A 72,089-nucleotide genomic window follows, 5' to 3' on the forward strand; every position below is an offset into this window, starting at 1 on the left:
CATGTTGCAATACGTTTTTAAAAAAAGACTTAATATAGCTTGAACGCTCCGCTTTTGGTCTCTGTTTCTATCATATGACCCCCATAAAAACAGTATCAATGACAATGTTGTTCCCTATTCTGATATAGTATTAACAGAGACAATACATTTGGTAATTTGAACATGTAGGGGAAACTGTAATGTTTGTTAGTGAAGGTGCATGTACGCAATATGAAAACAACTGCCTTTTAGCGTGACAGATATCTCCTATTCATTATACTCAAAAAGGCAATCAACCTGCACAATTCTAATCGGACATAGTGCGCATGGTAAATAACCAGAGCCTCATAGACTCAAAAAATCAGGGAGGAGAACAAAAGGGCATGCCAATTAGTATATAGTAGAATATGACCAGTCGATTGAGCATCAGAAAGGAGTTTAAAATGAAAATGACATAACAGAAGCGCAGCCGCTCTAAACGACAAAGTACACGAAGCAAGGGAGGGATGCAGTTAAAGAGCACGATTGATCAATTTCGAGCGTATTTAAACAGCATTGTATAGGACACGGATATGCAATCAGCAGTGAAGCGCGTCTATCAATATTAGTCACAACTTTATTGTATGATTCTTTAAAATCTTTTACAAAAACGACAGAAAGTGCAAGTTTAGAAAAGGTAATAAAATACGTAAAATCTCATTAAGACAACATGTTTAAAATGCAAAAATACTATAGAATAACTAAACACACATGACTTAGTACCAAAAAGAAAAAGGGAAGAAAAAAAAAAGCGATCCGTTTAGTAACAACGCATGCAGACTTTGACATGGGGCGGGTGTGCAAAACTGCTGGGGGCATCCTGTTCCTACCAATGATTAGTATAGTCATGTATATTATTAAATATGCGGAGATAAGTAATTACAAGTGTCGGTGGTACTTGAAGCATAGTTTATTCAACTGTCTCTTCTCTGGCTGATTGTATGCGCATTCCAGCAGCCGCTTAAAACTTCCCAATTAATGCTAACTCCATCGGGACTGTGGTGGTGTAGAGCCTTAAGGCCTCCTTGCATGATCTCACGCCGTGATGTATAAGCATGGTTCTTAAATACAAGCACCTTGGGGAAAGCAAGGCTGGGCAGCAACAAATAACATGCTCCGCAGATTCTGTGTGGTGTTGACACAGACAACAGTCGGAGCCACTTGATGACCAGTTTTTCCAGTGGGCTCTATAGTCTTGTATAGGCAAGGTTAAGAGCCTCACTCTCATGACATTTTGTAGGGCTTGCCTTCCAAGACCGGCTTTTAAGTAGGGCTGGCATGTGGTACTTTCATGTGAGTTAACAAGGCCTTCTGCACCCAGGACTAATCTGATCCGTTCAAGGTCTTGTTGCCTCGAGATGTTCTTGCCACACTTTTTTAGCAGGATCTTTAATCTACAATTTGTTAACGGTATATCTGTAGAAGGTTCGATTGATGGTCCCAGTGTTTGTTTGGCAATCAAGAGATACCTCGCCCAGCGACTGTTGTTATCTGTAAAGACCACCTGTAGCATTGCCCTGATTGTGCCCGGGCATGCATTGATCACGCTGTGTTGGAGTTTGACTATGTCTTTTTTACATTCAATGTCCATTGTTGTGATGTTGAACTCTAATCGGATCAGTGAACGCCTGGCCGTGTAGGGGAGCTTGAAAACTTTTCTATACGCCATTGTGTATAGACCCTCCAACTTTTTTTGGTCAGCAGACCAGGGAAGACAAGGTGGCCATAGCTGAGTGTTGGCATTAGCTTGGCTTGCATAACTCGTCGGATCCCCTCCGTCGAATGGCTTACAAGCTTGTGGTGTAGTTTGCAAAAGCCATATGTTAGCTTAGCTGCTTTTGCCTCCAGTACTTTAACCTGCAGGGCTGGTCTGCAGGTGTCTGTAAATTGTACTCCTAGGTAGGTGTACTTGTTGGTCGTGCTTATCCTTAGAGGGCCCAGCTGCCATGCCAGTATTTGTTTTTTTGGCTTGTGACCAAAGATCAGCACTTTAGTCTTAGATGCATTAGCTGCGAGCTTGTTTTCCATGTTGTAATTATGTAGCGCCTCTAATGCCCTTTTCATGCCAATTCTTGTGTGATCCAACAGGACGAGATCGTCCGCATACTGCATAATTGGCAGTCTGAGGTGGACCAATTTTGGAGGAAAGATGTTAGTTTTTAACAGTGCTTCTCCCAGGTCAGCAGTGTATAAATTAAACAGGGTGGGGGCGATCACGCAGCCCTGTTTTAGCCCCCTGTTTGTGAAGATCTTGGCAGTTGCGCATGTGCTAGTGAGCTTTACTCGCACCCAGGTGCCGGTGTAAAGTGATAAAATGGCCGCAAGCAGTTTCCACGGTATGCCCCACTTAGCCAATTTTGCCCACAGAATGTTTCGGTTGACTCCATCAAAGGCGGCACTGTAGTCCACAAAACATGCATATAATGCAGGGGAGGTGGGCCCAGTTGCCTTCGTTGCCAGATATGAAAGAGCGATGGCGTTGTCCATGGTCGACGAATTCGTCCGAAAGCCAGTCTGGTAATGCGGGATTACTTGATTTTTCGTGTTCCATGTCTCTAGCTCTTTCAAGAGCCTTTTTGCAAATGCCTTTCCTTCCACGTCCAGTAGTGCAATCAATCTATAATTCCCTGGATCAGATGCATCCCCTTTTTATAAATGGGATGTAGGATGGAGCCTTTCCATGAATCCGGAACAACAGAAAAGTTATAGCAATGATTGAATAAAGTTTGAATGTGGGGTGCCCAGTATTCACAATCTTCCTTAAAGATATACCCAGGCAGTCCATTGGGCCCTGGCGCCCCATCCTTCCCGATGCCCTGGAGGAAGGTTAGTATTTCCCTTTCTGTTTGGTATGGATCCACCGCATTGCTCTCCTCATGTTGGTGGTCTTCTACCTTGACAATGCTTTCCATGGATGTTTTTTGGTCGACGTATAGGTTGATGGCATGAACAGCCCATTTGTTGGCAGATACAGCATTGTGAGTGTGATGGCCACCATGTAGGCCATTGACATATCTCCAAAATCCTTGCTTTTGTTGGGTGCTAGTAATGTGTAAATGTTTCTCCATTTTTCCTCTATACTGGTTTGTTTTAGTTGCCAAGCAATTTTTTGTGCGTTTTTCTTGCTATCTTCAATTGTCTTTCAGTGTGCATGGACTTTCCCTTCCTATGCTTTGATACTGCCAAGCGGCATCTCTTTTTACTCTGAATGAAGATTTGGTTGTCCATGTAATTAAGTTGCCCCCATTTAGTGTATTTATTATTATAAGTAGATTGCTTTCCTGGAGTCAAAGCATTGAATAGAGAGGTCATCATTTCTGCCCAACTGATCTGTGGGCCATTTATGCATGCGTTCTGCTTCCATTTAATATACTTTGTCCGGCTTATGGGCCCCCATTTGATGCGTTTAATTGAGGCTGTTTCATTATCTAGACTGAGCATGTTACCTGCAGTTAGATATTCCTCATGCATCGTGCTACTAATGTTGACCAAAACAGAGATTGGTTGATGATCGCTTCCGGGAGTGGGTAGTACCTTATACTCTACGCATCTCCTCAGCAAATTCTTACTTAGGAAAATATAGTCAAGCGTGGAAATATTTTTAAATGTAAGTTGTGGAGTCGTTGTCAGCGGGCATACGTTGCTCGCAGACCCCAGGTTGAATTCGTTAATGCAGGCTTCCATAAGCTTACGACTGCGGTCCTCTTGATTTTGTTCCGGGCCACATAGGTCTCTTATGTTAAAGTCCCCAGTAATGATGCATTTGTGTCCAGGGTTCTCTTGGAGGTATGCTCTAATTAGCCTAATGATCCTTCTGATGTTTATATTTTTATCCTTTTTTTTTGGGTTGACATATAGGTTAATTACTCCAAGTTTAAACGGAGTGCCCACTACTCTGAACCCATTTATTGTTATAATCTGGACATCTGGTGCAAATGTGGGCCAAACCTCGAATTGTAGTTGCAGATTTAATTTTGCAAATATCGAGATCCCTCCACTTGGTCTTCCGAAGATGTTTTTTTTACTTGCCATTGTGTGGATAGCCTGATAGCCTTTGATATAGTTGGCTGTTTCCAACCAAGTTTACTGCCAGCATAAAATGTCTCCAGTCATCAGTAATTTCATGGCTTCATTATTGGTCATGATCGACTTAAACCCTGCCACGTTCCAGCTGATTAACCTAAACTTAGTGTTTGATATCTCCGTTTTAGTGCCTCTATGATTGTATGTTTTAAACCTCCCTGGTGGGCCACATTTTTGTAAACCATGCGAATTTGGTGTTTTCCTTGTACTAGGAATTTCCCCCTATCCTTGGAATGCAATGCAGAGGTAAGCCATGCCCAATCTTCCTGTTTGTCGACCTGGGAAATGCTCACCTCCTTGCAAAGTCTGGTAGTGGTGCCTTTATGGAGCTCAATTTAGATGTCGTTGTTGAATGATTGGCTTGAAATTGTCTTGGTGCCCCTTAATGTACTACACTGTGGGCGAGGCACTTCTTGGTTTTGTGGCCTCTGAAGTAGCACTTGTGGGTACTTTTCAGTTGGACAACTGTCTATTCGGATGCCCCAATCCTTAAGTGTATCTGTTTCTGCCATTATGTTTTGAATATCTAGTTTATTGAGCCACTTTGTTAGGGTCGATTCCTTGTTCCCTGTCCAAGTGCATTTTTTAAAGTGAATCGCTACGAGTTGGGCAGATGTTAGATAGGTCAATGAGGGTATGCTTGTCAGAAGATACAGGATGTTTGAACGATTTAGGATGTCACCTGGGCCCCTTGTCTCAAATTCAGGGGTAAAAATCAACATGAGCTCCACGTCTGCCCGAGGATCTAGAGCTACGACATTTTCCGTACCCTCGTAGCTCGGCCCGTGGTATGTTTACTGTGGCCTTTATTTGGCCGTTATTCCAGCTGGGCACAGCGTTTATGGCCTTTTCTAAGTTAATGTTAGGCTAGCGAGGCTGCTCATGCATCTGACTCCTTTGACCAGGTGAAGAAGTCTTCCTTACTTGTGTTATCTTTGTTATTTGTGTGGGGAGAGCACTTGCTGTATTTTGAGCTTTGCATTGGCATTCCGTATGAAGTTGGTGGATTTTCACTACACCGGATTCCTTCTCAGTTGCTAATGATGTTAGCTCGATTTTATCTCCTAGTAGCTTTTCGCTGAGCATCTGACGTTTTGGATGGGAAGACGTGTAGTTACTGGTGTCTGGCCTAAGCCTTGGTTCCTGATTTTCTTTCCCTCTCAATGGCTCTACTCTAAGATCGCCGGTTCCTGGTCCATTGGCTGAGTTGCCAATTTGGTAATCACCGTCTCAGCATATGCTTTTGCTTGTGGATTTAAGGGGGTTTGTATGTTACGGGGTGGTACATTTTCCTTGTGTGGGCCTTCCGTATCCTGCATTGGCGGGCGTGTTTTCCCAGGAATTTCCTGACAGTTGTTCTCATTGGATACTTTTGATGAGGAGCTGTTTCTCATTTGAAAGATAGGATAAATCATAGGACCCTCTTTATTGCTGGCATTACCAATGTCAGCCTGATTGCCGGGTTGGGTTAAAAAGTGTGTTATTTCATGCTTTTTTTGCATAGTTAGCATCCCACCTTTCCGTTTGTTTGTTTTTAGAACTTTCCGAAGTTGAAAAGATCGCCAAAATTGCTAAAGCGCCCGGTGAATAAGAGCGGGAGCTGCGACCTTGGGGTAGTGCAGCAGAACTTACTTGTCGGTCGCGTAGGCAAAGAGTCTGTTGTGAAGTCTTCGGATAAATCCTTGTTGTGTGGAAATACTTGGTGGCGCCATTTTAAATAGGAAGAAAAACAAGGCTGACTCGGAAGCAAACTCACAGCGTGACTGGAAGTAGGTCGCGAGTGTCAGCAAAGGTGTACATTGTTTCAAAGAATCCAATGCCTCAATTTTTCTATATTTATGGATATTGACAAAAATTAGGAAGTGAAATTGGGGCAGTTTTTAAAAACAACTAGTACACTTGTAGATGTACGATCTAAATGAAAGAGGCGCACTGGTTAGGTATATTCCTCTAATGTTGTTAATGCAAACGTCGCCGCCATATTGGAATGGGAACTAATTGTAAAGGCAGTTAAGAAAAGGCCTTTACATCACAACCTGTATAGATAGAGAAAGTAATTTCTATTCTGAATTAAGTGTGAATAGTCATACATAAAAAATTGGATGTGCGTAGTAAGGGAAATATTACAAGACCTAAGCCTCTAAATACAGATTTATCTACAGGAAACGGATCGGGCAAGTTCTAGTAGGCTCCATTGCGAGTAAAGATAACAAATGGTTTGCGCAAAAGCATGGTAGAGCCGATTCCATTCAAGATGGAGCAAGGTTAGGCACTCAGCCTGGTATGATAGATACACTGACTGCGAGCAGTCTCGCAAGCGGGCCGGATTTAAGCGATGGCAGGGAACAGCATAGTCAAGATTGTGGTGTGTCCTCAAAGAAAGGGTAGCTAGGTTCACGATCTGAGTCCAGAAGAAAGGAAGGAAAAAGTGAAACGAACATAGAAGGGGAAAATAACAATTTGAGCTAGCAGACCATACATGGTATGAGCTTACTATAGGTCAAAGCTAATGTACAAGTTGTTAAAAAACAGTTACAGTGAAAGTGTGACAATGTCCATTTCGTCAACATTACAGTTTTGTTTTATGGTGGAACACTGGCAAGGCTGGTGATGGACGTTGTCGGTTAGAGTCGAAAATACCACTACTAGTCTCTATTCGGACCTGGTTTTGCCGTAGCCATGCCTGTAACGAGTGTTGTTGGTTAAAGCCAGTGATGCCACTCATATTCCTTGTTTTCTACAGTGTCACTGCCTATAATGAGAGCACTCTCCTCCTTGAGCAGGCGTATCTCCAGATTTCCGCCTCGTTTGTGCTGCTTCAATTTTTTAAGACCAATGAATGTAAAATAGCATTGGTGGCAGTGATGTGTCAAAAAATGTTCCACCAAGGGTTGTCTTGTGTCTGATTTATGGATATTCCGATAGTGCTCTTGAATCCGAATTTTCAAAGGCCTGATGGTGCTCCCATTTTAGTATAGTTCACAGGAGCAAGAAATGAGGTAAGTTACATTAGTACTTTCACAGTTGATGAAATCATTTATTTTATACAACTTTCCATTGACAGTCACTTCTTTTGTTCTTGATTTGCCCAGTTTACATATCGAGCAGTTCGAGCAAGTGTAGAAGCCCTTAGGTTGTTGTAAGAGTTTTTCGGGTTCAGATTTCATTTCCATGAAGGATGGACATAGGATGTCCCTCAAGTTTCTGCTTCTGGAGAAGCTCAACTGTGGTTTGTCACAAAGCACTTTGGATATTGTGGGATTCTCTTTCAAAAGATGCCAATTTTTATTCAAGATTTTTCTGATATATTGATGTCCGTTATTGTATTGTGTGCTGAATCGGATTGTTGGTTTATTTTCTCTTATACGGTTGTTGTGTTGTAGCTGATGTCGTTCAGTATCTGAGAACCTTTTCTGAGCTTGGTTTAAGGTTTGTGTTTTATATCCCCTTTGTTTGAGGCGTTGAGTAATTTCATTTGAATTCACTGCATATTCTTCTTTTAGGCTACAGTTCCGCGAGCTCGGCGGTATTCACCTGATGGGATGTTAGTGATAGTATGGTGTGGATGACTGCTAGAGGCATGAAGGATTGAATTTGCAGAGGTCGGTTTTCTGTGTATTTTCGTTTTCAGTTGGTTGTTCTCAACATAAATTGAAAGGTCCAGATATTCAATTGCTGTTTTGGAAATGATATATGTGATCTCAGTTCCCCATTTGTTGGGGGTAAGGGAATCAATGAAACGTTTCAAAAGTTGTTCTGGTCCTTGCCAAACAAGCAGGATGTCATCAATATACCTACCCCACATGATGATGTTTTGGGTGAGGTCATATGGTCTTTCTCCTCATAGCCAGTGTCTCTCTACCTCACCCATCAGGAGGCGGGCATACGGGGTGCAAATTTAGCGCCCATGGCTGTACCCTGGAGTTGTATGTAGTATTTGCCATTGAAGAGAAAATAGTTCTTGAATAGGCAAAATTCCAACATATCCAGTATCATGTTATTTCTGGCTGTAAGGTGGACTGGTAGTGGTGCAGGAGGCACTATGGAGGGTGAGCAACACGGAGGGTGGGTGGAAAAAACACAATGGTGGAGCCGTGTCATAGCGTTTTGTTTGTTATGGCTGGTGGGTGAGACACGCGATAAGCAGTATTTGGTGGTGGTGGGTGAAAGTATATTCGTTTTTAAAAACACGCATTGACAAAGCAAATAGGTCTTGCCTATGTGAGAGCTTTTAGTTTTGGCAGTGTGTTTTAGCCATTTTGTACACCAGCGTGGCTGCTGTTCAGCATGGCTAAACCTTTGAGGAGAGTGATGTAGAGTGGCGTGGAGAGGAGTAGAGTGCCATAGAGTGAAGAGTCGTGGAGTGGAGCGGCGTGGAGTGTCATAGAGTGTGTGTCAGAGTGTAGTGTCGTAGAGTGGACTGGAGTGTTATGAAGTGGAGTTGAGGGGAGTGGAGTTGAGTGTCATTGAGTGTAGTGTCAGAGTGGAGTGTCGTAGAGTGGACTGGAGTGTTATGAAGTGGAGTTGAGGGGAGTGGAGTTGAGTGTCATTGAGTGTGATATTGTCTCGTAAAGTGTTACACAGTGTCATAGGTTGGAGGTAGATAAAGTGGAGTGCAGTGGTGTAGAGTACAGTGGTGTAGAGTGAAGTGTCATAGAGTGGAGTGGTGTAGAGTCAAGTAGTGTTTTGGAGGGGAGTAGAGTGTCGTAGAGTGAAGTGTCGTAGAGAATTGAGTGGAGTGGCATGGAGTGCAACATAGTCGAGTGGAGTGTTGTAGAGTGGAGTGTTGTATATTCTCGTAAAGTGTTGTATAGTGTCATCCAGTAGAGTGGCATAGAGTGGAGTGGCATAGAGTGGAATGGTGTAAAGTGGAGAAGAGTGCAGGTCCATAGAGTCGAGTAGTGCTGTAAAGTGGAGTGCAGTTTCCTAGAGAGTAGTAGAGTGTCGAAGAGTCAAGTAGTATGGAGTGGATTAGTGAAGAGTGGCATAGAGTGTCAGAGAGTGGACTGGCAAAGATTGTCATACTGTGGTGTTGAGTAGCATTGAGTAAAGTGATGTAGAGTGGAGTGGCATAGAATGGAGTAGAGTGTCATAGAGTAGAATAGAGAGTCATAGAGTGCTTTGGCATAGAGTGTCATGGCATAGAGTGGTGTGGCCTAGAGTGGCAAAGAGTGAAGTAGTGTGTTGTAGAGTGGAGTAGAGTGTCATCAACTGGAGTAGAGTGTCATAGAATGGAGTGGCATAGAGTGGAGTGGCATGGAGTACAGCACATTGGTCCGGAGTAGAGTGTTGTACAATGAATTAGTGTAGAGATAAGTGGTGTAGAATGGAGTAGAGTAGAGTTGCTGTCACAGATTGTCAGAATGAAGTGGCATTGGGTAGAGTGGTGTTGAGTAGAATGGTGTAGAGGGGAGTGGCATATAAAGGAGTACAATGTCATAGAGTGGAGTAGAGTGGGATAGAGTGTTGGGGAGTGGAGCAGACTGGAGTAGAGTAAAGTAAAGTGGAGTACAGTTCATAGACTGGAGTGTCCAGGAGTGGAGTAGAATCGAGTGCATATAATGGAGTGGCATAGAGTGGCGTAAAGTTGTGTGGAGTAGAGCTGCGTAAAGTGGAGTGGCATAGAGTGGAGTGGCATAGAGTGGAATGGCGTACAGTTGAGAGGCATAGCATGGAGAAAAAGTGGAGTGGAGTGTCATAGAGTGGTGGGGCACTGAGTGGAGTAGAGTGGTGTGGAATGGAGTGCAGTAGAATTGAGTAGAGTGTCGCAGAGTGGAGTTCCATAGAGAGGAGTGGCGTAGAGTAGAGTGGCATACAGTGGAGTGGCATAGAGTGGAGTAGAGCGTCATAGAGTGTAGTGGAATAGAGTGATGTAGAGGTAGTGGCGTATAATAGAGTAGTGTCCTAGAATGGAGTGGCATAGAGTAGAGTGTGTGTTGTAAAGTGGAGTTGAGTGTCATATAGTAGAGTGTCATAGAGCGGAGTGGCATGAAATGGAGCAGAGTGGCATAGAGTTGACTAATGAGTTGTAGAGTGTTTTGGTGTAGTGTCGTGGCATCGAGTGGAGTGGCGTACAGTGGCTTAGAGTAAAGTAGAGCGGAGTAGGGTGCCGTAGAGCGGAGAAGAGTGGCGTGATCTAGAGTGGAGTGGCATAGAGTGAATTACAGTGTCATACAGTGGAGTACAGGATCTTGGAGTAGAGTAGAATGGCATAGAATGGAGTAGTGGAGAGGGGCGTGGCATAGAGTAGACTAAAGTGATGCACAGTGGCAATGAGTAGAGTGTCGTAGAGTGAAGTAGTGTAGAGTAAAGTGGCATAGACTAGTATAGAGTTTAGTAGCATTGAGTGGCACAGACTGTCATAGAGTGGAGCGGCGTGGTTAGAATGACGTAAACTGGAGTGGTGAAAGTGTCGTAGTGTGGAGTACAGGATCGTGGAGTGGAGTAGCATAGAGTGGAGTGGTATGGCGTAGAGTAGAGTGGAGTGTCACAGAATGTAATGGCATAGAGTGGAGTAGAGTGGCATAGAGCGGTGAAGAGTGAAGTGGTGTAGAGTGGAGAGGCATAGAGTGGAGGTCATACAGTGGCATAGAGTGATGTAGAGTGGTGTTGAGAAGACTGGCGTAGAGTGGAATAGAGTATCATAGAGTGGAGTATGCACAACGTGGTAGCGTACTGCCATTACAGACAACACATTTTTCAACTGAAATTACCATTACATTTGCACAAACATAAAGATATACAGTGCACAAACGAAAATGTGTGGAAATCGGCATCACCTCGTGTATTGATTTGTTTTGATCGCATTAAAATATTTGTTTCCACCACACTTCTAAAATACAAAAAAATGGCCAAGGGAGGTGTAGCCAAGTCAAAAAGGTGCTGTTTTTTAAAAACCAATCTGAAAGACAGAAGAATAGGATCTGTAGTTCTTTGAGCTGACCCGGCTTAAGAATGGTAAACTTGAGAAATTAATTTACCTTTCTGGCAATTTCTCACGGCTTGATCAGATGAAACACCTGGGGAGCAGACTTGTGCAGTACAATGAGGGTAGCTCTTATTCCCCAAAGTTCATAGGGACTTCTCTTACAAGAACCCACCACTACTCCACTTCTGACTAGGGGGAGTCCAGGACTCTCTCTGCACTGGTGAAAGATTCAAGGCTCTGGTGAGGTTGAGGAGAAACAGAGTCACAACAGGCTGTTGATCACAATAAAAAAGGTATTGGCAAAGCCAGTAGGTCTCGTCTATGCAAGACCTATTGGCTTTGGCAATGAGTTTTAGCCACATTGTGCACTAGGGTGTCTGCTGTTCAGCATGGCTGAAAGTTAGTGGCATAGAGGAGAGTGGCGTGGAGTGTCGTAGAGTGGAATGACAAAGAGTGGAGTACAGTGGCGTTTGAGTGGAGTAGCATAAGGTGTCGTGTATTGGAGTGACATAGAGTGGAGTCACATAGAGTGGAGTCACATAGAGTGGAGTGGCATAGAGGAGAGTGGACTGGTGTAGAGTCCACTGGCATAGAGTGCAGTGGTATAGAGTGCCGTGGAATAGAATTCAGTTGCATGCAACGCAGCACCATAGAATGCAGTGTCATACATTAGATTGTTGCAAAGTGGAGTGTTGTGACGTAGAGTTCAGTGGTTTCAGAGTGGAGTGGTGCAGAGTCAGGCAGAGTGGCATAGAGTACAGTGGCATTGAGTATAGGGGTGTGGAGTGCAGTGGCACAGAGTGGAGTGCTGCAGAGTGCAGTGGTGTTGAGTGGATTGGTGCATAGTAGAGTGGTATAGAGTGCAGTGGCGTAGAGTGCATTGGCAGAATATGCAGTAGTGTAGAGTAGAGTGGCATAGAGTATAGTGTTGCAGAGTAGAGAGTCATAGAGTGCAGTTGTGTAGAGTGGCATAGACTGCATTGGCAAAGAGTGCAGTGGTATAGAGTGGTGTATAGAGTGGTGTAGAGTGGTGTGGAGTGGAGTCCAGTGGCGTACAGCGGTGTGGAATGGCGTAGAGTAAAGTGGACTGGTGTAGAGTGCAGTGGAATAGAGTGTTGCAGAGTACAGTGGGATAGAGTACAGTGGTGTTAAGCGCAACAGCACAGAATTCAGCAGCATACAGTGCAGCATCATAGATTAAAGTACTACATAGTAGAGTGCAGTGGCATATAGTGCAGTGGTACAGAGTGGAGTGGTGCAGAATAGAGTGGCACATAATGCAGTGGAGTATAGTACAGTGATGTAGAGTTCAGTGGTGTAGAGTAGAGCAGCATTGAGTAAAGTGGCAGAAGGTGCAGTGGCGTAGAGAGGTGCAGAGTGGTGTGGCATTGATTGCAGTGGGTTAGAGTGGGTGGCGTAGAGTGCAGTGGTGTAGAGAAGAGTGGCACTGAGTAGAGTGGCAGGGAGTGCAGTGGCGTAGAGTGGTGCAGAGTGGAGTGGCATAGAGTGCATTGGCATAGAGTGTATTAGTGGTGTAGAGCGCCTCACTGGTTCTGGAACAGGGGGCCCCCCTCTATACACTTTGTAGGGGGGGCCCCCTCAAGTTTCGTTACACAACTGGACCGGTTCTGGGAAACGCCTCCTCTTATAGCTCCGCCCCTTTGGATCCATACTTGGGAGGGGCTGAGGCTGAATTACCATCACGTTTTCGCAGCCCAGGTCCACGATGTGAGACACGATGGAGTGCAGCGGGAAAACAATGAGCGACAACATACGGGGAGGAATCCACCTGCCCATCAGGGCCATTGTTATGTTTTCCATAGATACAAACCACGATTTGTGGTATTATTGCTGAAAAGCATAATTAATGCAAAGCAGGCCGAAAAATCATGGCGACCACTGAGCATTGAGACGAGATTGAGGCAGCGGATGAGCTTCCGTTTAACAAAGTGGAGATCCCATAATGTGGCGTCCAGCACTCCGCCAGGGACACAGAGGCCCGCGCCCCTACTGTCGGGTTAAATGCACCACACGGGCTCTAATTGAGACCGGAGAGTACCTCGGCGCATTTTTTAATTGCTCTTTTTCTATTTATTTTATTTGGATATCCTGAACATCTGGCATGGATCCAGCCCTTCTGGATGTGCACAAGACATACCTGTTGTAACATAATATAGCCCAAAACATAACATGTTTAATAATGTAACGTAAATTAACTCAGGGGCTGGGCTATCATTATTGCTTGAAGTGCAGGCCCTGGGGACCGGGGGTGTGAGGGAACCACTGTACCCCAAGATTGGCTGTCGCTTACTACCCAGTAAGGCGCGGGGCCATGCGCGCATGGGGCCCAAAGCATCATGACTTGGCCACTAATATAAGTTAGGGGTTTACCGGGACAGTCCTGGTTTTCACCAGCTGTCCAGGCAGATTTCGGCAAAAATTGGCTCATGTCCCGGCTTTTAGACGGAGTCAACTGAAAACAGTGAGAGACACTTTTTTAGGTGTTCTAAAGCTGTGCGAGTTAGCAGCTGTTATTAGTAAGCGATATAATTAACAGGTATGATGCTAGTTTTAAAAATATTTTATTTATTTTTTTAGTGCCTCTTCTGTGATCCTATGTTGGTGAAATCTGTCATTCTGCGCCGCACCATTGACGTAAAATTGTAGTCCTCCTTCTATTTTTGCAGAATGTTCCATTTTTTTGTTCTCAAGATCTGGTCACCTTAAAATGTGAACTAATGCATAAAATACCACAGTCCAACGACCTTGCTCTGTGACAAGACCCGCAGCATACACAGAGCTCCCCTGCCCCAATCACTCCTCCCACCACTGAACATTTTGCTCCTGTGGCGGCTTCCAGCCAAATGGCCCACCTGGCCTTGTGTCACATCCCACTGTGACTGTTTGCACGCCGAGGAAGGGGGTGTGTGCTCAGTTGCACTCGACACCCCGGCCCCGCTCGACAATAACCATTAAACACAAACAGAAACAAGCCCTTTCGCCCTTCGAAAGAGCTCTATCAACAGATGAGGATATATTTTCAAATACCAACAGTTTTTGTATTTATCGCAGACAGACCAAGATATTTAGGGGCATAAAATGTACCTCCGCTGCCCCTTCGTTCTGTGCTTAAATTAAAAATGTACTTTTTGCACCGCTGCGTATTTCAGGAATGTGCGCGAGTCCTGTACCAGGGGATATTGACATGAAAGGAGTCCCCGGGACTAAGGATGTAGGAACCTTGAACGGACAGCGCTGCAGGGCCTTACCGATGAGAATACAGCGCTATACAAATGTTCTTAGCATATCATAACCAGTGCGTATAGGAGGTGCTCAAATACGAAATTTGGGTCTGGCTGATGAAAGGCATAAGTAATCATACTCACGGACTCTACCGCACATCTCCCGGAATAAAAAGATGACGTGAGGTACATTTTCAGGCATGGATGGGGTTGGCTTCAACGGAGATTCAAGGGGCACAGGCGACAGCAAAATAAAGTAACCAACCTTTAAGTTGCAAAATCGGGACTGGCGTTATTTGACAAAAAAGGAAATGAAAAAATTAAAACTTTGACTCCTTGAGTTGGTGGTAGTGGAACAGCATCTGAAGTGTACTTCTGCATCGAGGGAGAGGCAGACGGATCAAACTACATTGTTATTGGACATCGAGGGCGAAATTGCTTCTCGTCCACACCTAGAAAGCATGGTAGAAGGCGCTTCTTCCTTATGGTCGAAGAAAGGTGGTGGGGGAGGTGTAACTTGAGCTTTCCACTACTTTCTTCTAGAGCTAGAGCCTTATTCACAAAGGTAAACTTACACATAAATAAACCTATATAGGCAATGGTTAATTTGTAAAAAAACAAAAGTGCTGGGGCTCTTGTCAGGAGGCAGCTTGCACCAGCCCGTTTCTCCTGTTAGTGCTGCCTCAAACAGAACCAACTACAGAACCATGAAAATGGGGAGAAGGTGTGGCGTAATGGCCAGAGCTACTGACTTCGGAGCTGGGGAACCAGGTTCGAGTCTCAGCGGCGGCTCAACATCCTGTGATTCTGGGAAAATCACTTAATCTCCCCGTAAAGAACCAACGGATGTAACTTGTAACTGTTGTACCTTCTGTAACAATGTGTAATTTGTTAACAATGTAACTCTCCTCATGTAAAGCGCTCTGATACCTCCGGGTCTAGCCAGCGCTATATAAAACTCAAGTAAATAAATAAATACAATAAAAAATGTGTCCTTAACTGGTGCTCATGAAAAGCGCTGGTGTTGATGATTAAGTGCAGGTGCTGAGCACCGGAAACCACAGGCTCTAATTAAACACTGTACATATGTATGTGTACTCTCATACTTTTGAGTAACTGTTCTACTTTGGGCTAGGTACCACTTGTCTGTGTAAAATTACTCAAAAGTGTAAACTCAAATGTCCCCTCACCGTGAAACAGGAGTGGAGCTAAATTTATGAGTGTAAAGTTACAACAGCCAAAAAGGCGCTGTAATATGCCGAGCACCACACACGGCCAACCACTGGTACTTCTATAGTCTCCAATAAAAAATAAAGGAGGAAGGGATTTTAAAGTTTAAACCCATAGCAACTAATGTTAAATTAAATGATTTAAAATAATTAAAAACTGAAATAGAGGACACAGGCGAGTAATGCTATGAGTTTGAGTAGCATTTAATTTACAGGTCCTGAATACACATGGTACCATATACTAGGGCATTATAGGCAAATTAAATAAACCAATCAGGTGTATGCCAATTTTACCATGTTGAAAGGAGGAGCACAGCCACTTTACCACTGGTTAGCAGGGTTAAATGCACAGGGTTCTGACTAGACAGGAAGGGCACATTTCCAACACTGCTCAATGCCATGGTTGCGGAATGTGAACACAGTCTAGTCTTGATTCCACATTATGCCTCTTTCTTGACCACCTTATATTACATTTTATCTCACTCTTCTTAGTTCTTGCTTATCTCTGCTTCCACACTTTGTACTGTTTTCCTGCCTTTCGCTTCCTCCTCCATTTTTCCTTTTCTACCATACTCTCCTACTCTGGGTCAAATTCTGATGATAAAAAAAGTCCAATCACCAAACATGTTTGCCAGTGCCCAGCACACGCAATTCCAAAGCACAAATTAAGCAGGGTCTACTCTCCTTAGTTCATCAATTCTTTATACTACCACCTCTTGGTAACTGTGGCTAACACATTTCCTATTCTACCCTGGAAACCATCTCCATTCAGTAACCATCCTATTCTCACCCAAAGAGGAAACTTGAGTAGAAGCAGCTGCGCTTGACTTATCCCAAGAAACACAGTGGTTGGGCTTCCTCAGTCGGGTACAGATTGGTTCCAGTGGGACAGTAAGCAAGAGGCCTACTTCTGGACATACCCTTGGACATTCAGGGCATCACATCAAACACACAAAAGGCGATGGGAGGAATGCTTGCTAGAAGTCTAACCGCTGGCAATCGCTCGGCCAGCATTCCAACCAGTCATTCCTTTGCCCACCATGACACCTCAGATTAGACCAAGCCATATGTAAATCTGTCTTCGTCCTGCTCAAATGGGAACAGTCCCTCACCTTTTGTGTTTTTTATATAACCCCCTAAGTTTCCAAATGGGTGCCCAGACGCGGGTCCCTTGCTCACGGTGCCAAAGGATCCAAGCTAGAAATAACCGATGAGACCTAAGCAGGACGAAAGCGGTCTGCGGTTGCTTGTGGTCCCTTCTAGAGTGGTCCTCTCCGGTCAATTCAGGATTTCCATGAAGAGCAGGGGCTGCTCTGATTTGCATAATGTGGGTCTTTGTCAAGAGTGGCACAGTGGGCGCAAATTATGGATTGTAATGCTACTCCGAGCAATTGCCAGTGCATAGACTATTTGAAAGCATTCTTAACTGCACATTTTGCAAGTATTATGAAGACACACCACGGACTGGTGGACTTGACTGGTGATTTCTTAATCGAAAATAAGATGCATATTGTTTTATAGAAGGAGGACAGAGAATACAGGACAAGCATTGACAAAGTCAAGAGGTCGACCATTTGTAGCAAGGCACTAAACTGTTGGATTTATCAATTTTTGTTTGCATCAAATAAATTAAAAGAAAATTCATGATGGCCGTTGACGTGCTAGCATGCATGAGCATGCATGGACAGTCGTTTTATAATGCTTTTACTTCTAGAATGTGAAAGAAACATTCTGTGATGCTGTCATGCATGCACACACCTACTGATGTCCTGGCAGATGCATTGGAATTTTCTTTTACTTTAGTTTATGATGCCAGGCGGCTGACAGTCATTTTGTGGGCCTCATACAACAAATTAATTGATAAAAATAAAGAATAATGCAGAAATAGCAACTGGAGCCGAAGGATGAATGGATGAGCTAAGGTTAGGGTACGGGAATGGCCCAAATTGAACTGCCTCTGTTATGTTGCTCCACATGATAGCACAGACATCAAGATTTGTGGAGAAAGGAGTTGTATTTAAGTTGCAGTGAAACCATAAAAACACACATGCTAAAAAACAATTACATATGTGTGTGTGTGTCTGGTGGTCTGAGGACTGACAGACTTGCGGAGGCGTGGTGGTGGCAGTCCAGCCACCGCCACACCGGCGCTCCTAACATTACCAGTAGGGCGGTCGGACTGCCATTGCAGAACGGATGCCGACAGGGAACCACTGTTCCCCGTTGATGGCGCGGCGGTGTAGAGGCAGCGATATGCTTGGCTGGACTGCCGCAGTCCTGCCAAGCATATTACGAGCTTCGTCTCCGCCACGGTTTTCATGGCGGTTCCTCCTCCATGAAAACCGCGGGGGAGAGAAAACAAAGGGGGCCCTATAGGGCCCCCTTCTGCCTCTGTGCCTTGGGGTGCATGCAGGGGAGCACAACATGTGCCCCCTGTGTGCATACAACACAGTTCCTGCACAGCATGGACTTTACAGTCCAAGCTGTGCATAACTTCTTTGGGTGTTCCCAATGCGGTGCCCATTTTCAGAGGCACTGTCGTGGGACCGCCCAAAAAAGCGCACCAGACACATGAAACATTCGTAATATGTCAGGTGGCCCGAGCATGGGTTTGGTGGTGTGGGAGCAGGCCGCCGGCATGGCGGTCCGCTCCCACACCGCCAAACTCGTAATCAGGCCTAATGTTTGTCAATAACAGACAGCTTACGCTTTCCGTAGGCAAGACCTAAAAGATATCTGTCGATTACCAATTTTTCACCTGATTTTGAATACTTTAGTTATTTTATTCAAACTAACATCTAAATCCTGCAAAAGTTGGCAAAACGGGTCCTCAAAAGGAACTACACAACCAATGTTTGATTCTCTCTATTATGTAGGTCCCTTTATGATCATCCTTAAAAATGAATGCGTAGAAAAATCACTAATTTATGTTACCTTACGGAGATTTGCATAGGACCAGATTGCCATTGGTTTTTGCTATGCACTGCTAAATAAAATACCATATATGCTTTGGTACAAGGAATAAGTTAGTTACACTACTGATTTATTTTGTAATTTCCGATCTCTGCGTGCAATCTCTTTAATGTCCACCAATAAGTATCTATTCACACCCCAGATTAATGACCTAGCGAACCACAAATACCCATTTTTGGAGCCGAGTATCTCTCACTAGGTCACAGTACTTCTCATCACAGCACTGCTTTTACTACTTTGATTTATTTATAAAATCATTTGTGATGTACATATATATGAATAAGTGTTTGACGGCAACACATAACATATAGGCATGTAACAATACACCATGACATAAAAATGTACACATTTCATAAACAGGAAACTTTACCATACAAAAATACAATATTTATTTGATCATATTTATGTTTACATTTTGTAGATGATGCGTTTGTGGCTTACAATTCTTAAGATTGTCAAAGTAATGTCTACTCCTGCTGCTACTATGTGCTACTGCACTGTTTTTTTAGTTTGTCTCTTGTAAAAAATGTATCAAAAAATATAGAATCCTAATTTTATTGCTTAAAATATAAACAATATATAATTAAGCTGCAGAAATTTGTCAGAGAGAATTTTTATTCAAATATATTAGGTGTGCATTATTCATGCAAAAAAGTGCAGTTAATTGAAAATAACACTTTCCTGTTACTAATTTTTGGGGGCTGAGCTAATGTCTGTTGCTTCCAGAGGAGAATGGATGCTCTTTCAGGCTCCATCTCATTTAATGTTTTTTTATTATATTTACAGAATCCTATCTTTCTTAGAAGTGTGATAATGAGTTGTACTCAGCAGTACTCCGAGTGCCCTCTTTCAAAACAGTGAAATATGTGAAATACTAAACAGGCCAAACAAACTATCTTGTAAGTCATGAAGACATAGATAGAAATATCTGTTTTCCATGCCACTGAATTTCAAGTTTATTATTGAAAGAAATTATCGTAGGATTATTTGTTTAGAAGTAACACACAATAAGGAAGAGATGGGATTAGCATTTGTTCTTAGACGTTCTGATGAAGACCAGTGCTTCAGAATTTAGACCGCAACTTCTTTATCCTTAGCATATATTGATTTAATATTGTTATGTTAGTCATTCCTAAATGGAGGACTTGGGTAAGGATACAAAGGGGCCGATTCACAGAACTAATTTAAGACAAAATCCTTAAACTTACTACTTTTGGTATTCACAGAAGTTAGGATTTTGTCTTAAGACAAACTTAAGACAGACTTAAGACAGACTTAAGACAGACTTAAGACAAAATCCTAACTTAAGTCTTTCTTAAGTCTGTCTTAAGTTTGTCTTAAGTCTGTCTTAAGTCTGTCTTGTCTGTCTTAAGCTTGTCTTAAGTCTGTCTTAAGTCTGTCTTAAGTCTGTCTTAAGTCTGTCTTAAGACAAACTTAAGACAAAATCCTAACTTAAGTCTGTCTTAAGTCTGTCTTAAGTCTGTCTTAAGTTTGTCTTAAGTTTATCTTAAGACAAACTTAAGACAAAATCCTAACTTCTGTGAATATCAAAAGTAATAAGTTTAGGATTTTGTCTTAAGTTAGTTCTGTGAATCGGGCCCAAAGTCTCCATTGAACAAGACAGTGATAATTAGGAGATGTGTGTGTGTGCTGTACCCCTTTTGCACAGGTATTTACAATTCTACCCCTAGGCCACCTCTATTCATTATAACTATACAGGAAGGCCGAGCAATGACAGGAATACAAATTAACCCCTCCACCATATGTGGACATATACAACAACGGCCAAGACTGCATGCTTGCCAGAACAAAGGCTGGCCGGCTTTCACATTAAGATATAACATATGGGCACTTCCTATGGAGTATTATTTGGCTGTAATTGAATAAACAAAACTCTATTTGCACTTTCTAAAAATGTAAGAAATATACTACCACAACATATAAAATGCCTCTTGGCAATTTATATTAACCTTGCATTAGTGTAAAATACAACAAATTCTCTTTCAGATAGTTTTTGCCTCTGTGTGATAAAGATTAGGACAAACAGATCTGGATGTAAACCATACTGCCATCTTCAGAATATTGGCAAGTTTATTTTCTGCTAGCCATGTCTTCTCCCTTGAGCAGCCTTAGAAAACGTGCCATATTTAAATTTCCTACCAGGATGGCAGAGTTCTCCCACAAAGTGGTTGTCTTTGCTAGAAGCAGAGACAGTTTAGTGGGAAATCCTATTGTGAAAAAACTGCCTGACGCTTATGTTGGCTGGTTGAATTCCAGCCAACAAAATGAGAGATTGGAAATGCAACCCTTGGTTTTGATGCATTGTTAGTGCCTATATGTTTGGTACCCCTAAAATACTGGGGGGTCCAATAATGTCAGGGATTATAGTTAAATATAACACCAAGTGTTCCACAACTTTTTCCATTGTGGCACTGCACGGCTGTAACCCCACCAGACATGGTGGATGTCCGGCTATTATACATTGGTAAAACTCTAGTCTTTTATGGTAGAATTATATATGAATAACATGGCCGCCCACGGAAAATCTGCACTAATACGATGTTCACCATGTCCTTAAAGTGGAATAAGAAAGATATGTCACTGGAGAGAGGAAAGGTTAATTCTCCGGTTTCACAGCACTGCCCTCTAAAACCGACCTATAATTATTGCAAACAATATCTGACATAGTTTGATTTAAAATCATTTTAAGTGTGTAGTGTTTAACATATAAAAACAACTTCTGAATAATTTTTGTAAAAACTGATTTTGCAAAACGTATTCTGCATCCCTAACAGAAAACTAAATATATTGATTTTGTTTAAATGATCTAAATTTAAAATTGGAGAAAATGTTTTTGTTTCTCTCTATTTTTTATGAAAGCATGAAAAATTAAGCAAATGTAGTTTGGTCCTTTTGGTGAGACCTGGTGCCAAATAGGGCTTTGTTCTACTCTCTTATAAAGGTACCAACAACTGTGCAAAAAGAACAAGGTCTGTCATTTGCAATCTTGCATATTGTATTTAAGCTGGTGCTGGGATTTTGCTGCTTCTTAAGAGGTACAAGACACACAGCTCTACAAACAGACAACCTTTGTGGTGACCCCTTTTGGCACCACTGGGCTATTTGTGGGAAAGTGTGTGCTTAGCCTCCCAGTTGGCAGGGATGTAAAGCTCAGCCCTGGGCCACCAACCTTGTGCAGGGCTTCCCCTCCAGGTGTGTGTGCTCCTGCCATTAAGAGTACAATTTATTTGATAGTGTTTGTCTTGGACAGTATTTCCTCGATAACTGTAATAAGAGTTGAAAAGAATCTGCTTGTGTTTGTGTCTATGTTTTGAGTGACTGTTCCTAAAAATATTATTTTCTTGAATTTTGCTCGACTTTGCCCGAAATTTTAAGTAGCTCAGTCTCCTGAACGTCCATTTTGTGCCTGGATATAGCCCGCACAAGACAATTTCCAGCAGCTGGTTGTCCCGCCCTCAAAGGGCAAAGTATTGTCATGTCATCTGTAGTTGGGTGAAACCAATCTATAAGGCAGGGATACTCAAAGTACGGCCCGGGTGCCACTTGCGGCCTTCTTTACCTTCACATGTGCCCCCCCCGGTGAACAGCAGCACGAGCTGCTGTTTAGTTGCTTAACACTAATATTCAGAACAACATTTTAAATAAACAGGTAAGCATTTACTTATCTGCAAATAAATGCTTGCCCGTGTAATTTTTTTTTAGACCTCCTTACACAATCCCTGACCCACCCAGACCCCCTACTGCCACCCTGCTGGCATCAGTGCGGCCCTCGCTCACATCACAGACTTTGAGGCTCCTGGGCAAATGTTTGTGAATAGCCATGCTAAGGTGTCATTTGGTGTCTTCTCATAACTTTGAGCTTGCAGCACAAGGGGAAACAAACTGCAAACATCCGGGCCCAACACCAGATGGCGATCTATGCAAAAGTGTATAATCTGCAGCTCATATGCCTCGAACGGGGCTATTTCAAGGAGCGGCTATAGAAGTGTCCCGGGGAAACATTCTTAATAGCAGCACTTTCAAGCCTCAAGCTCTCCCCCACCTTTACTGGCAGCGGCAGCGTTTCGCTGGCCACACATTGGTAATTCTCTCCCGATTTGGATCTTGCCATTTGGAGGGTGGGACTTCCGGTAGAAAGAGGCCATGTTCTGCTGCCAAGCCAAGCCATAGGAGTAAACCTGGTTGTTGCTAAAAGCCCTGAGGGAAAACTGGGAGGACTTTCCCCATGATTCAACTGGACAGGTAACGCTAGATGCTACAATTTTGTTCATTAAAAAAAAAAAAACATGTGATCTTCAAAATTTGGAAAGCTTGTACTGATTAAAAATGAAGCACGTTTGTGTGGAAAAGGCTTCACAAATTCAAATAACACTCGTATCATGATTATTCCTCTTCAAGTAAGAGATAGCTGTCTAGGAATAAAAATTATTTAGCTCGATGGTGTCCAACAATGGTCCACAAAGGCCAACCCCCTGCCATATATTTACCATGTCTGCATACAATTAAGCTAAATGGAGTCTGAACCCATTGATGGCTCTCCAGAACTCATTCTGAAGGACAACAATTAGGCTGGTGGCTGACTTACTATTTTTTTCTGAGAGAAAGTTAAAAAAAAGAGCTTTTCTGATATTGAGACCTCATGGGACATGCATTCCTTTTCCAGCACCAAAGTAATTTTCCCTTTGGGCAACCTATGTCTTCTGGAGGACGTAAATTGTGCACAATTTGATACTTTCTTAAATTGGTGATTGGCGATGGAGAAATTGTTCTAAGACCCTTCCTCATAAGTCCTTAATACCTTGGTTTCGATGAGTCGTTCTGAAGATGATGATTGTTTTGGTATTCAGAACTGGACAAATAGTATCCTATGACATCTATGTTGAAGAATTGATCCACGTTGCTTCCTGCTGTACACTTTGAAGTGATATCCCATGCGTGTACACGGGAATCCAAGGATGTTCCCTTTAATGTTTTAATGATACAAGATGCTGATTTGGCAGAGAGGGTCTACCTAGTCATAAGCCTAGAAGTCACCGGCCTATCAGAGGCTCTGGAGGAGGACGGCTAGTAGAACATCGTTTTCCTGTACAAGGTGGAGAGAGTTCTTGCAGACAACTTTCAAAAGTTTGTCGGTTGCTGTACACTCCATGCCCCTGTACAAGCCGCGAGATAGGTCGGTGGTGCCCCTAATTAGTCTGTTGGTGGTCTGTATCACTGGCATTTACAGGTCTGGATAGCGAAGACGGTGCGGATGTGCCCATTCCGGGTCCGGAACACGTGAGTCTCATACTCGTCGGGTACACATCCATGAGTCTCTCCCTCTGCCCAGACCAGGCAGTGGTCTTTGTTCCTGGTGTCCCTAATTAAGAAAAAAGATAAGATATAACAATTTTTATTTCTTAATTTCCTCATACCATAATGTCTTCATTCCAAAGATACTCAAAAGCGTTCAACACACCAGTCTTGGAAAGACAAGCCGACTGGAGATTTGGGAGCAATCTTGACCAGCAAGTGCACCTGTAACATCGATAGTGCTGGGAACAATGAATTACATACGACAAAAGCTAATATGTAACTAAGGGGCCCATTAGGATGGCGCGTGGATCGCCCCCGCCCGCCATCCATGCTGAATGACCCCCCGCCATATTAGTATGGCTGAAGTGTCCACAGTCAACGGAAAGACCGTCTGCCGCTTTACCGCCGGTCGACTCGTCGACCGGGCGGAAAAGGGGCATAAAATGGTGACAAGACACCGCCATCCATATTATGATTCAGGCGAAGATTCGCCTTTCCATGGTGGTGTTGCCGCCATGGAAAGGCATGCGGTCCTTGCTGTTGGGGGCCCGTTGCGGGCCCCCAGGGTGATGGGGGGGAACATGGGGGGTATTCATGGTACCCCCCTCATTGCAATGCACTACGTGGCAGGCACCACGTGGTGCCTGCCATGTAGTGCATGGCAATGCTGTGCACGGCCCCGTTACATTGCGAGCGGGGCTGCAGCCAGCAGATCCACCCGCAATGTAAAACGACCAGGATGCGCCCGCCAGTTTTGCGGTTGCATCCTAATACACATGGCGGGATCCCCGCAACTTCGACGGTCGGTCCCTGGCTCCGTTGCGATGGCGGACGGACTTTGTCCGCCCGATCGTAAAGGACCCCTAACTCCTCCCCTGTCCTTTTTCATTGGGTTTCTGAGAGATTTCCTATAAGTTTAGCACACGTTTCTTATAAGCCAGAGGGCCTCTGTCCTCGACATGAGACGCCCCTAAAACCAGGATGCTTAGAAGGTCCAGCAGGGTACATAGCCCATCTCACACACCCCTCATCCCTTAGTTGAGGGCCTTCATGCCAGAATCAAGGCGCAAGCAAAAGGATTTGAGATTCATAATCAGATTCCATATTTGTTTTGGTCTAAGGGTCCTCAACGAGTTCAAATCATATATGGAGGCGCTCAAACAGAGATGAGAACTAAATCCCTCGTAATAACACAATGCAGTAATGAGGCTAGTACATTTAAGCGATGTGCTGTTACACATCCAACGAAATTTGGTAAAATCGTAAAACCTTTGGAAAAGCGAAAAATTGCACATGCTGAGTTCCTTGTTTATTGCATTTTTAAAGCTCTGATGCTGCGGCAGAAGGCAACTTATGCCCTGGCGAAAACGAGCACGGAAGTCAGAAATGTGCAGTAATCTCATTGCACAATCCTAAATTAGCTCATCAGAACAATATCATGGTCTAAAGACTGTGTCCCTTCAAATGTGCCTTTGTCAGTCAAAGGCTTGCATGTGGCTTACACATTTTTTTAATTGCCACATCATTTTGGGTAGTGGGTGGTGGTCGCAAGGAATAGATCTTTGCGACGCACAACACGGAGGATATTTTAACAATTTTTGTTGCGATTTTGGAACCACTTGGCAGTACGAAATACCACCTGGAAGGTACAGATGCCGGTTCACTAGTAATGAATGGACTCTCTGAGCTGAACCGGTCGACCTGGAAATCTGGAGTATCCCCAACTGGTTGTTGTCTGAAGTACAGTAGAGATGAGGTTGCCCTTTGACCTCTCAGAAGTAGGTCATGAATTTCCCAGGATGTAAAGTGGTTCCCGACAGAACTGGTTCCCACCATTAACAAAAGTTAAGACACTTTTGAATTCTTGGCATCCATACATCCACCCATTTATCCATCAACTGTACCATCCATGCATCCATCCATCCACTCTGCCTGCCATCCATCCATCCACGTACCCACCCACTGCACCATCCATCCATCCACTGTGCCTGCCTGCCATCCATCAATCCATCCATCCACTGTGCCACCCACCTACCCATCCATCCATCTATGTATCCATCCATTCTGCTATCCATTCATCCATCCACTCTGCTATCTATCTATCTATCTATCTATCTATCTATCTATCTATCTATCTATCTATCTATCTATCTATCTATCTATCTATCTATCTATCTATCTACCTATCTATCTACCTACCTATCTATCTATCTATCTATCTATCTATCTATCTATCTATCTATCTATCTATCCATCCTGCCATCCATTCACCCTGCCACCCACCCACCCACCCTTCCTTTCGCCTATCCATCTATCCATCCATCCACTCTGTCATCTATCCATCCACCCACCCACTATGGCCGTCATCCATCCACCCATCCATCAACCATCCATCCACCCACCCATTTGAGTTTGAAGCTCGTGGTTGCATACAACGTCCAATCGGAGCTGAGGATTAGCAAGTATGGCCTCGACTGGTGCTAATGGAACTTACGATTCGAACCCTCCCCCACCAACCCCTGCCGGGCAGCGAGGCCGTCAGACGCAGCGGCCAGAGCAGTATGTCATTGCTGGCCTCCGAAGCATGGCAGACAGCGGTGCTTCAACCCAAGGCCTGTCTACAATGTACATTTTGTGAACGGACGAGACGACTAGTTTTCTCTGTCCTACTCTTTCTTAATTTCTCCTCCTCTCTCTGTTTTTCTTTTCCTCTGTCCGTCTCTTCCTCTGCATCCGCATCTCTCTGTCTGTGTATCTTTGTGCCTCCGACCCTCCGTTTCGCTTCCTTTCTCTCACCCTCCCCTTCCTGGGTGTTACAGTAGTAAAGTCGATCTCCCACCCACCCGCAGAGGTGGTAGCGCCGCACAGCTGTGTGCTTACCTGAGCAGGCAGTGGTTTCCTGCCGAACAGCTCCCCAGGCATCGGCCAACATCAATTTCCTGCAACATTAACAAGACAAAGCTATTAGCAAGCGTCGCACCCGCGCCCCCTGCTGGCGGAGAGGGAGGCCTGCAGCCTGCAGCCTTGACCAGCTGTTCACATGAAGGGGAGCGCTCTGTGGGTTTGTCAGGGGAATCAACATACTCAGGAGGGTGCATTTAAGAGGGCTGCAGTTCCTGGGATGAGGACAGCCCGAAAAGCGCCTCTGTCTACAACTGAGGGCCTGGTCTTTTAGACTGGAAATGTATTTAGCGGGAGAGCGGGAGCGGGAGAGAGAGAGTGTGAGAGAGAGAGAGAGAAAATTAAGGATAATAACTGTGGTCGAGCACCCAATTTAACGAGCTTGTTTCTAATCCCGGTTTCCCTTCTTAAGCACACCATGTGATCCTGGACACAATACGTTAACACTGTGATCCCTCTTTCAGTACCATTTCTAACTGTAAACCGTGATAGCGGCACAGCTGCCACGCCTATGGATTTACATCCTTTGTTAATGGTTCACTACAATCAATTATATTCTAAAAACTTTAAATCTGTAAAATGTATGCCCAATTGCAGAATTTTTGGCCGTCTTAAACGTACTGCAGAGGTGAGAGTCTGTTCTCAGGAGAGTGGGCCATGCAAGAGGCGTTGACACCCAAAGAGTGTTTGCTTTTGGCCTTCACAAACATTTGCAATGCCTTTCCCACACTTATTATCTCTACTTTAAAGCTCGCACTTACATTTAAGTGCTACGCCAAGTGCTAAGGGGGATGTGTGGGAAGGGAAGCCTTTATTTTGGAAACTTTTTCAGTGAGGATAAAAAAATAAAAATAAAATACACTGGTGAAATTTCCCAATTATCCTCAGGGCTGGGCTGGCCGTAGCGGGCACCGGGCAATCCCCCGGTGCGCCGCACGGGTGGGGGCCGGTTTTGGGCCCCTGGGGGCCGTTTTTGTTACAGGGCCGATTTTGCTGCAAAATCGGCCCTGTAACAAAATCGGCCGAAAACCGGCAAAGAGCTCGGCGGCACCCCCGCCCCCCTAGTGGGGAGGGGGGGCCGGCCGAGCACTTTGCCAGGGCCGGTTGTGGGTACCAGTCCAGCCCTAATTATCCTAATGCTCTTCTTTTTGATTTTCCTCAATGATGAAACTTTTTTTGGGGGGGTTAATGGAGACAGACTCACCTAAGGGGAGTTAAAGCAGCAACAACTTCCGCCTGTAAGGCTTGTGAATTCTTTGACTCATGCAGCAAAAAACACAGTATGTCTCAGCTCCGCGTAGGCCCATGTCTGTGCAAACACAGACTTGCGAGTATTTTTGGGTGTATTAGATTTCTGTCATTTAAGTAATGGAACTGTCAAGCCACCTACATGTACTGTGTTTTGACATTTGCACTGCTATCTTTCGACCTCAAGAAAAATGATTTAAGTTTCCTTATCTATCAAAAATGATATTCAATACGACTGGTCCAACTCGTTTTACATAGATCACATCTTGCAGCACACACACTGGTCAAGATGGGCCGTCGGAATGACTCCAGTTGCCATAGGGGGTGCACTTCTGAAGGTACCTTTTTTCACATAAGCTGGGAGTGCTCACAGCTGCAACCATACTGGGGAAAAATTGTCTCAGAGCTGGTGAGAGTGGGCGGGAAATCTATCACACTATCCCAACAACTCTGTCTCCTGGATGTATGGGAAGCTACGGACCTGACCAGTACCGTACGTACATGGGGTCTCCCTAGGGTTTGCACTAGCAAAAAGAAACATTGCTCAGGGGTGGGGAGCCGGTGTCCCGGCAAAATACTTGAAGTGCACCAAGGACATGGACAATGCTATGATAGCAGAAAAAGATGTGTTCAAGCATCGAGGGTGCCCGGCGAAGTGGGACCATAAATGGGCCAAGTGGAATGTATCCAGAGGAAATATCTGCATCTCCCCCTCAGTTCCCCTCAGTCGAACTAGAGAAAAATGCTGATAACTTTAATGCTCTTCCTGTCTAGCATTATGTGATGTGATGTAATATGTCAACCTGTACGGATAACTTGTTTGTGCTTTGATACGGCTGAGTGGTCCTATGACCTGTCATTATACCATCACAACTGTTTAATAAAATAAAAAAAATGATATTCAATATTTACACTGCATAACTTTCAAAATGCAGGTAGGTCTGAGTTAACACTGCTCTACGCGCCCAATCCCAACCTCAGTCCAAGCAAAGCAAATCTGATTTGATAAACTCGATTTACTCAAACAACAAACGGAGGTCGTACGGTCAGACTGTTGGGTATCCAACGACTGAAGCAAAAATAAGTAAATTTGTCATCCCCTAAATGAAATTTGAAAGGAGACTTTTCAAAGTGACTTACTCAACAACCTTGAAGCCACAATTGCCACCTCCATCCTAAAAGAGGAAAATGGCCCCACTAAAGACATTTGGTCTGGCTTGGAAGCAAGTTAATATCGGATCACGCATCCAACCTGAGCGACAACTGCTGACTCAGCGGTAGATGTCCTTTGAAATGTTAAACTGCAACTTTTGAAAGATCCAGCCCTTTGGAATGGCCTTTATGTCGTAAGGCATTGCCATACAAATGAATATAACAATAACTCCTACTACAACCACTAGTATTACTACAGCAACCACAACTCTTACTACAACTGCTAATACCACAAATACTACTACTACAATTACTGCTAATACAACTACTACTATAACAGCACAACTATTATGCCTACTACTGCTACCAATACCACACCTACTACTACTAGAACTACTATGACTATTACAACAACTACAACAATCACAACTACTGCTACAACTGATAATACCACAAATACTACTACAATTACTGCTACTAATACAACTACTACTATAACAACACAACTACTATGCCTACTACTACCAATACCACAACTACTACTACTAGAACTACTATGACTATTACAATTACTACAACAACTACTAGTACAACTACAACTGCTAATACCACAAATACTACTACTACAATTACTACTACCAATACAACTACTACTACAAAAACACAACTACTATACTTACAACTACCAATATCACACCTACTGCAACTAGAACTACTATGACTAATGCAACTACTACAACTACTGCTACAACTACTAATACTACAACAACTATCGTAGTTACTAAAACGTCTACTAATACCACAACTACTACTATAATTACCACTATGAATACAACTATTAGTACAACCACATCTACTACTATACCTACTAATACCACACTAATTCTATGAATACAATTACTACTACTACTAAACCAGAACTACTATTACAAATACTACTACAATTACTTATACCACAACCACCACTACTACTAATACAACTGCTACTACAGCTACTTATACCACAACTACTTCTGCAAATACAACGAATTGGAAGTGCTCAGAAACAGGCTATAGCGATTCTCGGTTACCTTCAGACGCTCCTCCTTCTGTCCAGGGGCGCTGTAGGTCGTCTCGTAGTAAAACTGCAGGTGCGCTACACGGTAGCAGGACTGTCTCATGTCGCAGCTTTCCACGGTCTGCACAACCTCCGCCCCATTCGGATTCTCCACAACCACAGTCTCGAATTTAGTTGGAGAGCAGGAGAGTCCTGCGAGGGAGAAGGGTGTATATCATTTAACATCGCGACTTCAAAAATAGGAAAAGCAGAGGTTGCCTTATGTGCCAAAAGCGAGAGTTTGTAAAGCAGAAATAACAAAACAACAAAAGGAAGCTCTAGCTAGAATGTAAATAGACAATTATTACAAGGCAAAGCTCAAGTACGCACACAAGTCTAATACAGAGTGTACGCTTACTCGGCTGGTGTTTAGCTCATGTAAAGTGCATACTAAAAATTAAATGTCGCTCATGCTCGCTACATTGATATTAAAGGAGTACCGACTCATTTAAGGTGGCAGAGGATTGCTGCACTGTGTGACACTGGGCCAAGACTGGCAGTGCTGCGTGCCTCGTCCCAAGACATGCTCAAGAGGCAACTACAGCTACACCGCCCACTGTCGCTGCCAGTGTTGCCAAATGCATTTACCAATGCTAACTATTAACCATGATACTCCTAGGTACACACCAATTTAGACAATTCCATGTCACGCAAAGCTGCAACAAGGAGCTAATCACTGTGGTACGATTATTTATTAATTTAGACTTACATTGTTAAACACTCTGCAGATGTGACCTGTTGGGCGAAAAGGCAGACAGAGCCACCATGTGGTAGACTATGATAATTACATGATGGTGTTAAGAAATATGTGCTGGTGACCAGCCCTGGCAGACAGGGAACAAATTAAGCACTGCAGACTGGCCTTTATGGAAATCAGAAGGCTTTCTTTGATAGGCAGAAGGAATCGGCATATGAGGCCAGTTGTATACATCAAGTATCACTAGACAAGGGTCTCTATTCTATCTGTGCCGAGGTCTGTAGCTGGACTGGGCAGCAGCAGAGTGGACGTCTCTGCTTTATATGCAACGGAAATACCACTGTAGTCCCTACCTAGCTTTAAAGATATGACAAAAACATATGACAAGACGATAGAACGGGAGGCAGGCATAACCATGGTACGGAATCTTTATACTCTGGGGAATCTATACTCATTTGAATCGCATATAGAGCTTCATGGGCTGGCAGGGCAATCCATGCTACACAATGTATTGGTATGAAAGGCAGAAGGAACCCCCTTGCTCTTAAATGTTATCTGTGATTTTAACACATAGGGAGTACAGACATGCAGTAGCTATACTATACCCGAAACTGACCCAGGCCAAACATGTCAACATATACACACTAAAAGGGTGACAGGACAAGAAGATACCGTGGTTGCTTACAAAGAGTGGGAACCCACTAGCCTGCTGGTGATGCCTCTCTGTCAATGCCAAGGTGAGGTGTTACAAATGACTGTGCAGTGTGTGGCAGGGACAGGGTTTGGGGTGACTCATTATTTGGGGGTGTCACAGTTCGTAAACAGTTTAGAGAAGGACATGGGCGGAAGAGGACAGCTCTCACTTTGCTGCTGTGACCTGGCCGTGACCCTGAAATGCTACTATCAGGACTTTAAGCGGAATTAAAAATAGTGGCGGGCCCCTAAAGGGGGCATGGCCTATATAGTTATGGGTGTGGCTTAACCATGTAAACTAAACTTCACATAATGTGCTGCCCTACCCACACAACTGCAGTTGGCACAGATGACCATTGCTTTGCTCGCTCGGCAGTGAGTTCAAGGGTCAGATGACCACCTACAGGCACTGAGAGAAACTTGCGCTGGCTTCAGCCACAACTCAATTGGGGCCCATTATAAACACCTGGAGACAACTCAGTTCAAAGTATGCATTACACAAGTGTGACATGATGCCTGGAAAACAAATACCACAACACAACATCTTGGGAATAACAAATATTCTAAGTGAATGCAAGATTGAGTAAAGTGTGTGAAATAGAAATAGGAATGGCATGAATTACCTTAATTTCTTTTTCACTTGTTCAGAAATCGATCAGTGTTTTTGCCTTTAAAATAAGGACAGAAATACAGGGCCCAAAAGGGACACATTTTAAAGTCTGCTTTTATTTACTACTAGTTCTGAGACCCGGAGGGACCCTGCCCACTTAAAGCCCTGGATACCATAATTCTTAATGGTGGTGGGCTTCTTGAGAACAGGGTAGGAAGAAAGATCGACAGTCCTGTTTGGCCATACTAATGACAAAACATAACACAAGTTCACACCCACTTCTTCAAGCCTTGAAGCTAAGATTGAGACTGATAGCACATGGCCAACTTGCGACAATTGCGAATCTGGAGTTCATGCAAATGTGGTATCTGCCATCCCGGAAATTGACTCAATAAGTCAACTGTTAATTTTAGAAATCGTCATATGATGATCTCTCAAGAAAAATGAATATGTAAAATGGGCTGAAAGTTCTACAACTCTGTACTGAACCACTGTGCCATTGACACTGTCTGAAGAACCAATCTGTAGAGCTCTAGGAGAGGTTCTCAGATGTTTTTGTGAAAAGGAGAATATGATATAGATTAAAATATATGCAATGATAAATGCATTTGTATAGTGCTTTCATTCCAGTTGTCTGGTGCTGAAGTACTTTGGAAAACTGTTGCGTTAACTAGTCTGCGATTCTCGTTGACCATCGACACAGTGATTTATTGACATTTTATTTGTTTGTGTTTCACAGTGTTAGAGGTGAGTCGCACTGGACAATGGTCACGAGGGTGGAGTAGACTTATGTATTGTTTATCAATGGAGTATATCATTAAGGCTGGCTGGCTCGTGCTATGGATCAGCGTTGGTCATATGAGCCTGACGTGTGTGCCTAAGTACTTTGGCACTGGTTTTGTTCTGTTGGTGTATACTGCTCACTCCCCAAAGCTTCTTGTAGAGCCCTTCATCTTCCTTATTTGAGGATTCTTTTACTGTACCTGCTGCCTCTGATGGGTTGGAACACTTTCCTACGTCGACCGTGGTCTCAAACGGGCTGTCCGGAAAGAACGCCTTCAGAAAGGGCATTCGGATGCACTCCTCGGGTACAGGGTTGCACTGGCAATCTTCGGTCACCTCCACTTCTTGTACCCCTTGGAAGAGCAGGACCCGCTCCAGTAAAACCTTGCTAGGCTCACAAGTGGAACTCTTCGGGCAGGATGGCTCCAATCCTGATGTGAGAGTCGAATCTGGCACCCGCTCACGTAACTGCAAATACCCAGTAGAAGAACACAGATTATACGGGCATCGAAGTGGGAGTCTTAGAATATTCTCATAATTTTTAAAAAACAGTAGTGGCTATCACAAATTTGCCACATACATAACAAATGTATCAGTGCACAGAATAACATTAAGCTTTTCATCTCTATGGGTGTGAGAAATGTAAACTTCACTTGTTAAGTTGAATGAAAGATGGAAAATTGACCATTCTTTGAGGTATGCAAAGTGTACGAACTTTGCCCAACTGAAAGTTTTGTTACACTAGAATGTGATTCCCTACAAGTGGATGTCCCACCCAAGCTGAGCAGGACTTCCAGCTGTAGGGAAGTGCCAGCCAGCAGGTGGAGTTTTTATTGATCAGCCCTGGGTTAAGACTTCCTTTGAGGTTAGCTTTATAGCTCTTGAATCTCTCAAAGTTTTACAGAAGCATTTTACAAAATTGCGAACTGTTTGACTTTGCGCACTCCTAACTATCTCTGTAGACTTAGACGAGGGTTACAACCAGTAGCGACTCGTGAAGGGAGTGCTGCAGGGCGGTGGGGCGGGGGGATGGCGATGCAGCACGCGCAATGTAATTCGTTTTATTTATTTATTTAGTTACTTAACTCTGTTCGGCCTTATTCCATAGTTTTCAACCACCCACCCTGCCCCTCCCCCGCCTCACAGCACTCCCTCCACGACCTGCTACTGGTTACAACCGAGTAATGACCTTACTCCAAATTGATGTTAGTGATTTAAGCCCAGCAAGGCACATCATTCCACAAAACCTGTGGGCTGATATTTCCCAAGAGCGCCAGCTTTGGAACTCTGCTGGTGTAGTGAGATCCAAATCTAACATGACAAAAAATAGGCCAAAATTATGGAAGAAAACCTACTTTTCTTGGAATAAAATTATGTTTTGCAATACGACAGATAAATGATATTGTAACATTTCCATTAGACAATCAACTATAAATATAGTATATCCTCCTCTGTTTCTCTCCTACTAAAATTAAAAACAAAAAAAAGCTCCAAAAAAAGAAAGCAGTTCCCAGTGGGGCACAGATTGCCAGTTTGAAGCTTGAACCTTTATCGAGCATCAGCGGCCATAATTCACGGCGATGTTAACAATTTTATAGCAACACAAACCTCTGTCTTTCACTTAAAACATTATTCCATATACGGTCATCAGTTCTGCATCTTAATTTACATACCAAAAAATTACCATACTCGATTCATCCCACCAAAGTGCCCTATTTTCCACACGTTATATTTTATTGAACATTAATTTCAATAAAATTATTAATCAAAAGTGGACCTCATTAGTATTCCTTCTTCAAAATCAGGGCAGAAGGTGCATTACAAGCTCTTTGGGTCCTTATGACATCACTGTGACATCAGAAAGTTCTAATTACATCACTATAACGTTATAAACGAAGATTACTGGGCTCCTTGCTTTCTAATGATGTAGCAAGATGTGCCACCATATTGCCTTTGACGCCAAGTGACATACGTCTTCTTATAGATCACAATCCCTACAAATCCCACCGACTGTTCTGCCTTGCGTTCTTAGATTCGAACAAGCCAATGTGTCTGGCTTGCATTCTGTTTATGTCACAGGAGCACAAGTGGAATATAAGCCTGTAATATACATAGCAGTCACAGGGTGGCGCTATTGTTCCAAACATATGGAATTGTACAGCAATTAAGGACTGGAATAACTAGATTATCCACATCATCATCAATGATGTAAATTAAAGTCAGCAGCACAAGCAGAGTATATGCATGAAACTGAGGCTCTATATTGTTATAATTTGGGTTTATATCAGAAAGCTGTAGCTGCCCTTAGGCAGACACTCTAATGTACATTAGGCAAAATCTTCTTCCTTCTAACTTAACTATTGACTTCCATTTTTGTTGTAATGGACATTTTTAGATGGCCAGAGAAACAAGAAGTTGCAATGCAATAGGTCTCGCATTAGCGAGAGTTTAAGCTATTGGCATTGTAAATGACAATACCTTTTATTTATGTGTTTTTAAAACCAACACACATATAAAAGGCATTGTCATTTCTAATGCCAATAACTCAAAGTCTCGCAAATGGGAGTCCACTTTAATGTTGGCCGCGCTCTTTTCTTTAGACGTTGCTCGCCATATTCCGGTTACAGCGAGCCACGTCTAAAGAAAGGGTCCCGGCAACCATTAAAGTGAAAGCACCGCAAGGGGTGCTTTTATGAAAAAAAAAACCATATGTTTGTGAAGTTCTTTCAGTTTATTGGCGGCAGTGCCCCTTTCTTTAGACACGCGCTGTAACCAGAACACGTCGAGCAGCATCTAAAGAAAGGGGCGTGGTCACTATTAAAGTGAAAGCATGATATGAGGCGCTTTCACTGGAAGAAAAAGAAAAGGTTTTGTAGCGCGGCTGCTAAAGTTGAAGCGGACCGCGCTGACAAATACAGTAATTAAAGAAGTGCGGCCGTAACAGCGGACCGCGCTGGTAAACTAAATAAATAACAACGCCCATCCGCTATACTTAACCCCTTGAGTGCCCCGCCCTTTCCCCGCCCTGTGCCGGCCCTTTCATTAGCGGGCGGGGTTCATGACGAGATAGTCTCGTCATGGGCACAGCGCAACCGCGCTCCATGACGAGACCATCTCGTCATGGGCACTGAAGGAGTTAAAGTGAACTGCGCTGCCAAAGTAAATAAATAAAGAGGCGTGGCCACTACAGCTAGAGCGGACTGCCATTACTAATTAAAATATAAAAGCAGGCGGTGTGCTGCCTTGTAGGAAAGCACGTCATGGGTGGAATAGGGGAAAATCAGTAAAGAAAATAGCGCTCACAGACTAGATAAAGCAGACTATGTAACGTAACAACACAAGTAAAAAGTCCAGTCCTCATGGGAGGTTACAAATGCTGACAAGGCCAAGGAGGGAATACTACGCCTATTCATGAATCAAATGCAATGATTTAGAAAGGACAGTAACTGGAGCCAATTGAAAAGATGGGCCGGAAATGGGCAGAGCCTCAAGTACCCTACCTGAATACAGCATGCTTTGCACAGCGGTGCATACGCTGCCCAGGCTTAACCTAAAAACTGAAAAACTTCCATAATTTTAGGCAATGAATTATATGACCTTCTCTCCAAAATGGTTTAATGAAGCTCTGTTGAGAGTTTGACATCTCTAGTCCAGCTACAAGCTCAAGAGAATTTTAAAAGAGTGAAGTAGCAACATTTTATTTAAAAGAAAATGCAGATGCAGACTACCTTAAAAATGTAACCTATACTATATCAAAGGAGAAATTGGCTTTTGTAGAAGTTCTAAAAAATAATTTCTTCCCAGGGGCACAGGAAGGCTTCACCGTTCAGCCGGGAGCCTGAACGTTTTGAACCCATGAGAACTGTGAAGCGTACGATTTACACGAAGAATCAGAAAGTGTGGTGCATTTACTAAATCACAAAGCATATTAATATTTTGAAATATTGGAGACACGGGGGCCTCTATCATATAATGCATAGCTCTTAAGTCTCATCAGGGGTAGTAAGCGCTATATAAATGTGTCCTTGTGTAATGAAACTGGTGCTATGTAAAGCGCTCTGATACCCGATATCTTCGGGTCTAGTTCGCGATATATAAAACTCTAAAAAAAATTACAAATCAGTACAATATTCTGCGTAGCTGTTAAGTTTCTCAGATCAATGCGTGATACGTTGATCTATGCAGGGGGACTTGCATCCCTCTTTTAATGGAATAAATAAGACTACAAGTCTCAGAATTCAATAGAAAAACTTGGGCTGGAGCAGCACATCACGGCTGGACCAGGGAAACTTGACAGGGTTGATTCTGCAAGGGGCCCTCATAATTTTGCGTTCAGAAACGGGCCAGCTGTTATACTTACTCTATCACAGCCTTTGAGGATGAAGCCTGTCATGTGTCTGACTCTAACCGAACATTACAGCGCGGGCCTATCAAATTAATCCCTTTAAACTCCAAAATGGCAGCCAATCTCCAAATCCTGGGAAGCAATTCGGCTCGGATATTGCTCGTGGAGTGGAAAGGGCCAAGCCTGCTGCATGAGCTGTACACTGGCGCCATCTAGGGCCCACTAGGAAATAGACACAGGATTTTGTGTTTTTACGTAGCACCAATGTAATTGGGACGTAGAAAAACATGCACAATTAAATTGTATTGTTTGGAAAACGCATTGAAAAACAAAATACATAACATCGTATTTTTGTTGACATTGCAGATTTCCTTTCCTGTGCGCTAAAAAGACACCATGGTTTTAGGTGACACTTAAACAAATAAAATGAATGTAATTAATGTGAGGGATAAAACTTCAAAAAGTGAACCTACAGTTGAATTCTCCACTAAACCTTTAAGAAAATACTCAAATTTTACCTATCGAAATTTGAAAGTCCAGTTAGTTTGAGGCCCAGATTTACTATGATTCTGCGTCGGGCTGTTTCACTTTTGTGGTGGAAGCCTGACGTAAAATAACTTTTTGCATTTACTGAGCCATGCAAAGCCATATGGTCTGGTACGGCCTAACGCCCCCACCTCCCCTGACGGTGACAAAAACCAAGAAGTCGTTCTTGTTTTTGGAATAGGGGGTCGTTGACCCCCGATCGTATTTATTAACATACCAACAAATCATATTCATAACATATCATAACGCAGAAATGACAAGACAGGATTCGGTACATTTGCTTATATCCTAGCTTTAACAAAAACTCTAATACATAAATGTTCCTATCCTAGTCTAAACACATTGCAGTTCACATTTCTGCGTATTCGTCTGAGCCTACGGCAAGGTCAAAAAGCTGGCCCCTCCCCCTTACACCGAAACTGTCCCGCGCACCCCAACCGGGATGCGCATGCGCCGGAGGCCCAGCTGACCCGGAAGTACTTACCCCCAGGCAACCCCCAAACGTTCAGGACTTACTCCATAAAGGGGCCATGCAGACAGCGCAGCTTACTTACGCCCGCGTGCGGGGTGGCTAACCAGCCAATGGAAAGCGTAACCCCCCCCTTTGTCCCCGCACCATTCCAACCAACCGGATGTAACTGCCCCTGGAGTGTGGTGAGAACCAAATGTCCCTCCCCTCTGGGCGGCCCACGTAATGAGACGCCCCAAAAGATGAGTCAATTTAGTCTGTCCAACCTATGACCTTACCGCTCGCCTACGGAATATCGCCTAAAAACACGACAAAAAAGGCATCACAATATAAAGTAACATAAGGCAGCGCATAGCACTGCCTTGCTTTACTTTGCTTTGGGTAGGCTCACCCATGTATTTTGATGCAAACCCACATTTATCAAATACTTGTAAACCTGGGTGTGAACCAAAATGGTGTGTCTACCCAACAGGGGCATAGCGAGGAGAAATATCATTATTTCTCCTCGTTATTTCCTCTTTTCACATGCATTGCATTCTGCATCACAAATAGAAAGATGGATAACCTTATAAGGATTGTTTTTGTACAGGAAGGTCTCACTTCCTGCACAAAAACAATCCTGCCTGTAACGCACACACCTTTGCACAATGGTGCAAGGGTGCCTGCGTTGGTGTTATATTATGCAGCAATGGTTCTCACAGGTATCTTTCAAGCCAACCAGTGTATTTTTAGGTTAGATTACCTCATACATGCAAATCAATGCTTTAGTGGCATTAGGGAAACAGAAAACCACCATAAAGGAAGAAAATATTTAATTACCTTAACTATCAATCAAGCTCAATGACATAAAAAACCAACAAGAAAGAATGCATAAATGAATGCATAAATTAGTATAATGTGACCCCCGTGAGATGCCCATCACAAAATGAAATAATGAACAACAAAATACAGTTACAAAAGGGTTGACGTATTACTAACAAACAACCGCCTTCGATTTTAGTTAACTTAATACTGATGTCTTTACTGGTTTGTTATGTGTCAATGACGTATTGACCCATAGAGGGTTACAAGGGTCTCATCAGGACAATTATAGTATGGGGACACCTGAAGTGTCCAATGATTAGGGGTGTACTATCGTGTGAAAGTCAGAAACCCACAGTGGGTAAGTGAGGTTATATAGCAAGGTATTTATTCAGGAGGAGAGCACCCCTAGAAGTAAACATTAGGATAATCTAAGTTTCACAGGGCCTCGGGGGCAGCAGGATACCAAATATAATGTCTTCGAAAGAAACCAAAAGAAATAAAAGTATTCTTTTTGACAGAGATGGTCCCGTCATGATTTTTGGGGTTTGACTGCTCCATGAGGCTTGATTGCTGGCCCGCTTTGTTGTCGCATGGACAATACAATGTTTTCATATAGCGTCGCCAAGCAGTGGAACCGTTTACCCCCTCAACTCAGGTCCAACTCCAACCTCTCTTCATTCCGTAAACACTTAAAGACTTTTCTTTTCACTCTCCAAAATTAATTCCCGAAATGTCCCGGCTGCCCCTCATTCCACTCTTCAAGTAGCGCTTGGACGCCTTCGGGCAGCAATCGCGCTTTATAAATCCACTTTTCATTTCATTTCTTTCATTTCATTTCATTTCAATACAAAGTGCCATGTGGACTTCTGCATTGGTTTCTTTTGGAGTACTGATGTTTGGAATCCTACTTCCCCGTGGTCCCCTGAAACTTCAATTATCATGAGGAAACACAACCACTCAGTTTCTCTGATCAACAATGTTCCACAGGCCCTCTCAAATGACCAAGGATTAAAGTACTGTCTAGATCACTAAACTAACTCTCTCTTTTAAAACAACATCATCTATGACCATTCTTGGATTACCAGAGATCATTTAATAATAATCCACATTTGTAAAGCGCGAACAATCACCCGTAAGGGTCTCTAGGCGCTGGGGCCGTCGGGAAGATTAAGCAAGCTATTGCCCAGAGTCACATGGTGCTGGGCTAATCTGCCGCCGGCGCCGGGGATCGAACCGTGATCGAACCCAGATTTAAGTTCCATCTCAGATCACAAGGGGCTCCATAGGCCCTCTTCACGCACGAGTCACCTTTCATCATGTGTGCACCCTTTCTGGATAAAGACCCATGTGTCCCGTCCCCACCGTCAAATCATTGGTGACCAATGTGGCCTCTCAGATGATCTGACACCATTCATGTGCCTTCTGAGGTTACTTGGTGATTGTACGTCCAATTAGTTCACCTGAGATCCATAGGCCCTTTCAGACCACTGGGATTAATATATCCACTCAGATTAAGTCACGTCTACAAGACCAACCGGATGACATTATCTATCTAGAATCAATATTCAATCCAAGATCACCTAAGAGAGCCACATGCGTTGTCAAATTCCATCAAATTCACATGCTCCATCAAGTCATCTGGGACACACATCCTCTTTCTAACCAATAAGGACTTAAGTATCCTCTGTGATCAATATTGGGGAGAGGAGTTGGCCTAACGGCTAGGGTGGTCAACCTCAAATCTGGGGAACCAGGTTCGAGTCTCTGCAAGGACGCTGAACATCTTGTGATTCTGGGAAAATCCCTTAATCTCCCCATGCCTAACAAAAATGAATGTGTCCTCATGTAACACAACTGGTGCTTGTGTAAAGCGCTCTGATACCCGATACCTTCGGACCAAGTTCACGCTATATAAAACTTTGTTAAAAATATATATATATATATAAATGTAATCCATGCAGATTGCCTCTGAACTTATTTTGTGTTTTTTAAAAGTCATAACTGGGAGCCCCACCACTCTCATTGCAACTCTTTTGAGAGCTGCTATCATCAATGGGTCAGAAAACAATCCATGGTGAAAGGGAACAGATACTTTTATTTGAGAGTCCTCTCTGTCCTGCCACTTGTACGACACTTAGCCTTGGTAGGATTTTCTCTCAACGATCAGTGATTGCTGTTACCGAAAACCTGCTTTGCTTCTCAGATCCTTGCACTATATCATTGCAACTGAGCATGAGATATGCATGCTAACAGAAGCTTTGAGTCTCAACTTTTCTTTTATGCTTACTCGTGATACAAGCCACCTTTCTGATCATGTCAGATTAATAACCTTAGATGACGTCAGATTCCATGACCCTCTTCTCTGTATCTAATATCACTTCATGTGGATCTGTATTCTGGGTCCCTTCAATCCCTATGCAATTTGTTTCACACGTGAACCCCACCACTTCCCTTATCCCTTAAATGAATCAAACCCTCACATCACTTTTTATACATACCTTTCTCAGACCCACCTACCTCTCAGTTCACCTCAGACCCATATGTTCTAAAAGATTTTCACAGATGTAAATGCCCTCTTATATCCCTTCAGAGCCACTTGCCCTTTCAGATTAAGCTAGATACAGCTGCCTTCTAAAAATCACGTCAGATTTACTTGCCCCACTTGATGGCCTCTGACCTCCCTGTCCACGTATATACTGTCTGACACACATGTAATCTTGGAGAGCCTAAGATCCACATGCCTGGTTGGATCACTTTGTATCCTTCTGCCATTTTATATTACAAGTAATCCCCTTACCATCTCAGATCACCTTAGCTACACCTGTTGTCTCGAGCTGCTTCAGACCTTAGTGCCCTCCAATTGGATGCATGTCACAAATGTCATTCCTTTCTATCCACTGATTGATCAAATCAGATGCCATCAATGCAAAATTTTAGATCACATCAAATTGACATGACCTATCAGATGTCTTCAGATCCAAACAGTGTCCTCATCATCTCAGATCTACTTGCATTCTCACATACCCTCAGATCCACATGCTTTTTGGAGCAGTACAGATCCAGATACACTTTAAGACCATCTTGTATTCATTTACCACAAATCTACTTGCTCCTTTAGATCACCCCAAACAAGTTATACTCTTAGACCACTCTACTTCTACTACCTTTCTTCTTAGACAACCTGAAATCTAATTGTCCTCTTACATCACCTCCACACTCACGGGTTATCCCCAAATCCTCTGGCCCTTTCATATAGAAAGATCATCCACATGTAATTTCAAATCAATTCACATGCCCTCTTGGATAGCGCACATCTATCTTGCTTCCTAGATCCCATGGACACTACGTGCTATTTTACATCATCTCTAAGCAGGTGCCCTCTTGCATATCACTCACCTTTTTGGTTTTAAGGAAGTCCAGCATGGAGGAGTGTTTAGGGAGTCCAGGGAATCCAGGGTTGTAGGTGCTAATGCGGGAAGGTGCCCCACAGTGGGACCTGCACATACCAACATCCACGCTTACTGGACTGCCAGAGATGTCTGTCAATGGAGAAGAAAATAAATGTTTAATTATAGAGCCATGCCATTGTCTGAATGATAACAGAACCCTAGCACAAATTAGATCTCAGAGCTTAGCCACAATATATATACACACAAGCCTGATGGAGATCAACACAATTTAACCAATGAGGCACTCACTTTCTCACTTACTCGTTCACTCAATTTCCTACTCACTTATTTGCTGCCTTCTTCAGCTTACTTTGATTCATTTGTTCACCTGAGCATGCGTAGTTGCAGTCAGTGATTTACTTAGTCAGGCACACTCATTCATTCCTTTGTTCTCTCACTTGCCATCAGAGTGGTGATGTAATTTAGGTACCCCTGTGCCCACTCATTGACACACTAAGTGATTCAATTGCTCACTTTTTTGCTCAGTTGTGTTGAGCCTATAGGTATATTTTTTAGCCAAAGTTACTCATTACATATGTTCACTTGTTGAAAAGTTCCAAAACCAATTCCAATTGTTTCTAAAAGCTTTCCATTTTATAAAAACAAAATTCTTCAATGCTGTCAACATGTAAAATCATAATCCAATCCACTTTTATCGTTAAGGTTACCACCTTTACTATTTATACCAGGAATAGAAGAATAATGCTCTTCATCTAACAGGAGGATTCCAATCCTTTTCTCATCACTAAGATTTGTTTGCATTTATATTTGCCTATTTTGTGATGTGCTGAATTTGGTTAACTATTTGGAAGTTTGAGAAAATGCTTCTTCTGCAATGCACACTCCCTGTTTCAATATCAAGTGCTGCCATGTTACCGATTTAGATTATTTGTGGGGAACACCATCAAAAATAAAATATTTTGATCATCCATCATTCTAACAATATTTGTGGATCATTCTTTCAAAGAAATTTCCTCTAAAAACATTGGTGCCAAAATATGGTCAGATTCCTTGAGGATAGTATAGTGTATCAAAATGTTATGAGAATTGGGCACTTTTCAACTATCAATTAAATAAAAAATATAACAAAAATGTTTATATACTTTGGGGGTTTTTGGAAAGAAATGCACTCTAAATGAGTATCATTAATAGAAGGATAAACCAAAAGGCACAAGAATATTTGCTATTGAGATGGTATTCTGGCAAAATATTGTATAAAAATACCATGCAACAAAAATATTGAGAGGTCAAGAACTTCGTGGAACAGAATAAAGAAGGTAAGAATTTTGTGTTTATAGGTTTGTAATATCATACTTAAAATAAAGCTGTATTGATTTTTTAATATAATTAAGTATATTGTTTTATACATTTTTGTTATTTTAGTATTATAGGTTATTAGGATTGCAATATTATTTGTGCTTAAATTGTTAGTATATTTCGTACATTTTTATATGAAATGCAATTATTTTTACATTTAATTAAAAATTGTTAATTTTCTAATGGGTTATGGGGTTTGTAAGGGATTAGGGTGGATGTTTTTTAATATTGGAATTATAATTTTTTATGTATTTTTAATTTAATTTGTTTAATTAATGGATAATTATGTAATTGAATTATTTAACTGTTACTTTAATTGTGTTTAATGGTTAATTAATTGTTAATTGGTTGATCAATGAATTTATGTTTGTTATGTTGATTAATTTTACTTACTACTTTTAACTGTTTTATTCAATTTTTTATGTAACATTACGGATTCATCACATTTATATGATTCAACTTTTTATTAATAATAAGAGGCAAGTGTTTGAATTGACAATATTTGTAATTGTTTCAGCAATTATTTTATGTGTAATTTCATATATTTATTACATTGCATTGTATTTGCTTTATATTTAATAAATATGTTTATTATTTTAAAGATATTTGTAAATGGTGTATTTTTTGTCTATATTTAAATGTTTTAGAATTGGAAATAGTGAATGTGATCCCTACTCTTGCTCAGATTGTAACGGGAATAGTAAATTGTACCCCTTCAAATTCCAAAATTTCCCATACTTTTGCATATGCTGGAATTGAAATAGTAAATTTGACCTCTCTGAAGTCCAACACTTTCCCTGCTGTTACTTGGATTGGAGTAAGACTAGCATAAAATGTAATCAAAGTTAATTTGACAAACAATTAGTCCAACAATTTCCCTACCAATGCTAAGACTGGGGTGTAAATGGTAAATCTTGACCCACCAAAGTCGAACACTTCACTAATCTTACTAAGATTGGAGTGAGGATAAGGAGCTCAGGAAAACTACAGTCAGAGCACACATCTTAGTAAAATCTGTACAAGATATGGAACCCTATTTATTGCTTTTAACAAGTGCATAAGACAGATTTGTAATTACTCGTTTTAGATTGAATTTATTTCACCATTTATTGGATTCATCCCCAGTTTTGCAGTGCATGTAGAAGATAGAGGTCCCTGTGGCTGCGACAATAGGTCTCCACAGGACACTCTTCACTTTGTCCTATTCTGTAAATATTATGCATACCCTAGACGAGTGTTCCTTAAAGGGCTTTTAAAGGATTTATGATTTAGTCAGGCTTGTGTTGCCTTATTGTTTTTACAGCTTTCAACTGATGTTCATACACTTTATGGTGTTTTTAATTTTTTAAGATTTGCTTTAAGGCTAAGAACCAACAGGGGTGACTGATGGCCACTAAAGTATTCGTGTGTTTTGCACATTGTTATGCTCCCACAAATGTATTGAACTGATGGTTATTTTTAGAATTATCTGTGTCGTCTCCATAAGCTTAATTAACGTGGTCCAGGAAGTTATTGATTATATTTTTTAAATAAGAAATGTTGTCTGGGAGTGTAGTGAATCTAAGAAATTAGTCGGGACAAAAAGAAATATTGGACTCTGTGTTCTTCAATTTCTATAATTGGCTGTTTCACAGACTACACATATACCAGACACATACTAGACGGATCTTTCTTTTTAAACTGTCTGTTTTATGGCTATATTTTTTTATGTGGAATAAAGATTATTATTATTATTACTAAGATTGGAGTGGAGAATAGTAAACATAACTCCTTCAAAGTCTAACACTTTCCCTACTGTTGGTAAAATTGGAGTGGTATAGTGAATCTAACCACTGGAAGCCCAATGCTTTCCCCACTTTTCCTTACATTGGAGTGGGAATAGTAAATCTGATCTTTTCAAAGTCCAACATTTTCTTTACTTTTGCTTATGTTGAATGGAAATAGTAAATCGGACACCTCCAAAATTCAACACTTTCCCTACTGATGCTCAGTTTGGAGAGCAAATAGTAAATATAACCCCTTCAAAGTGGGACGCATTCCCTACCTTTGCTTACGTTGGAGTGGGAATAGTAAATTTGACACATCCGTGGTCCAACACTTTCCCTACTGTTCCTCAGATTGGAGTGAGAATTGCAAATCTGGCCCTCTAAAGTCCAACAATTTCTCTTCTTTTGCTAAGACTGGGGCTTGAATATTATATTTGACCCCTCCAAAGTCCAACACTTCCCTAAGGTTGCAACGGTTGGGGAGGGAATACTAACTGTATCTCCATCTAAGTCCAACACTTACCCTACTTTTGTTTACAGTAGAGTAGGAATAGGAAATCAGACCCCTCCAAAATCCAACACTTTCTATATGGTTGCTCAGATTGGAATGTGAATAGTAAATGTAACCCCTCTAACTTCAACACTTTCCCTACTTTTGCTTACTTTGGAGTGGGAATAGTAAATTTGATCGCTCTGAAGTCCAACACTTTAGCTACTGTTGCTCAGATTGGAGTGTGAATTTCAAAACGGACCCTTCATAAGTCCAACACTTTCCATACTTTGGCTTACATTGGAGTGGGACTAGTAAATCTGAACTCTATAGAGTCCAACACTTTCCCTAGTTTTAATTATGTTGGAGTGAAAATAGTAAATCTAACCCTACAAAGTCTATCACTTTCCCTATTTTTACTTATATTGGAGTGGGTATAGTAAATCTGACAGCCCAAAATCCAAAACATTCTTTTCCTGCTGGAGCTCAGATTGTAGTGTGAATAGTAAATCTGACTGCCCCAAAATTCAAAACGTTCGCTACTTTTGGTTATGTTGTAGGAGGAACAGTAAATCTGGCTCCTCCAAAGACCAATACTTACTCAACTGTAGGTCAGGTTGGAGTGAGAGTAGTGAATTTAACCCTCCAAGTGTTATTTTATCTGATTTTTTAACATTGTTTTATTATATATTTTCTTTTATTTCAAAAGTGAATGTAATGATTTTTTATTTTTTGTAGCAATATATTTTTATTAATTTATTTTAATGTTGTTATTCTATATTTTTTATATTTGAATATACAGTGTTTATAATTATTTCTACATTTTTATTATTTATGTTCAAGTAATAATTTTGTTATTTAAAATGTGTGTTATTTTTTGTGATTATTTTATTAGATTATATTTTTATTTTATGCTTGTAACGTATATGTTTATATATTTGTTATATTATAAGGGTTTTTTAATTGTAATATTATTTTTAAAGTTAATATATGCTTTAAAGTTCATATAGTCTATAATAGTTAGAATGTTATATCCTAACCAATTTTCTGATGATATTGTGGTCTTCTATATTTTGTTGTATATATTTTTGACTTTACATGCAAGGTCCATAAAGTCAATATATGTATCACTGATATTTTTAGCAATGTTTTGGTTTCAGATATTTTTATGCTCGATATTTTGTCATACAACCATCTTGCTGTTTTAAATTTTTGATAACCAAATCACGGTACTATTCCTAAGTAGCTATTCCTCTCAGTATTTGGTTAGGCATCTAATGACACAGGAGTTCAGTGTAATTGCCCTTTTTATGGTTTTACTCCGAAATACTCCCTATTTTTACTTTGCAAATAACTAAAGTACCGTACTATTTTTGTATTAGGCTCACTTTTGTGGTTCTTCTGTTCTGCCGACACACTCGTGGGTTGTATAATGTACTCATACTATTTTTGATTCTTCGACTAGTAATTATTGCACTTAATACTTACTCTTCTTCCTAAACTTTAAACCGAACTAGCCACCTCCATAAACTATGATTTATCGTTCATTGAATTCGAGTTCCAAAGTTGAATGTCGTATGTGGTGTCGCATTTTAATTCAGTGAAGATAACATGTTGTTAGTGGAGCAGATGACATGACTAGGGCCGCTGAAATGATGTGATTGTGCGGCTGAGGGGATTTTTGCATAATTATATATTTGCTGCATTTGCCACAAAATCCATCATATGCTGCAGAATCTGAAGATTTTAACAAAAACAAGAATTTTGTTTCTAGCTCAAACAGATCAAAAGTTATTAAAAATGTGACAACATATGTTGGTGCGCAGTGGAATGACCTTTGCAAAGCCCAGAGAGTGTAACCAAGTTTATAAATGATGTAATAAATAAGTGATACTATTACAAAATGTGGCGTATTAAACAGCATAATTTACTCAACCCTGCCACATAATTTGGCCTGTTCCTGTCGCATAATTCCAGTGGCCCCGTCTATGATATACTCCTAGGGTATATCACCAGTTTAGGATTCTGACATCTTCTGAAGAGTGTCTCCTTATACAAAACCCTAACGAAGATCTTAAAAATGTAAATTAAATTGTTACCTACACAAATTGTCGAGTTGATTTAATTACAGTACTCCAAATTTTGACTTCTTCTGTTGGAGAGCGGTTGTAAAAAAATTTTTTATATCAATGAGTGTCTTTCTAGTTAAGTGATGGAGAGGCTCAAATATCCACACGCAGCAGTCTCGTAACCTTTAACCTATATCCTGTCATCGAAGTTGGATCATTGTCAAACAAAAGATAATAACTTGAATCATTTTTTTCCTGTTAAATAACTCAAAGGCATGATCTTGTGTTTGACGATGACGCAGCACTTATTCGCAGAGTTCTCGCGAGCTTGTCCCGCCCTCTCGTGCTGGCTCGCGCCAGGCCCCGCGCTCTCCTCTGCACTAGGCGAGTGTGCTATAATCTCCTCGACTCTCTTTTGATGTTAGATCAAGGCCCCTTTCCATTCTATATAGAATGCCTGACTTGAAGGCCGTATGGCGTTTTGTGGAATAAAAGAAGCGCACCTTGTATTTGTCTCCTGACGTTCGTCTGACTTTGCCCCAGCAGAACAGCCTTTCAGAGTTCATTTATGGGCCAGTCCACCTCTGCTTATGTGTTTTATCGATTAATAGTAGCACAGACAATCCCAAAGATGACAGGCACGCGGAGAGACAGTGTGCGTGCAAGGGCACAATCGGGGTACACGCGCATCACTCACCCTGTCCAATGTACATGAAGTGACTCAGTCGCTTGCAGCATCCTCTCTCTGCGTACAGGTTCCTGCGCTCGCTCGGCCGGCTCACCACTCCTGCGTCTGGAAGGAGGCACAGAGAAACCACACTTTACACAGTGCTTGCAAATAATCGCAGAGGGATAACTCGGTGGGTTGGGCAAGCGCAGCAGAGATGCGAAATCGTGCAGGGCCAACTCAGCTCCTCATCCTCCTGAGACGAGAAAAGAATACTGTTCTGTCAACCGCATTCCCACAAAAATGTGTGCCAAAATGCGATTCCATTTGTGGCGGGGGCTGGCTTTGTAATGGAGCCGAGAAAGGTGTTTACTAAATCTCAACCAAGTGAAATACGGGTGTCAAAAGGTGGCTCCGCCCATTCTGGTTTTGGGGGGAGCTGGCTTGGAAATATCATCCCTTTATCAGGTATGGACGGCATCTAAACTGTGGGATCGGAGGGCCCGAGACAGGAGCTACAGGGATACAAAACGACACAAAAACACAACAGCGACGGGGCAGGATCCTTTGCAAAGCGCCTAGACGTAGTAATTCATACCACTTTCCGCTCAAACAGATCAGTGGGTTAATGAAACGTATCTGACTCTCCCCCTGCCCTATGGCCTGTCACACTTTTAGACCCGTGCCCCTGACATGCATGCACCTCCCCAGCCCTACTGGCCTGCGCACATCACCAGACCCTGCATGCACCACGCGCGAAGATTCTGCACTTACCGGCAAAGCTGAGGCAGGAGAACAGGCATTCCATGAACACCCCGAGAAACAGCAGCGACAGGCACCCCACATCCATGGCCTACGGTGGGCGAACAGTGAATGCGCCCTCCAAAAGCCCCCTCCCAATATATGAGCCCTCAGCCCATGCCAGGGGGCGGCCTGCTTGGACGGGGCTGCCAAATGTTCACCAACAGGCCGCCTGCCCAGGGACCATACCACAACACAAAGGGGTGTCAAGGCCCCCCGAACTAATTGCATTTCAACACGGAGCCGTCCCGGCGACTGCGCTGCCCGGAGACACTTCAAAGAGCAGGCGGTGAATGGCAGGCCCGTCTCCCCAGGTAGAGGGCGCACGGAGGCCTGTGTGGACTCTCCCGGCGGGGGCTGTTTGTTCTGGGCACCCCGTCCAAACTAATTAACCTCTAAGTAGCTTTTGGGTCACTTTAAACCGGGTTAATTGGCAAGGAACAAAGGCATTTAGTGCCATTCACAGAAGTCAATTGTTTTTGAGCTCATGCAACCTTTTTTTTCAGACCTTTAAAGTTCAGAACCACAGAAGGCGGGATATTTTGGGGACACACAGACTAGAAAGACCGCTCCAGTTTGTATTTTATATACAACCCTTAGCACTAGGAAACCCTGTTTTCACGCACGCGTAATGCTTGCACGGAAGCGTCATGAAGATAATGTTTTGTCCCAAGGTCACACAATTTGATAAGGGGGAGGTGAGGGATGACATTCTGTCATCTGGTTCCTCGGCTGGGATTTTAACCACAACACAACATCTCCCTCAGTAAACAAAGTGTCACTGTTACAAAATGGCGACAAAAGGGCCAAGATCACACATTACAAACTCCTGTAGCTGGAAATAGAAGGTTAATCGCAGGGGCCCGGGTGTGGCACTATGGGAACCGGAAAACACGGACCCAGGGAAACATGGGGACCGGAGACGATGAATGAAACCCAAGGGGTAGGATAACCTCAGGCGCTTAGATTCTAGAATGGGGGTTGCTACAAATAAAATATAAAAAGCATTGGCAAAGCCAATAGCTCGTGTGAACTGTTGTCTCTGTCACTGACTGCCTTTTGGTTATGCTGTTCGGTATGGCAAAAAGAAGAAAAAACAAGCACTGGCAAAGCCAATAGCTCTTGCCTTTAAAAACCTATTGGTTTTGTTCATGGCTTTTAGCCATGCTGCGCAGCATGTGCAGCAAACCTAATACTGTGCAGCATGGTTACATAAATGTGCATAGAAACTGACGTGACTTCTTTTTTTGCTTTTTATTTGATGATCCATATTTGATCGGCAAATAAAAAGAAAAAATGTGCAAAAGGGTTTTGTTCTTTAAAGCACAGGTGGGGGAGGGAAATACAAAGAGCGCAGGTGGGGGGAAGAAACAAGGGTGGTGGGTAAGACAGGCAACAGAGAAGGAGTAAACGCGTGCTGGGAAGCGACAAGGAGTGCGGCGGGGAATGGAAGCAATACCGTGAGAGGGATTGTGAAAAAGAATCAATCAGGATTTATAAAGCGCAGCTGATCACCCAATAGGGTATCTGGGCAAAGAAGAAGGAGGTCGCGGGTGGGGAGGTCGCAAAACACAGCAGTCGTGGGGAAGGAAGCAACATGGAAGGTGGGGTTGGGAGGAGCCCCAAAGGGTGCAAGAGCAACATGGATGGGCGGTGGAGAAGCACACGGGCAAGAAAGCAATGGGGGAGGACACGTGGTGACCACAACAACAAAGAGGGGGTGGTAAGAAGCGCACGGGCAAAAGTGTTTAACAAGTGCAGCTGGAGAGAAGTATATTAGCAAGACAGCTGGAAAACAAGTGCACTCTTGTGAAGGTCTTAAGCGAAAAGAAAAAAGTAGTGCTGTAAAAGCAAGCGGTTGAAGCATAGAAGACATCCAATCGAAAGAGATGGTAAAGAGGTTGTGCTCCACGAGTGGGGCAAACGTAAGATTGACAGGTAGGACACTGAATAAGAAGCAGGCAAATGAGAGTGACAGGAAAGACAACCACATGTAAGCCAGGAGAGGACTCAAAGCCCCTCAATGTTCAAGGTAAGCCCACAATATCACTTTCGTAACCAGATAGCTGCTCTGTCTGGCAGGCCCAACCTACAAAGTCACAATGACCAGTGCATATGTGTTGACATGCCCGTGCATGAGTCATTATGCATGCATGCCTACAACATTGGCAAATGCTGTTCTATACATTTACTGACATAACAAGTAGAGGTCACTGGCCCCTGCGAGAGTGAGTTCCTCTGAAAGGTAACAAGTGGTAAGGCCTAATCACTCCATTACTGGGACGGTCCCGGTTTTGAGGGGACTGTCCTGGTGTCCCGACACATTTCTTGATTTTGAATAAATGTCCCGGTTTTTAGGACAAAAGGTCAGGGGTTTCCAATTGGAAGGAATTCTTTCTCTACTTACACGAGCGCTTCGGAAGAATACAAAAATTAAGAAATGTATTATGTTTGTCAGGCAGCACAGGTGGTCTGGCTGCATGCTCTTAGCGAAAGGGAGATAGGGTGGGGAGAAGGGCAGGATGCATAGGGTGGACGGCATGCCATAGATAATGTTAAAATGTTAAGTAAATGTATGTCTATCTATCTATCTATCTATCTATCTATCTATCTATCTATCTATCTATCTATACATCTATCTATATATATATATATATGTGTGTGTGTGTGTGTATGTGTGCATATACGTTTAAAAGCCTACCATATATACACATAGGCACATATGTTTATTTCTGGGGTGTCCCGGTGTTTAGTCCTCAAAATCTGGTCACCCTACTCAAGGGCCGAAAGTCTGAGAGAAGAAACAATACTCCTCTAGGTGGAGCCAAACCCCGCTTTAATTCTATTAAAAAATGTAGTAACAATAGCTACACACAACTGAGCTGTCAAGCCAGACTTAAGAACTGAGGCATTGTGTAGCCTCGAACAATGTCTCTGCAGTAGACATAAAAGACGCCCTCTGAGCAGCAGGCCTGGCCCCTTGTCCCTGGCCAGTGAGTGCTAGACAAGACACCCCCCTCTTCACACCGAGGGGGCTTTGAAGTATAGAAAACTGTCTTCCAAGCAGCCCTTTCACTTCACTCATACATTATAAACAGATCAAAGAAATGTTAATGTATCCACGAGAAGCCAAGGGGCTGCCTGAACCTCGCGTGTGAAGCTTACAGCACTCCCACCGCGGCTTTATTTCTGTTTATTTGCATTATGCAATTTTTTTCTCTCACTTGTGTTGATTTTCAGTGTGTTTTTACTCTGCAACGGGAGAAGAGGCGTGGCTTACCGACTGGAGCTGCCGACTACAGAACTGGGGCCCGATGTTCGAGTCCCGGACTCGTCTCGTCCATCCTGCAACTCGAGGCAGACTGCATAATGTCCTGTGTACAGCCCCCGCCAAAAAGTTATCGTAAAAAGCAACTTAACCGCCCTTGGGCCAAGCTCGTCCTAAAGAAAAGAGCAAAAATAGTGTTGTCAGCTCTCGGCTTGATTGTGCTTAGCCGACGTTTCATGAGCAGGGCGTAATCCAGTTTAATTGTTGAGCATGTTTGAGAATTGCTTGCATTAGGACCCCAGTCATATGGTAAACGAGCCTGCGTGTATATATGCATTGCTGTGTTCAGTTGCCTCTTTGTTGCAGTACATTTCTGTCATTTTTGTGTAAAGCTTTTCAACCCGTGCATTTAGCATTTTCTAGACTATTGCTAGTGAACCATGGAAGCAGTGTAAATATTCTTAACTGTTGCAAAGAAAACTCGGCCAGTAATGGGTGAGAGTGTTTTCCTTTTCCTTTGGCTTTCCTTTTTTGCTCCATCACACAACAGCATGATCGCATCCACACCTCACATGAACCTTGGGAAGCAAAATCTACCAGTGCTGGTAGCAGAACCCTAAGAAATACCGTATTTTCGCTCGATGCAGAAGAATGAGTACGCCGTTGAATTTGTTAGCACAATCTTAATTTTAATGCAATACTTGTGACTCTTTCTACACTTGTTTAAACATCTGACCTAAATGGCGTCAAGATGAACCTCCAACTTGTAATACAAATAACCCACCAGCACAACTTCTTAAATGGCTATTCTGACAGGGTGCTTAATTTATAATAAAATAAGTGCCAGGGCTCTCGTCAGGAGGCCACTGAAGCTTGCACCATCCATTGCCCCTGCCAGCGCTGCCAATGGCAGCGCCAACACAACTAAAAATCATCGCACTCCTACAAGTGTGACAATTCAGACAATTCCAGGCCCCCAAAGCTTTAAGGCTTGGACTTCAAGCATTAGTAATTTTTAACGTATATAGAATTATTATGCAACTGTAGTTGTGCTTATTTCTAAATTAAGAAAACGCCGCCACCATGTGGCAGACTGTCATAAGTGCCGGTGTTGACAATTTCATACCAGTGCCAAGCACCGGAAACCACTGTCTCAAAATAAATACTGTTCTACCTCAGAGCAACAACCAACCACACTAACCTACTTCAAGTATAGAACTGTCTGTATCAAGAGAAGCATAAGAGGGCCTGAATCATTCATGGTAAAATCACTTACCTTTTTGAAATAAGAAAGATAGGTGATGAAAGTTTTGCAAATACATCCCCTGTAAGGAGAAAAGGGATCTAAGAGAAAGAAAAAAAAAACACATGCAGACTTCAAAACATACCCATGCCACACAAACTACATAATACATCCATACATACACCAGATGTAAGACAGTCTTCTAAAAGACAAGAGAATCTCTTATATGTGTAACACACAACAGTTAACTTGAGAAAAGACAGGAGAACACTTCGAGTTAGTCCACTGCAAACCAAAAGTTCAAAACTTTGTTTATGAGATATTGATGTAAAAGGAACCGTTTTGGTAGCGCAACTCAAGCATATAATTGGTAGAACGCTGCAACAGAGGAACTGGTAGCAGAAGAAAATGTAAAATGTATAACCAAAGACCTAAAGTGTTCAACAGTCTAGCACTCTGAAGTATTGAAAGTATGGGGTGCTTCAAGAAAAGATACTTTAGGGGTGAAAAAAAAATCTATGCGGATGTGCCCAAAATGAACAATAGTACACAAGTATCAGTATTGTTGCCAGGGCATATTGATATAATCACTGGTGTTGTAATAACAAACCAAGCATTGGCAGCATCCAGAAATGCCACCAAAAGTCTGACGACGCCTTACGCACATTGTCAACCCATCCTTAATGTAGGGTCAAAAGTCCCTGGTGAGGACTCCATGTGATAACCTGCTTCTTATTTTGTCATTTCGCTCAACCAGGTTTGCTTTTCTGTGCCGGAGACTAATTTCACAAGTCCTTTGATAGGTGGTAAATATGTTTTTGTCTGATTCTCACCAACAGAATGCTAAACTCAGATCGGCGAGAGTGGTCCACTCAAAGTAGTACTCCAGTTAACAGAGGTCACTACTGTCACCATGACACAAGCAGTGATTTGTGGATGTTGATCATAGGTGGCAGGGTACAGGCCTGCAGCAAAGTATGGGCACTTCCCCCCTCCTCTCCCCATTAAAATCGTAGTTTGTAAGGCCTAGGCCCCTTCATTCCCCACTTATATGTAATTTGCTCAAGTGATAAGGAAGGTACATGTGAGGTGGGGGACCCTAGGTTAAAGGCCCTCATAGTATATATAGAAGGACCTTAAAGTCTGTCAGGTGCTCAATAGGTTTAGTGGTATTCACAGCTGCTGTCTCCCCTTCCCTGCTTGACCCAGGGCTGACCCTGTCCCCTCTCATTAAAAGTCTAAGTGAATATATCTGTGTCTAAATTACATACATGTGGACAGAGTACGAATGATCTTTGGCCTTCAACTTTCGCAATTCAAACCATCTCCAGCAGGCCGGACGGACTCACAGTCAACAAAGACTTCGATCAACAGCTTGGCCAGAGTTGCACACTAAGAAAAAAGGGTTGGGATCGTCCTGTGTCCTGTTCTGCCAGAGCCATCTGGACCTTAAAATAGCATTCAAGCCAACAGGGGGCAAGTGGTCGCATTTCAGTCCAAAAGAGTAAAAGTTCCACAAGAATAAGATTGTCCTGGAGCTACAACCATCCAAAGGCATTTTGTAATGATTGGCTCCCCCAAACGTCTGAGGGCAACTTTGGAACCGAATTGCCAGTGGTAGTCACTCAAATGCCATGTGCGGTAAATATGTGGGCCGATTGGCATTCCCACTGTTCAGCTTTTACTTGATGGTCTTTACACACCAGTGTAGACAAAGTCAGGAATCAGATGCAGAAACCTTGTCCGTCTCACCTGAAGGGAGTAGGAAACATATCTAACGACTGAGGAGAAGACTTCACTGCGCCAACCTAAGCAGGAGACTGCCAAGCAGGTGACAGGCTCTTGCCTTGTGCTGGACAGCAGGTGGACTCCAGTGACCAGCAGCACTGCAGAAACTCATCCCAGTCTAATCTATGTTTCCTGCAGGCCTTCAGCATGTGGCCTCCAGAACCATAAATGCAACTGTGATCAGACAGGAAAAGTCTGCAAGCAACCGCAAGCCTAAAACGAGGACCTTTGTGTCTGGCAGGCACCTCCGCACCCATGATCTTCCTTTCTGAGACTTCAACACTAGCATGAGGGTGAGTGTGCATTTGCAAACATTACTTGCGATCTCCCCTAGAACAGTCAGTGAGAGAACGCAACTCTCAGCGTTGGTCCTAGGCGCCTTCCCCTTTCCTGTTGCACTGGAGAGCTTCTGGTACCACCAAGACACACCAAGAAAAAGCTGTGTGCACTCTCCGAACACTGCTGCATCGCTTGTTCCGTGTAACAGCACTGACATCAATTGGTCTGAGGACAAGTGTTCTTCCGTCACTTCTGCTAGCTTGTTCGAGCTCCGCTCTTCAAAACTTCATTCACTGATGTCCGTACCACTTGGAAATAGCAAGGGACCCTACTACTGGCACCATTGAAGCGACTCGCATTAACATCGAAAAGCTGCAAGTGTTTCCTACCATGAACAGAGTAAGCTATATGACTGTGTGACCCCACCACACTGATCTGACTTTGCACTTTGGTTGTAGAGTTTGGGCGACCTGTATCCCTGCTTCTATTGTAAACAAGTCACAAAATACAGAAACTTAGAGTAATTGCATTACTTATCAGAAATGAGAAATATGTTGAAACGTCTCCTGAAGATAATATGCTAAGACACTGAAACATAAAAAAGTTATTTATTTACCAAAAACAGCAATGCTCGAATACTATATTTATTGTGAGTGACATGCGATAGCTGAACTGTGCATTCTTCCCTAGCTCATCCTGCAATAGTGAACACTGACTTTTTGACCGCGATATGTACACAAATACAGACATGCACAAATGCTGCTTACAAGCTTTACATGCACAAATGTTGGTTTCCAAATAAAGACCTACCAGTATTCCTGTTAGAGGGAATAAAAGTCACAAAAAATGACAGCTTTGTACATAGATAAAGAACGGAAAGTAACAGTGTGATGATTGTCTTTACTTTTCATAGTAAAATAATCCCTCATGCATTCCAATGGAAGAACTTCCTAGAAGGTAGACCATTATACAAATTAGCCAATAACAAGAGTGTGATGACGAGACCCCGGAGGCTTGTGGCAGGAGCCCCGGGGGCACCGCAAAACCCCGTTTGTTGGTTTCATCCTCAGCTGTTGGGGCTACTCTTTCGGGTCAAAGGGAAGGATGGGAATCAACTGCGGCTGTGCAGAGAGAGCGGGGAAGCGCTCCGGTGCGAGGAGGTATGACCACCGGGAGAATCGGAGGATGAGGGAGAAGATGTCAGCAGCGGGAGGAGCAGAGACAGAGCGGTTCCAGGAAAGAGGGCATTGGACGACGTCAGAAAGGAGGAACGAGTGGAGACTGGGAGCTGGGAAGCCCTGCAGGACGAGGCAGCCTTGGCTCGGTCATCGAGCCACGGTTTCAGCAAGTGCTGTGGAACTCTGTGGCGGGGTGAGCCGGTGGGTCTGGCTTCACAGGCATTTCACGGGGCTGTCGGGGTGAATGGCAGGATAAGGAGGAACGTCCTGGGAGCAGGATGTTCATAGAGCCCAGGGGTTAACCCTACTGACACGAAACCCCTTCCTTTTCTTGGCACCCTAAAAAGGCTCCCCTATCTCTACACAAAAGGGTGTCTGCTATCCTTTGAGGCCTTCATTTCCTATCCCTTCGTAATAGCACGTTAGATGCAGTGACATGGTGGAGGGCTACTTTGTCCACTCAGGGACGAGGACACCAACGCCTGTGACTATTTTCCAGAGGGTATCCTGGCCCCAGAAGATAGCGAACGCATATCTCTACTGCTATGCCCGTGAAGAAACTGCGAGTAGGAGGAGGCCAGGAAGACAAACAGAGAAGCAAACACTCGTGAACTCGTGACATAAAGAGCATCATAATAAAAGCATATCATACCACAACCCATTGCCTATGGTCTTGTCCTGTGACAGTGGTGTCAGAAGTGGGACCTTACCACTATCCCCACAGGACGGGGAAATGACGCACCCAGCAACCCTCACTGATATGATACAGCAGTTGGCCGAGGGCCAGCGGCACCTCCAATTGGTGGTGGAGGGCCAAACAACCGAAGCCCAGAAAGACCGAGAGCATTTGCAGGAAGCCCTACAAGCCCAGGCCGGGGTGATGGCAAACAACCGAGTTGTTCAGGACGCAGCTATCCGGCGGTTAACCAACACCATCGCTAGCAGCAGGGTACACCCCAATGTACCCAGCTCGGACTGAGCACCAGATGGGGGATTTTTTCACCACTCATTTTGAGACGGTGGCCAGTACCGGCCTGTGGAAAGGTGGGGTCAGTATGTTGCCCCTCTGCTGTAGGGTGAGTTGCAGACAGCGTACTAGGCTGCTAATCCCGCAGGAACAACACCCTATACGGAGATCAAAATAATTATACTCGAACGTTTAGGGTATGATCAAGAACACTACTGGCTTAAGTTCTGGGGGGAAACAGCCATACCAACGTTGTCAAAACCACGCATGACCATTACCACGAATCATTTACAATGAACGTTCCTTTACTACGCATGTCCATTGGAACAAATCCTTTACCACAAATGTACCTTTACTACAAAATCGGCATGCTTAGTAAAGGCATGTTTGTGGTAAAGGATTTGTGGTAATGGCCATGGCAGATTTGTGTTTGAGATGGCAAAATACCTGGAGTTTTCAGTGTTCCACTCTTCTGGTACTGGAGTGGGGGACGAGCACAATATACCCAGCAGCAGTCTGGCGTAGACGGCAAGCTCTACTGACCACATTCCTAGTTTCAGCAGCCCCTGGCTGTGCACGGCGAGGCGGCAAGGAAATGATGTGTGGCTGACCAGGAAGACTAAGCACCGAGGTGCTGGTTGCCGGAACCGGATCTACCAGTCTAGCTGTGGCGGTGAGTGCGCCACACTACGCATGGGGGAAATTGCAGACAAGGAGGTATGAATTTGGGTTCAATCGTCCCCTCCTTGCGCAGCTGCAGAAGACCCACATCGAGGACTGGCTCATGCTTAAGGAGGGCGCTGACTCGGGCTGTTTGACCCGTGCAGCACGAGGGAGGTGTATAGTTCAAAAGTGTCTTAAAGTCACTGCCAGAATCGAAATTTTGGGGCGCAGGTTCGTTGTGGTCCACAGTGGCATGGGTGGCGCTAGTGTCGAGCCCGCAGCACCCGATCTGGAGGTGGCGGAGGGGGTTGAGGTACACGTCTATGTCTCGCATGTCTTTACTAACCATGCCTTTACAGCGACATTATCACTGTAAAGGCTTGCGTGGTAAAGCCATATGCGGAAACCTTTAACACACACATGCTTTTACAACGAATTTCGTTGTAAAGGCATGCGTGGTAAACGTACATTCGTTATAAAAATATGCGTGGTAAATGTTTGCGATGTCATGGCATTAGCGTTGTAAAGGCATGCGTGACAATGAAATGCAATGTAACGTCATACATCCAAGTTCCGGAAAGAAAAATGGATGCCTCAAGATAATCCCCGGGCTCTCTATTCCAAGGTACAGGACCTAGGTACTGGATGGCTACAACCAAACACGTCCTCAATGGAGGAAGTCATGGGAATTTTTTTCCTGGAAAAGTTTTTGGATGGCCTCCCAAATCCCACTAGAACCTGGGTTAAACAACACCAGAATCTCACTATTACCAATGCCATTGTCCTGGCCTGTGACTATCACGGAGCTCCAGAAGTCAGCATCCCACAACCTAGGATGCCAACACCTGTGGCCTTACGTTGGCGGTTTTCGGCCCCGAATCCTATCAATCCCCCCCTAGACCCCCTGCTGACCATCGACCAGTAGCACGACCTCTCCACAGAGAAACCGGACAAGGTCCCCAGTGTTACAAATGTGCTGAGGGGGGACACAATCGGCCGTAATTGTCGTTCCAGGCTCAGACTGTTGAACCGATGGAAGTAGGGTACACCGAGGGTGGGTTTTATGTGTGGGAGGTAGTCCAGACTCATATAACATGGCAATCCGAGTCAATGGGAAGGGTACATATGGGTTGGGGGATTCGTGATGTCGCCATTCTGTCATTGCTAGTGAGACAGTAAAGCCACAACAGTGGCGTCCTGCTGAGTCAGTGGAGATAACGTGTGTCCATGGGGATTGCAAAACCTACCTCGTTGCTGTAGTAGATCTTGAATGGCGAGGGAGAAAAGAAAGCATTTGAGTGGGTGGGATTCTCCTACTGGTGGAGGACATGATTGTGGGGAAGGACTATGAGAACCTTCCCAAATTATTAACCGCAGCAGTAGAAACGAAGAATGGAGATGACTCGTTAAACAATGCTTCTTTTGCTGGGGATGACGTGATGGGTGGTAGGTACAAAGAAAAGAAGTCACGGAGAGAAAAACGCATGAATAAAAAGGTTACCTGTCTGAATGAATGGGCTATCTAACCCTCCATCCGCTCCCTCTGTTACAGGTGGCGATCAGTATGTTCAGCACAACTTCAGGGCTGCACAAAGAGAGGACCCCAACTTAGACAACGCGTGGGCTCAGGCAGTAACGGGAGAGGACGGCCAGGTAGGACCTTACTTTTTAGGTCTCGCCTTGCTATCGCGTAAGCGATCGCAAAGCGAGACTATTGTAAGGGGGTTTTAAAAGTGCTCCCAAAAAGCGGATTGCATGGCTAGCACGTGCACAATCACGCGCATCGTGCCGCCATGCAATCCGTTTGGCATCGCACTTCAAAGGGTCCGCTCCCCCGCCTGGAATGCGCTCCCCCGCCCCCAAGCGCGCGCGCGCCACTCTCCGGCGGGCTTGTCTTGTTTTTTTAAGCTAGCCTTGTTTTCCTCCTCCAGAAGCAACATCTCTTCCCCTGGCTTATGGCTACTGAAGCAAAAGCTTCCGGCTTCTACTTGACCCCCTCCCACTACAGCATAGTGTTCAAGATGCTCCTGCACTATTGCCACACACGAGCGCTTGCATTTGTAAATGAACGGCACCACATTCACTTTAGGCACGCCTTTAATTGTATTTATTTTCATTTCTTTCCCGAACGCACACAGCAGCCTGTTCTTCCCCCATCCCCCAATCAGCCCCTCCCGATGTTCGCTGTCCTGTCCAACCCTCATCTACCCACCCCTCCTCCACTCTTAACCATTTCCCTTTGCTGCTGTCTCCTGAGCGCCCCTCTCTTGTTTTATGTGTGTGGTCATTGTACATTGGTTGTGCGAGTATGCATGCTTCTGTCTTGTATGTGTGTGTTTATGTGTGAGCTCTTGTGCGATTATGCATGCTTCTGTTCTTAATATGTAAGTGTGTGCGTGCTCTTGTGCTGCGCGTGTGCGAGCTTCTGTCTTCTATGAGTGCGTGTGTTGGTGTGTGTGCGTGCTTTTATCTTCTATGAATGCATGTGTTGGTGTGTGTTGGTGTGTGTGCGTGCTTTTGTCTTGTATGAATGTGCGGTTATGTGCGTGCGCTCTTGTGCCATATGTGTGCATACGTCTGCGTGTTGTGCATGTTTGTGTATGCTTGCATTGGCGTGGCCCAGGCTCACTAGAGGCAACAGTGGGCATGCACGCGCCCACGCTATGCACTGGCGGTTGCAGTGCCCATCCCCCAAGAAGCAATACAATTACATGCCAATCATGAATTATTGAACACACTTCACGTCTTCCAAAACACAGGGGTGTCCCTCCTTCGACCGGCGCAGGTCCCTAATCCCCAGCGGGGTTCCCTGGCGTGTGAGTGCCCTGCTAAAACATAATCTCTTTAGAACCACCCACGGCTTATTAATATATGGCGGGCGTGCGATCCCCTGTTCGTAAGTGTCCTTCCGGGTCTTACTACAGCGCCAGTCTTAAGAACCCGCATTCACCTGCGCGGGTTTCCTTCATTCAAACAGTTATTTCACATCGCACCTCCTTGAGCGCCAAGCCGTGCTAGAGGTACCGGTCATAAAATAAGAAATAACCTTTCCTGCAGCTCTTCTGGGGAGGCGGAGGGCCGTGTTTGAACCGCAGCGTTTCCTCCTATTAATAATTTTAATTGGCTGGGGTCAGGTGCACTGGAAGGCGACACGTGTGGTTTACAAACACGTGTTTGTCTCCTAGTTACATCTGCCGCTTATACGTGAAATAACAGGATCGGAAAGTTGATGGAAAACGACGTTATAAGCTCCGAGGGATGAATTGACACATCACACCAGATACCGGAAATGCAGACACGGTTTCAGGAAAAGGCTAATTAGCGAAGGATAATTGTGTTTATTTGTGAAAGACGGCGATTGACGAGGGCTTCTGGTGACATTTGTACGTTCATCCAGACAGGGGCGTCATTCAGGGGAAACCGATGGGCAAACTCGCTATCAAAATCAAAATGTTGAGACTTGAAACTTCCGTGATTAACCCACCCTCACTTCTGAGCTTTTCAAATTAAGTATGCCCCCAACATGGTTTCTAGATTTAATACATAGGAAAACAGCCAATTTACTTGCCACAGCCAATATTTTTCAAATTAAGTCTGTCAATAATGATTATAACAAGCATTTGCAATGCAATAGGTCTCGCAATTACACGAGTTTAAGCTATTGGCATTCTAAACGACAATGCCTTTTTTGTTTTGCTCATTAAAACATACATAAAAGGCATTGTCATTTACAATGCCAACAGCTTAAACTCGCGTAACTGCGAGACCTATTGCATTGCAAATGCTTGTTTGTAATGAAGGGTTTGTTGTATAGAAAAATAAAAAAATACACGGAAACCATCTCCCAGTTATTGGTCCCCCTCCCTTTCAGAGAACAGTTCCTGCATTTGGTTCACGGGCAGGTGGGAGGAGGGCACTACGGGAGGGAGAAAACTGAATACCACCCCCTATGACAATTTTACTGGCCAGGGGTATTCTCAGATATCAAAAGGTTTTGTGCTGCCTATATCCAGTGTCAACGAGTAACCCTCCCTCAAGTGGCAAGGGTCCCCTTACGCCGATTATCCATTATTGACATTCACTTTTCCTGAGTGGGGATGGACTTGGTGGGTCCATTGCTTGCATCATCGCGGGGTTATCAGTATATATTGGTATACTATGCCACCCGCTATCCAGAAGCCATTCCTCTTACCAGCATGACGACCGTCACTGTTGCACAAGCCATGACTGGGTTTTTTAGTACGGTGGTTTTTTCCCATGAAATCCTGACTGACCAGGGTACCTCCTTTATGTCCAAGCTGATGGCACAGATCTGTAAAGTGGTTAGAGTACAACAGATCCGTACCTCTGTATATCACCCCCAAACGGACAGACTTGTAGAACGGTACAACCGTACGATTAAGACCATCCCGTAGAAAACACTATCCGACTCAGGGAAGGACTGAGACAAACACCTGCCATCGACGTTGTTTGCGATCCGCACACATGTTCAGTCATCGACAGGATACAGCCCCTTCGAACTAGTGTTCGGAAGAAGAGCTAGGACACTTCTGGATATGACTGCCGAGAGGTGGGAAGAGGAGGAGGGGTTAGACCTATTGCACTATGCCACAACCCTAAGGGACAAAGTAACCTCTTTGAGGGAGGATGTCCATCAGAACATGGAAGCAGCCTAATGTAGAGAGAAAAACAGTTATGATTGTTTCACTAAAGTAAGGAACTTCCAGGTGGGCGACAGGTCCGGAAACTCCTTCCTTCCTCTGACAAACTTTTGGCAAAATGGCAAGGTCCTTTTTCAATAATGGCTCAGGTCACCCCCGTTACATACAGGGTGGCCATACCCCATGCCGGTAGGATTGGGCAGATATATCATGTCAACCTACTAAAAGAAATGGGTGATGAGGGATGACCTGACGGCCACATCGACTTCCGCTTTGTTAGTAACAGATTCACAGTCCCTGACTATTTCTTTCCCACGAAAGACCCAATAGACGGTGAACCGCAGGTGTCATTGGGTCCTGGTCTTTCTGTGGAACAACAGATACCCCTTAAGGGACGGATATCAGGATGTATTCTCCAAACAGACAGGGAAGACCAGTCTCCTCTGGCATGACATAAGAAAAGAGGGGGCAAGACCTATCAGACTTCGCCCCTATAGGATCCCCGAAGCTAGACGAAAAGCAGTGAGGTTGAAACAATGCTGAGGGATGGCATTATAGAGCCATCACACAGCGCTTGGTGTTCCCCAATCGTTTTAGTCCCAAAACCGTAAGGGACTCTTAGATTTTGTATTGACTTCCAAGAGTTAAATGGCTTTTCACAGTTTGACACCTAACCCACGCCAAGAGTCGATGAACTCGTTGAAAACCTGGAACAGCCCACTGACTACCCTTGATCTCACCAAAGGATATTAGCAGATTCCCCCGACTCTAACAGCACGTGAAAAGACTGCCTTCTCCACTCCCTCAGGGTTATACAAGTTCAGGGTTTTGATTTTGGTCTCCATGGGGCCCCAGCCACCTTCCAACGCCTAATGGATTTGATTTTGAAGGAACATCACGAATACGATTCTGCGTATTTGGATGATATTGTGATACATAGTCAGGACTGGGACCGCATGTGATCCATATCAAAGTGGTTTTGGAAACACTACGGAAGGCAGGTTTAACTGCAAACCCTGAAAAATGCACCTTGGCTACGAATTCTGTCCGGTATCTGGGGTATCAAATACAGGAGGGACTGATACGTCCCCAGGTAGACAAGGTTGAAGCCATCCGGAAACTGAGCCGCCCCACTACAAAGGAGGAGATCCATGCCTTTTTGGGACTCGTGGGCTACTACCGCCGCTTCATTCCCCATTTTTCCGAGGAGGCCGCTCCCCTAACGGATATTCCTACAAAAACGCAGCCAGGTGTACTCAAGGACTGGTCAGTACTCCATCAACGAAGTTTTGACACCCTGAAAGATCTGTTGTGTGGGGGAAATGGTGTTGGCCTGCCCGGACTTCACAAAACCCTTTGCGTTGCAGACTGATGCTTTGGACAGGGGTATGGGTGCTGTACTGTCTCAAACGGGGGATATGGGGTCATTACGCCCAGTCGCCTTCCAAAGCAGAAAGCTCTTACCCCGGGAAACCAGCTATTCCAACATAGAGAAGTAATGTCTTGCCATTAAATGGGCCATCCAGGCCTTTCAATACTATCTGCTGGGTCATACCCTTCACCCTTTATACCGATCATGCTCCCTTGGTGTGGCTAGCGCGGCATAAGGATACCAATAATCACATTCTGAGATAGGTTGCAAAGCAAGAAACTTTCTCCTTCCAGGTCCATCACTTACCTGGGAAGATGCAGGACAACATGGATTTTCTGTCCCGCTCCGCTGTTGTTTCATGGCCCGATCGGCCATGCCTGGTATGGAGAGTACTGTAATAACAAGACCCCGGGGGCTTGGGCCAGGAGCCCCGGGGGCACCGCTAAACCCAGTTTGTTGGTTTTGTCCTCTGCTGTAGGGGCTAAGGAAAGGACGGGATTCCTCTGCAACAGTGCAGAGAGAGCGGGGAAGCATACCGGTGCGAGGAGGTGTGACCAGCAGGAGACCGGGCGAATCGGAGGATGAGGGAGAAGACGTCGGCAGTGGGAGGAGCAGAGAGAGAGCGATTCCAGAAGAGGGCATCGGACGATGTCGGAGAGGAAGAACAAGTGGAGACCGGGAGCCGGGACTGCCAACAGGAAGGCATGTCGGACGAGGCAGCCGTGGCTCTGTCATGGAGCCACGGTTCCAGGCAAGTGCTGTGGAACTCTGTAGGCAAGGTAAGCCGGCGAGTCTGGCTTCACGGGCACGTCACTGGGCTGTCGGGGTGAATGGCAGGATAAGGGAGAACACTCTAGGAGGAGGAAGTTCAGAGTGCACAGGGGGTTTCGCTACTGACACGAAACCCCTTCCTTTTCTTGGCACCCTAAAACGGAACCCCTATCTCTACATAAAAGGGTGTCTGCTATCCTTTGAGGCCTTCATTTCCTATCCCTTCTTAATTACACGTTTGATGCGGTGACATGGTGGAGGGCTACTTTGTCCGCTCAGGGACGAGGAAAATAACGCCTGTGACTTTATTTTCCAGAGGGCATCCTGGCTCCAGAAGATAGCAAACACATATCTCTACTGCTATGCACATGAAGAAACTGCATGCAGAAAGGAGGCCAGGAAGACCGACAGAGAAGCAAACACTTGTGAACTATTGTGGCATAAAGAGCATCATAATAAAAGCATTTCATACCACAACCTCTTGCCTACGGTCTCGTCTAGTGACAAAGAAGTAAGAGAGAAATACTCCTCAGTGGGGCAATAAAGTTCACTCTTTTGATATTTTGAGGCATTGTTAACAATAGGCAATTCAAACAATTACACTGCCAAGCCTGACCTAAAAAGGACTCGGATGCCGCACCTGCTGGTTTGGAATTAAGTCTGCAGTTATCCTCATACACCAGTGGTTCATGATGAGAATGCTCCACCCCGGGCATAAACAATCTAATATGCCAATATCAAACAATCATAAGGCTAGATTAATATAATGTAATAATCATTTACGCAATTAATGCAGTGATGCAGCAAATGCAGATAATGGCCCGTGGCGGATGGCTCTGTGCAAGTGAAAGTGAGGCCTGCTCAATACATCTTTCAGAATTCACAGGTTAATAATGCTGCATACAGAAATGGTGCAACAAATTTCAGCACTTCAGGTAAAATGGCATTTTTCCTACTTGGGCGCTCATTCAAATACTCATAAAATGCCATTTTTGGGGCTTCTCATGGAATTTGCCACCTTTACTGGATGATAACTTAAGCTTATGGGTTTCACCTGTGCAGCGCTGGCCAAAGATGCAGATATACTAAATGGCTGTATCTCCATGTGCTGGGTAAGCACACCACTGAGCAGAACAAACGAACCATCACCATATTGAAGGCTGCGATATACATAATGAAGGGCCAACAAATAAAGTGCATCAAAAGAGGATGATAATTTTACATAAATTCAGTTTTCGGCAATACCACATTATCAATAACATGTCCAATATCTAATGTTCATTAAATCTTGCCATGGATTTAGAAAAAAAACTTTAATAAATTAGCATTTTACAAATGACTATCAAACTGTTGCGGTTTGGTAAGTGGTTATGTTGTAATGTTTTTCCTACATGATTTGCAGTAATAAATCATACTAGCTTTGGGACTGATCCCATGAAGAAACTATTATTCAAAACACTAACTATTTGACCAATGTTTCCTAATTTGCTCAAATGTTGCTTTCAGGAACGCCAAGCTGGGACATTCAACTTCTTGAAGACAATGTCATTAGGCCCCAAGGTGTACTTGGAAGGGTGTCCCTTGCCCATAATAGCCCAGCCAGTGCTTCATGTTCACTCACGCCAACTCTATAGGACAGCTGGCCCTTGGGGGAGTCTTGAAGTCCAGTTTCCTGACAGTCCGCCCTCTGCACTCAGATCTTGTCGCTAAGCTAACTCGATTGCTTGCAGTGTTGACCAATGAGTGATTGCAGAGTCACCTGTGTCACTCAACATGGCAAGCCCACTTAGAACGGGTCGCTCAACAGTTCAGACCCTTTTCGGCACCGAAGATACTCTTTAACCAAGTTTGCAAGCAGTTGGTCTGGCGATTGGTGGATCTCTGACAAAACCCTAAACTTTAGATTAGGGAATCTCTACGGTCCCATTTCATAATAAATTTGATAGTGCATCAGTGAGAAGGAGCTAAAAACTAACAAACAAAAAAAACATAAGTATGTCTGCATTCCTCTCGACTGAGAGGGCATCAGTGACTTAGGGAACACAGTATTAATATGCTGTGGTTCTCTAGAACTGAGCAGAAGGCACCCGCAATCATCATAACAAAAGTTGGTTTTCACAATCATGAGTTGCAATAATGGGTGTAAAAAAACATTTTAATTTGGTTGTAACTCTACAAAAATCGGATATTAAGGTTTGTTAAAATACCACACTTTTCAGATAGACGTCCAATAGCTAGGCTAGTGTTTCTTCAATTCAGACAATTAAGAAATACTGTAGTTCAGGTGTTAACATTTTATAGACTGAAATCAAGCAAAACTTTAAAGAGAAATGCATAATAAATAAAGCACAAGTCCCAGAGAAACTAAAAAGAGAATGAACAATTGCACGCAAAAATTCTTGAAAGAGATGTTTTGTTAACAAATTTTTGCATAGTCTCCTGATCAAAAATCTACATTTCTCAGTTTCCGCTCCTCTTGCTCCGTCAGTGGCTCCTGGGCTAAAAGTTTGTTTTGTAACTTGTGGTGTTTGCCAATGCCCAGCTTGGGTAAGCCGCGATTCAATCCTTCTAAGAGGACGCATGCTTTGCAAAGTTTCTGGCTGGATATGTAGCCGCAGCGGGAACAGGTCCCCTGCACTGGCATCTTCACATCTTCCTTCACAGACAGGTTCTCCCCTGAGTGGATAATGTCTATGATGGCACTGGGGCGGATGGACTCCAGGTCCTTGAGAAACGCCCGTGCATACCCTCTGTAGGCGTTAGGCGAATAAATGCACTCGGTGGAGAAGTAGTCCAACTTTTTGAAGTAGGCGTATAGGACTATCTCCTTTTCATAGGCATACTTGAGAGGTTTGCATCGAGGAATGGCTCCCTCGCTACCAGTAGTAATGAATGTACAGCGCCGGAGGCGTGCAATATCTCCTCGCAAGAAGTTCATCAGGACGGTCTCCGCTATGTCATCTGCGTTGTGACCTGGGGGAGGGAGGAAAAAAAGTTATTGTACAACTACACCTCTGGAAAGGAGATTTAACAAAGTTATGTGAGAAGTGTAGTATTGTCACTAATAGTCAACAACTTAAGCAACAAAGGCATGTATTTTTGTAACTTAGCAAAATTAACCTAAATCAACAAGAGAAGTAGTAAACATGTAACAAACATTTTACAATGCATTTTAACACTGGCTTTAATCAGTATTCTGGGACAGTCGGACATTACAAACTCCACAGAATAGGACATTTCTTTAGATTTCTGAAAGGATAGACAGGTGCAGCCTGCAGGAAGTGTGTCAGCCTCCATTTCACACAGTTTCTGAAGGGCCCAATGTAATGTGTTTCGAACATATTAATTTGAATCGTGGTGTATTCCTGGGGTGAATACTTTACCAGCATCGACTAGGGAATGCTCTCTCCCTCATTAAAAATTATACCACCCCCGAAACAATGCTCAAGTCTATATATATATTATATATATGTATGCTCCTTTGCCTTGTCCCAGAAAGTTGAGCTGCACTCGCACACAGAACCAAAGGTGGCAAGCCTTTATTTAAGAGTACAAGCGGCATGCTGCAGGCAATTTCAATCAGACAGCCATAGACGCGACCTGCCTGAAGCGTTTCGAGGGTGTGTCCCTCTTCTTCAGAGGCAATTGCGGCTGCAGGAGTGCTCCGGTTCCGGTCCCAAAGTGCCATTATTAACGCCCCCAGATGGGCGGGTCAAATGTCCCTGGGCATTCTGGGACTTGCAGTCCCGGTAAATTAAACCACTGATGGTTGGTCGCGTCTATGGCTGTCTGATTGAAATTGCCTGCAGCATGCCGCTTGTACTCTTAAATAAAGGCTTGCCACCTTTGGTTCTGTGTGCGAGTGCAGCTCAACTTTCTGGGACAAGGCAAAGGAGTATATATATATATATATATATATATATATATATATATATATATATATATCGAGACTCGCCTTTTATCTAGAGAGTAAATGGCTTCTCTTGGTCCATGGATTCTCTTCAAAGCGGAACCTGCAGATTTAGGCCTTTTCAAAGTAAAAGAACCCCAATATCCACACATGAGGGGTGCTGATGATAGAGTGTGCTCTAAACAACAGCTTCTGGAACTAGGAATGTAATTGCCTTTCGGAAAAGGCTCCAGGTACGCACTGGAATTTGTACGGTCTGTCCAGCCAGCCTTCTGGGACTTGAGGTAGACCCCACAATCCAGTGCTAGGAAAACTAGGGAACTGCTGTGAATTTATCTGTACAGTTGCACTACACACGGAGGATTGTGGGATGACTAGTTTATGGTGGGTAGATCTTGGTACTCCCCTAAAACAAGGGGGAAAAAACGTTGAGTTGTTAAGGTGAAGATTACTAGTTGTAAGGAAAAGATGCTCAAAAGTAGCTACACTACTGTGTCTCATTAAAGAGTCCATAAACTGTGTATGCCTAGTTCTTTAAAGGAGGACTCTTTCACCTGTTTATTGATACAGAAATGCTACTTTCAAATGTACCAATGGTCATGTGTAGACAAGTATGTTTTCCGTTTTTGGCACACGCCATGTACTGTAATAAATGTATTATCAATGCAAGATATGAAACACAATAAAATAAAACAAAATGGTGTGGTACCATTAATCTAGCATTTGAGTTTAAATGTATTTGACTGATGTCCTCAACCCCTACAAGTATTTTGAAAATGCAAACAAACCCAACAGATATGCATTTGTTTTACAATTTTTCCAGTTCTTGAATACATTTATCAAAATTTGGACAAATGTGTTACAAAACCAGCAAGCCAAGAACTAAAATGTTATTTTAGGATCTCGTTGTTGTGTTAGTAAAATGTTGGTGATAACAATTACTAATGCCACTCACTCAAATACATCGTAGAATTCATATGTAAGATTTGGAGGCACCATTTCATACATTTCAATGGCATGGGCATGAACTTTATAATTTGCAGACATTTCAAAGTGCATGGACCCTACAGCTTACCTGTGCAGATCTTGTCCACATGCAGCATCATGGCCCCCCTGTCTAGGGCCTGCCTCCTAAATACGCCGCAGAACGTGCAATTGTTCTTCAGCCCCACCTGCTTAACAATGTCATCCATAGTCCAACCGTACAACTCCTCATAGGAGACAATCTTCAGAGGCAACTCATACTGCTGCTGGTTCCGCTTTACCGTCTCCAGGGAGTCATCCCGGTAGCCTGTGATGCCTTCATCCACAGACAGCAGTATGAGATTCAGCCCGTAGTCATGGCGCTCGTTTAGCAGCTTCATGACATGGGCCAGAACGGTGGAGTCCTTGCCGCCTGAGGCACCGATCCCCACAGTCTCTCCACGACGGAAGAGACTGGCAGATATGATGGTCTGGTGGACCTCCTCCTCGAAGGCCCAGAAGAAGCATTCCTTGCACAGTGAGTGACCTGTCTTCGGCCGACGCAATACCGCATTCTTTACCTCACAGGCACTGCAGCAAACAGGCATGATATCAACAGTAGAGCACAATGGGTCTGGCCAGCCTGTAAAACATGAGAAAATAATTTCAGCACAAAACAACCTAGAGCCATTCAGATATTAAGAGATATAGGTTAAATTCCCACATGGTGCGAGAGGCAAAACATACTGTGTTCCTTGTCAATAGTGAAAAGTCATCCTAGGCTTGAATTGTAGGTGGAGTAATGACAGCTGTCTTACCCACCCACGTCCGCACTTCCTGCATTGTTTACTGTGCAGTGAAAGGATTTGTTGCAGATGACAAAACTAGATCAACTCAACCACTGGGAACGCCATTGTGGTGGGTCTTAGGGCGGAAATGTCGGAGTCTCAGCCAACTTAGGGTTGTTTGCCCCCAACCATTTCTACCAGCCCCTTCCTCTGTGCAGGTCTGGCATATAAACCACTGCACGGAAAGCAGTTAAAGGTCTCTCATGAGCCAGGAGTAATCTTCCAACATTACGGAGATATTTGTATTGCAGGTTTTAGAAATGTACCCTGGGGTACTCATCGAGTATTAATTTGTACCTGCATTTCCACTAAACTGCACTGGTACAGCGGAATTTCTGAAACATTTTTGAAAGTTAGACGCAACAAGATGTGTCTGCCAGAGCCGTATGCGTAGAAGCCCAGAAGTAAACTTTAAATGACTTAAGGTCTATAAGTAGCAGACCATCATGGCGGACATTGTTCCTAAACCATACTAGCAAATTCGTG

General features: G+C 43.6%; 2 protein-coding genes across 2 annotated transcripts in view; both read right to left on the minus strand.

Annotated features, from left to right (window-relative positions):
• Positions 1-18,626: 18,626 nt before the first annotated feature.
• On the minus strand, positions 18,627-49,953 carry LOC146772579 (uncharacterized). Its single transcript, XM_085638073.1, has 7 exons — positions 49,666-49,953; positions 48,922-49,017; positions 42,530-42,672; positions 33,170-33,437; positions 30,161-30,339; positions 26,670-26,728; positions 18,627-23,853 (listed from the first exon to the last, which is right to left on the minus strand). The coding sequence occupies exons 1-7, from the start codon at positions 49,739-49,741 to the stop codon at positions 23,706-23,708; spliced, it is 969 nt and encodes a 322-aa protein (XP_085494199.1). The 5' UTR covers positions 49,742-49,953; the 3' UTR covers positions 18,627-23,705.
• An 18,065-nt stretch (positions 49,954-68,018) lies between these two features.
• Positions 68,019-72,089, minus strand: part of CTU1 (cytosolic thiouridylase subunit 1) — a 9,074-nt gene continuing 5,003 nt past the window's right edge. The window contains exons 2-3 of the mRNA XM_085637854.1: positions 70,868-71,398; positions 68,019-68,855 (exon numbers count right to left, since the gene is read on the minus strand). Coding sequence (XP_085493980.1) covers positions 68,326-68,855; positions 70,868-71,363 — 1,026 coding nt within the window. The 5' untranslated portion in view covers positions 71,364-71,398 and the 3' untranslated portion in view covers positions 68,019-68,325. The remainder of the gene's footprint in view (positions 68,856-70,867; positions 71,399-72,089) is intronic.

The sequence above is a fragment of the Triturus cristatus genome, chromosome 12, assembly GCF_964204655.1.
Source record: "Triturus cristatus chromosome 12, aTriCri1.1, whole genome shotgun sequence".
NCBI lineage: Eukaryota > Metazoa > Chordata > Amphibia > Caudata > Salamandridae > Triturus > Triturus cristatus.

Bases quoted from the DNA above. Each gene is read 5' to 3' on its own strand.
- LOC146772579 (XM_085638073.1), bottom strand. From the start codon at position 49,741: ATGGATGTGGGGTGCCTGTCGCTGCTGTTTCTCGGGGTGTTCATGGAA. The intron at 33,438-42,529 runs GTGAGTGATATG...GGGTATTTGCAG, and splicing joins ACTTCCTTAAAACCAAAAAG to TTACGTGAGCGGGTGCCAGA. The intron at 26,729-30,160 runs GTAACCGAGAAT...TTAATGTTGCAG, and splicing joins AGAAGGAGGAGCGTCTGAAG to GAAATTGATGTTGGCCGATG.